The 72089-nt window shown below is 42.2% G+C and overlaps 1 protein-coding gene across 2 annotated transcripts; it reads right to left on the minus strand.

The window, feature by feature from the left end:
* Positions 1–26693: 26693 nt before the first annotated feature.
* Positions 26694–50247, minus strand: LHX2 (LIM homeobox 2). 2 transcript variants are annotated; one of them, XM_042787020.1, is made up of 5 exons: positions 49241–50247; positions 46283–46485; positions 45153–45535; positions 37209–37414; positions 26694–29792 (listed from the first exon to the last, which is right to left on the minus strand). In XM_042787020.1, exons 1-5 carry the CDS (start codon positions 49466–49468, stop codon positions 29505–29507), a joined length of 1308 nt encoding a protein of 435 aa, XP_042642954.1. In that variant the 5' UTR covers positions 49469–50247; the 3' UTR covers positions 26694–29504. The 2 variants fall into 2 exon arrangements, with proteins under 2 accessions (XP_042642954.1, XP_042642953.1); XM_042787019.1 differs by having other exon boundaries at positions 46283–46488.
* Positions 50248–72089: the final 21842 nt, after the last annotated feature.

Below are 72089 nucleotides of genomic sequence, written 5' to 3' on the forward strand. Positions count from 1 at the left end.
ACTGTGCCCCAGCAGCACTGCTCTGCCCCCAGTAGAATGGCAACAAGCCCATGCTAGACACAAGCTCCTTTGTAGACGTAAATGTTTCATTAATAGTTTTTTTGCTAGTACTGGGCCATCACTTTAACTTTTATTACTTCTCCTGTCCCATAAATGCTCTCAGGTGCTCTTCCAAGGAGTCAGTGCAGACTGCCAGACAGAGGAGAAGAATGACAATGACATGGCCTCTGGCTCTCCCCTGAAACAGCAGCTTTTCTGTCATCCCCTGGAAGTGCTCCAGTTTCTTTACAGCTCTGGAAATGTGGCTCAAGCAAGGTTGCCAACACATGTTCCTCCGTGTCAGACATTACTCTGATTCTGGAGCCTGCAAGGAGCCTGTCAGCTATCATTCTGCTAGGAATACCCCAGCCCTGGCTGCTCTGCTTTCAAATTCAGCCTGTGTTAGGTTGAGTAAGAGGAGCTGTCAGGTATCTGGAAAAACAATAGCAGCTCTTGCTTTAATTTGCATGTCCAGTATTGAAATCCTTTGTCACTAACTCAAGTGGGCAGTGGATAAAAACTAAGTGAAATATAATGATGCAATTCACATAAATGTGTGAATAGAGCATCTCTGCACCTAACCTCATGCTTGCCAATGTTCTGGTGCAGATTTGTTGTGTCAAAGCATCAGAAAATAAGCGGGTATCCGGCATGCTGGAGTCCTCTGTTCAGAATTACATTTATCAAGTCTCCTCACAAGCTGTCCAGTTCTCCTGATTTCAGGGGAGTGGCAAGTTACCAATTCTTTCTTTAACCTACTCTCCCCCAACACCTAAGCACCCCCCAACACTGCCGGCACTGCCCTCCAGGCATGTCCCATACCAGCCTGCTCTAGCATTTAAAAGAGAGAAGGACAACCTCTATGCAGATCTTTATGTATGTTGTCTTTGCCTGGACATTCTGACATGGAGATCCTCCGCTTCTTCACCAGTTCTTCCTGCTAGCCTGTGTGTGCAGCCTTATCCCCTTCTCAGGTTTCCACTGTGGCCTGCACGGCAGGCAAGCACCCACACATCTCGGGCAGCTGAAACACCCAGCACCCTCCAGCACTCTCGGCACCTCACCCTGTACAGCCGGAGGAAAATAAGGATGCTCCAGCACCTCAGTGTTAATGAAGAAAGCCAAAGTGCAGAGCAGTCACCCGTACAAGACTTTCACAAAACAATGGGCACTAACAGAAGGAAATCTAAACTTTTCTCCACATGAAAGCTCTCCCCTGTCTCACAGCCGTGCTCCCCACTGCTGTTTGTCCTACTGGCAACCACAGATCTCCACAGTGCTTCAATATGACACACAAACCAAACCCCAACTTCGCTTTTAATTAAGGATCGTGCCCCTGCCAGCCTGTTTTTCAGGAGACTGTGCGCTCCCCACCAAGAGCCCCCCAGCAGCACGCAGGCTTCCATGGCCTCAGCCCGCTCCGCGCAGGGACACAGCCCTCAGGCTGGCTGCCCACAGACGCAGCCACCACACATCCTTTATCACAGAGGGGATACAACAGAGGGAACCAGGCCCCATGCTCTCTGTAGTGCACAGCAGCGCACAACTGCTGTGATCCAGCTGCAAACATCTCCTGAGGGGGAGAACTGGCGGCTCCACATGCTCCAAGCCCCAAACGCCCCAGACCTCGTGTCCGCTCTCCAGCCTTACCTGGTGTCGTCTTCTGGGCGATGGTTCCTCATGTGGTGCCCACAGGAGACTGCCTGCTCCGCAGACTCCTCCACTGGTGCTTGTCTGCCCTTCCCTTCATGGGGAATGGGCATCCATGTCAGGGGGGCACCAGCAGCAAAGGGCTGGTTCCTCAGAGAGGTTCCTTCCAATCCTGGCAGTGGATCTCTAGCTGGGCGAGGGGTCACTGTGCTCATGCAAATTCTGGGATTTCCTCCACTTTTGAGGATAAAACACTCCCTTTCACAGAGGCCATCATCTCACTGAAAGCACCTTGCACTTGAGGAGTGCCCTGGCTTCCTCCCAGCAGCCACTGAGGTACCCAAACACTGCAGTTCTGTGAAACGTCGTTTCCCGGAACATGGCCACCTCAGAAAAACCCATCATTTACCTCAAAAACGGCTCCCACAGGCACCTGCCTGCTCGAGTGCACTGCGGCCAGGTCTGTGGCGGGAAGGTGGCTGCTGACCGAGGCCACCACTTCTCAGAGCGGGAACCTGCCTGCGCGGCTCCGGAACCTTCCGGCGCCTTCCCTCAGGGAGAGGGCGGCGGCGGCCACGGGGCCCTGCCAGGCTGTGGGGGGTGAAGGCGGCAGCAGCCACCGAGGAACCCCCACCCTGCCGAGGCCTGGCGGGGCTTTCTGAGGGAGGGAGGCAGCCGTTTGTAGTGGAGCACGAGGGTTTGCAGGGGTGCTGTGGGAGGCAAAGGCGGGGACGGGGATCCCGCCAAAGGTGAGGGAAGGTGAGCACAGTGTGGTGGGGCCACGCAAAATTCCCCGAGGGATGCCCAAAACGGCCATTCCAGCACTCCGGCACTAAGCCCTGAGGAAGGGACGGGGTTTCCTCCATCAATCAACAAGACAGAGCCTGCAAACCTTGACAAAGAAAAGCTCTAGAAAGGAGTTAATTAAAGAGTTCCAGTTCCCTCCGATGCAGACCCTGGTCCTTTGTGAGCACGAAACTAAGCCTGAGCATTCCCACTGCTAATTATGAATAAGTTGAGGAGCTCTTTGATATTACTGCTGTGGTTCGTGCTGCTGCCACATAGTGCAGACAACACCCACATAAAACCACCCGTGTGCTGGTTGCAGCCTCTCCCCTCCCTTGTTTTGTTCATTTACATTGTTTGATTTAGCGGTAGTCTGTGTATCTCTGGCACTAAAGCTGTAACTGCATTCTCCAGGAAACTCTCAAAATTGCACCATGTGAACCTAGCCCTGTAATGATGACAGGGAAATATAAATTATTATTTTTTTTCTATAAAAGGTGCCCATATTTTTCTCCTAAACAAGTAAGGCCACAGGTGGAAATACAGAGTATGCAAATAGGTGTAAAGCTGTTGTTGCAGCATGTGTTCCCTCTTTCGCCAAGGTACGTCAGAGGGTCTCACAGCTCCTGGCTGTTTCACTAGAAAGTTGACTTTTGAGTAGCGTGGCGATGCATGCCCACAAGAAAAGTGGCTGCAAAACTCAGAAAAGCAGACTGTACTTCCAGAGACTGCCTCTGCTTGAGGGCTCGCTGAGTTACAAGCCAAGTGCTGAAATACGTGGTCACCTGCTAGCTCAGCTATTGCAAAAATGGTGGGAAGGTGATAGCAGTTCACACTCTGGTGCCTCCTCTCACCACTCAGTGCCAGGTCATCCAGCATTGTTTGCTAGTGCCAAATCCATATGGGATGTTGAATTAGGACACAGTGTCGGTGACCTGAGCTGGCAGCACAGCTTTCTGCCGGAGGTGCAGCTCAGTGCATGGTTAGCATCACAGAAAAAAGAACTCTGGTCGGACTAAATGTTGCAAACACATGATAACCATCAACTTCTCCACAGACTGAATGGAACAGCACGCAATAAAACAAAGCATGTCACAAATGTGAAAACCTGGAGGTGTTTTCTCACGCACCATCAAACTCCAGAAGTCTCTCTTTGCAAAGAGACTACTCACTGGTTTGTTACAGTAAGAGATCTCCTTATACCATTGCGTCAGGTTAAGCATGGGTACCAGTGTGTACTTGTTTTTAGCACTGATTCTCCCCCAGAATCATCTGTGAGAACACTGAGAGCAGCTGTAAGATACTCCCTGGGATCTGCTCCAGAGCGAGGATACTGTCTATCTGTCCAGTCCAATAGATGACACTGGACTTGGCCTTCCAAGCTCAGATAATCATGGCCAGCTACCAAGAGACACTAACACGAGCGTCTCACTGGAGCATTAATAGGAAGCAGAGCGCATTATCTGTGCAAGGAAATGACTGCTTTAAACAAGGACAAAATCAGAAAGCAGAAAATTAGAGCTTCAACCATAAAGTTCAAAGAATATGGGGAAAAAGCATGAAAAATAATTTTGACACTTTGAAGTAGAACTCAATTGTTCCATTAAACTGTATTTTTAATAAAAAATAACAATAACAGCATTCCAAATATCTATTTTATAAGCTTTACTAATGTATATATTTTTAATACATGTCAGAAATTCTTACTTGAGGCAAATGCAATATTTATAGAAAGCAAGAGACTTCAAAACAGCTCCAGAGACTTTAAGCTCTCAATTTATTCACAGATTTAGAATAACTCAGGAATACAAAATGACAAAATGTACATTTTTTATATTGTTTACTAATGTATTGTCTCTTGTCCCTGATCCGTCATTTTTCTGACTGGAGGAAACACATTCAGCTTCTTCACTCCCTTTAATGCTACATACTTCTGGAGGGAAATATTCCCATTTGGTGAAAATCTATCACAATTCTGTCTTGCAGAATATCACTCCCAGAGAATTATATGAAGATCATTAATAAATACATTTTTGCAATGACAGTCATTTCTTCTTTGGTCATGATTTGTACCTGTTATTTGCCTCAGCCTCTCCAGTTCCCAGAGAAACTGCGGGTGAGAGTGACGAAGAGGCGAGGCGGTGCAGCTTCAGACCAACATCAGAACGGAGGTTTGCCAGTGGCTCTAAAGGTGAACGAGATGTTGGAAGTTAGTTAACCCCTGTTAGCTGTGTCACGGGGTGTGGAGAGATGCCGTCCCTGTGACAGACCACCTCCACGACGCGCTGGTGCTGTTCAGAAGCGAGGAGCGGGCTCTCCGGAGGATGGCCCCGGGAGGGCCGTGTCTCTCCTCCCAGCTCAGACGCTGCGTGGCCTCGAGAGGCTCGTCCTCAGCGGAGGAGAGCGTCCTTCCTCTGCCAGGGCCTGCTCACAGCCCCTGGGCCCACAGCGGTCAGACACCCCGGGGAGAGATGCCGTAAGCAGCCGACAAACAGAGAATGGGCAAGAAGAGAGAAAAGCTGTCAAAATTGTCTTTCTGTTAGCATTATAAATCTTTAGTTTTCAAAAACAATTATTCTAGACCCACAAAAGCGCATTGTTTAAAAGATACCAAATGTTGGCTCCTTTTATATAGCAACCCTGTGCAACCTTCTTCAATCTGGAGGCATCTCTGAAATTGCAGAATTTCTGCTGTTTCTGCCTCTTCAATCAGCAGGTGAGCAGGTGAGTGTGTCTCACTTTTGCTGGCAGAGTTGTACCTAGGCATTTTTGCTTTCCGTTCTCAGGCTTTTTTTTCATTATATTACAGTGCACCTATGTTTTTACAGACATACCTAAGCACTGCTACAACTGAACACTGAGAAACTGTGGAGCAGCCAGTCTATAACACCCCTCCTGTGGCACAGGCGCAACATCACTCCAAAAAGGATGAAGGGAAACAGTCAAAAGCCTAAGAGAGCCTTGCAGCATGAGCTGAAGTCTGCTGCGTCCCGGGCTCTGGTGGAACAAAGTCATGATATTTGGTTGCAAATATCTCAGCACAGCAGTGAAATTTCCAAACCAATACCATGTTTTGCTAAGAAACCATAAACACTTTTGTACTTGCTTCTCCTTTTTATTTCATCACCATGTAAGTTTTAGAGTGAAAACTGATGTTCTAAAAAATAATCTAGCCTCTGATTTTGGGGTGTAAATTTATTCTACATACTTCACTATGTGCCTAGCAGAGGACACTGGGAAGCAAAGGAATTTGTGACCCACATACACAAATAACTATATGTGCGGCATGATACAGATCTGGCCAGACACAGGGTTATTTTTCTTTTCCAAGAAAATCCTGGATGAGAATTAGTCAAAAAGACATGTTAGCCTGGCAAAAGATAAGTCCAGAGCTCTCCCAAGTGTACTCCTGATGAATCAACAGCTAGAGCACTCAGCCAGCTCAGTGTTGTGCTAGATATACAGCCGTAAATGATCTACTTTTGCTACACAAATTGCAGCAGCAAAGATATGCTGTGAAATGCCTGTTGAAAGATGATTAGCACATCAGTTCACTGTACCACTACAGTGTTTCTTTTCTAATTAGACTTTCCCTGATGTTTCCAACTTCAGCCAAAGTCCTGCTCAACCAAAAGGTTTCAGTACCCGATGAAAGACCACAAATTTTGCCTACTCAGTTTCCTGAAGAGAAGAAACAAATTTAAGGTTATTCTTCCAGTTGGACCCACACGGGCTCTGGAACAACACAGTGTCTGCTCAAGCTCTGCCCAGGAACTACAGACCTCAACTGGAGTACATCAAACCACAGGGGTAATCAGGGCTACGCTTCCTGTAGAAGCAATCTGCACCCATACTGATGGCTAACAATGTTCAGAAAAACAATTATAATTGTTTTGGCAAAAATAATTTTGCAAACCACAGCAAATTAACAGTTTTAGGCTCAGCCTTCATCCACAGGATCAAAGGTGAATTTACAATTTGCCCTTTCTTCTTCCAATCCAGCAGCCCCACTGGCCACAAGCCGTATGTGAGCTGTGTTGTTCAGCTTACGTTCTCTCTAAGAAGTCAGTAAACTTTCCATAGGCATAGTGCTACCTATGCTCTTCTTCAAACCATCTCTGAGAGTTTAATTACTATTATAAGTAAGTACTTTTAAAACTGACGCATTTGCAGTCATTTCAATTACTAGCATCCAAAAGTGTAACTGAGGGCACTCAACATCAACAATATAAAAGTGAGGATAAGTGCTGGGATCTTTTTTTTTTCCCCTGGTATCTCAAGTTCAAACTATGATTCCTCACATAGCGCCTTGACTCCAGCAGCTGGGATTTAAGAAAAAACAGTAATTGTCCAAAGGCATGTGACAAAATCATGCAAGTTGGTAAAAGCAGAGCCGGAGGGGTGGAAGAAACTGGTGAGTCAGCTCGTCATAGAAACATATTTAGAGTTTAACTGGCTGTAAAACTCAATAGGGGCTATGTGTTCTGGGGCATCAGGCCAAAATATGCCCAAGAGCCTCCAGCTCCATATCACAGAAGTACTTCTATCATGCAAACAAACACTTTTCTGAGCAAAGGATTTTAGTTGAGAGAGCAAACAGGTCTTTGTGAGCCTTTCACCACAAATGGCTTTGTGCTGCCAAAATCTGGGTCCTTCAGAGACAATTTTCTTCCCTGCCATTTCCCCTTCCCTGAAGGACCTGGGAGCGGTTCCCAAAGCACCGTGCACTGGGGGAACAGGAGATTGCACTGCTCACCCACCAAATGGCCACACACAACCCCTCCAGCCCTGTACCCCCGCACCTCCTGTGCCCTCTGCGCATGCACCAGCTGCTCCTCCAAAGAGAAACCATAATATTAAGGGCCAGTTTTCTGCCTCCCACTCAGCCACTAGCAGGTACGCAGTCGATGCAGACCCCATGGCAGGTGTCATGCTTGGAGAGAAACATCAGCAGCAGGAACGGCGCCTGGCCAGCCACCCCACGACAGGGGCACTCTCCCAGGAGTCAGTTGCTGCCGACACAGGTCCCCCCCGTACTCTCCTCTGTCTGCCTCAGCCGCTGGCTGGTTTCTTTTCTGATCATAAAAAACTATCTTACGAAATGAAAATAATCAGTGAAACTTCTAGGATGTAAAGCAAGGGTGCGGTCCAGGAAGAAACGGCATCACAGGGCAAGCTCAGCCCAGAAGGAGTTTTACTGACACACAGAAACACGCAGAGCTGCTGCGTAAGGGCAAATGTTGCCGGTCTTGGGAAAGGGCTGCCGCCGCAGACATGGCCTGGCCAGGCTCCACGGCTGACGGGAGCGCTCAGCACGCACAGACTGGGCTTAACAGTGGGTTTTACAAACAGTTTTTACCAGCTGAAGTGATTCTGCAGCTGCCCTTGGAGACCGCCATTAATACTTAATTTTGGACCATTTGGTTGGTGCTGACAGACATTCCCCCAAACAGCTCACCGAACGAAAGCTTTCCCTGGCCACCTTTAAAAGAGGAGCAGATTAACTAAGGAGTTTAATTGTTATTTTTGATGTTCTGGGTATTTCCATGAGACTCTGACATAAAGCTGTGGAGATATTTTAATATGAACTTTGACAAATTCACTGGAGCTAAATAATTAAGCTTTTGCAGGGTGCTAACATTGGAAGCTCTGAAGGAAGTGCCAAAACAGGGGGTTTAGTGTATTGCACAGCTCAGGTTTTGTACAGCATGGGCTGCCATGGCTGGTGGCATTTCTTTGAGGGACAATTTCACTACTAGCACCTGGTACCCTCCTTGACCAGAGATATTTTATTTGCCCTAATATACACAAAACCACTGGTTTTCACAAAACCAAAGAACAAACCCTTGCTGACATCAAAAATACCCCACATCACCCTGATAACAGCCATTATGCAATTATCTGCAGAGAAGTGATGATAACTCTGCTTCAAAGGCACGGGAGAAACAGTTTCGAAGTAGGTTCATGGAACAAATTCTTTGGTTTGATGATACCAAGGAGCCCATTCGACTCTGCTATAATGGGCAGAAGTAACACACTGACCTCACGGGCCCTGCTTCAAGCCCATGGTGAGCTCCTAAACCAGCAATGTCCAGTTTGGGATATTTTTCTTAAATGTAAATAAGGAAATACATGCTATTAAGAATTTTGGTTAAACTGCACAATAAAACAAATGGGCATTTGTCTGTATGGGTACTACCTCTGCTCATAAGGTCTAGGGCAAAATTACAACTGCCCTGAGTATTTAGAAAAGTGGTTACCAGTGCCACCATGCCCTGTGTAAAACAGCAACTGGGACCATTCCAGCAGACCCCGCAGAATCACAAATAGCAGCTTCCCCCAGCACTTGCACTGGTGCTTTTCACCGGCACTAAAAGCATTGGGCTGCTGTGCGAGGACAGGACGGTAGAGCCCAGGGAAACCTCTGCAAAACCCCACCCGTTCCCACCCCCTCTGCGACCTGGCCTGGCCGCCTGTTGCTGCTGAGGGCTGCACCTTGAAACACTACAGGGCCTTGGATTAAATCTGTCCTTTCTGTATCAGTTCCTGGCATTTCTGTGTTCATAGCTGCTGCAGGAGCAATCCTGTCACAAGGGCTCAGCGCAGCAACTGGACGGGGGACGTGGGGAGAAGGCTGCTCATGCTTTGGACGTGCTGGATGAGCCAGACCCACAAGTTCTCGTGCCAAGGGAGCTCCTTCTCTCTCTGGTACTTTGGCTTAGCGGGACCTCACATTTTCGCATCTTGCTCCAGTGCTCATTCACAAGGCTGACACGTATGGCTGTACCCTGTGTGGCCCCTGCTAATTCATGACAACACTAGTGACTGACAAGAGCTGGCACCTTCCCCATCAACACACACTCTGGGCCAGCATGAGCAGCATATCTACAGTCAAGGAATCTCTTAAAGTAAATGCTGGAGTGAGTGCTTGTGGCTGTTTCATGCAAGCACTGTTCAAAAGACTTGGCTCCTGGGGTTGGTGTATATCGTCTCCAGTGTGAGCCTCAGTGATGTTAATATTAATGCTACAAATATTAATGCTACAGCTAACCCAGCCAGCTGCTGCACCAGGCAAAGAGGAGAGTTTATAGCAGAAAAGTCCCTGCAGCCTATTAGTTCTCTGCAAGACAGCAGCCTCATCCTTCCAGATGTGCGCTCTGGCATTCAGCTCTGGAGCATCTGAGCGCTGTAGAGACGGCAAGCTCTACACATGCCAAACGTGTCAGAAACGTTTCTGAGGAGCGTCTGCTCTTGCTACCCATCTCACGCTGTCCCGTGCTGTTCCTGACACGACCACAAACAGCAGTGTCACACACCAGGGTTCTCGCTGGCAGGAATGACGTTTGGAAGCTGCACTCCCAGTGCTCAGTCCCAGCTCTGCCACCGAGCCCTTGCCCAAGCCCGGGCGGATGATTAAAGCTGCGCTGAGACGGAGCGGCCCACCTCCCGTCACCCGGGCAGGGATGCGGTGGAGGGGGACCCGGCTCCCCTCCGCGCCGCTTCCCCTGGTTTCCTCACTGTGAGCGGGGGCAGGAGCACGCTGCTGGGCACCGCAGCTTTGCAGAGACACGGGTCTGGGTGAGCCTGGGTACCGGCCCAAAATGGGAGCCCGCTTTGCTGGGCTGGGCTTACAGATTCTCCCATCTCCCTGGTTCATTGGTATGCATCAGCTTGTGCATACGCCACCAGCTGTAGGTGGTTTTCTATCTGTCAGACGCAGGGCTAGCAGGACAGATACCAGGACCTTTATACAAGTTCGTAAGTTTCAATAAAGAAAATAGTGCTTAGTTGAAGGGTACAACCATAAAAAGGAAACCTTTTTCACTGTATATTTAACATGAATTTACCACTTGGGTGGATGCTACATTTAATTCTCGCCCCCCCCAGATGTAGTGGGCTTGCCAATGCTGCACATTTTCATATCCTGAATAGGAGTACTTTTTGGAAGGAAAAAAGGCCATCAAGACAGTGGTGATTGCTGCTCCAGCCTAGAGGTGTAGCTGCTGCCTTCCCTCCGTGGTAACCTGAACAAAAAAGCTCCTTCAGGGAATTAGAGAACTGAAATATTAGCAACCACTGGCACTATCATGGACACATGCCTCAACCCAGAACAAAGCTGTATCGTGATAGAGAGGTTTGTGAGTTTTTATTTTGGGGTCAAATTTATTTCCATGAAAGAGAGACAGTAAGACCAATGATACAGACAGAGAAATCAGCCAGGATGCGACAGTCAGAGTGAGTAATGCCCTGGAAGTACTAGTGGGGAAAAAAAGATTGGGCAAGAAGAAGTGATTTTCTTTTTACATTTGTGAGAGTATGGATAATATGTAATTAGACCTTTTGGTGTGTTATTTATTAGTCTCTCTGGTGTCACTGTCTGCCCCTAAAAGACCAATGTTTCCCACTCTTCCTCTCTTTCCACAGAAGGTTTTAAGTGACACATACGTAGGTGGAGAACAAATTTTGTTCCACCAAGTTCTGGCACATTAAACCTAACAAATATACAAGAGATGCAAGAGTAGCTAATGCTGTGTGCTCATTGCCTTTGTGATACATCACTACTAAGGAGAGTGTAGAGGAGGCCAGTCCAGAGCAAAACTATTGTTTGCAATTGCTTTTTCCTTTTGACATTTTCACTGTATGTTCTTTTAGGATTGTAAATCTCCTGCGATGTCTTTACAACACAGCTGCGAAGAGGCAATATCTAAAAGGCTGAGGTAGAAAATGTCCTGCCACCTGGGAGCAGCACTCTTTATCTCCCCAGTAACATTCAGGTGTCTTGGGCCGGTCTGGCTCTCTTCTCTTCCACTGTGATATTTTTCAGTCAATGCATGCCTGATTCTTTTTTTGTTCTTTCCTGAATTGCAGGTAGCTTTGAAAAAACACGCATGAACCAGCCCTGCCAGGTGAAAAATAAAGGCTCCTGATTGCTATCATTATTATTATACCACTAGACATTTTATTAACACTAACGTGTGACATTTCCCTCCAAAGAAAGGCCTTCTTCTGCCCTTCTGCATGGCTACTTTATTGAATCCAAACTCCATTTCCGAGGATCTTCACCTGTTTAAACGCTGCTGTGTTTCTAAAAGCAATTTAACCTTTCATCTTTTATGGATGGATCCTTTTTTAACAAAAATCCTATAGGGCCATTTTTCTCCTCATCTCCTTGTGATCTCAGTGATATTACGTGATGTAGCTTTTGAAGAAGAAATGCCGAAACAGCAGCTTCACCACCTGCAGCTAATGCAGCAGGAAGATGGAAAAGGCAACCTGGAAAAATCCCTTTTCAACATTTCTCTCACAAGCTCCTGGTAAGAATCCCCCAAACTGACAATGTCTCCTGCATAGAAATGAAGGGTAAGTGCTCAGGAAGGGGAGAATGGCCTGGAGATTTTGCCAATGTAAAACCTATCAGTTTGTTTTCCAGCCTCGCATCCCTCTCACTGCATCGATGACTCGAGTGCCACCAAGCTTTCATTATTTATTTTTGGCAATGGCTGTGTTGTCCAAGGTAACATGGTCCCCTGGGATGAAGAAAGTAATTTTGAACACAACCAGTGCCCGAGAGGTGTAGTACTTAGAGACAGAACTGTTTTCAAGGCATTGTTGGATGATTTTACTGCTTACTTACCACATGGCTCACATGGGACTCTTGGTTCAATAAAAAACAGACAAACTACAGACACTAGTACATATTTTCCTCTACTAAATCCTCTAATCCTAGTTCATTCCAGAGTACTCAGAGAAATTCAGCCTCTCTCCATGCCAGTACATGTTTCTCCTTCTCTCTCCTCAGCCCAGGCATCTCTCTGGGGAAGGCAGCTCTGTCCTCGCAGCCAGCCTGGTGTCCCTGCGCCCATGCACACCACCCCAGGCAGGGATTTACCACTGGGGACCACGGAGCCTCAGGGCTGCACTGGCACCAGCCACAGTGGGTCCCTTTCTCCTCCTCCCAGCTGCCTCGGCAGCGGAGCTGAGCGATGGCCAGAGCCTACGGGGTCTTTGGAAAGACCTGCTGCAAATGCAGAGCCCTCCGCAGAGCCGCTTGCTCCAGCTCTGCCGCGTGCCCGTGGAGAGGCAGCTGCCTCCGCTGCCCAGCTGGGATGACCCAGTTCTGCCAGCCAGTTCGGGGGGAGCGCTGGGAGCCTGGGGGCTCTGGGAAACGCAGGGCTCCTCCAGCCAGGGCCAGGCACCTTCTCCCCTTATGGCCACATTTGGTTCCTCCCCGAGTCCCTGCCAGGGAGGCCGGGGTGGGAGCTGGCTGCCCTGCCCACGTGAGGAGGGACCCTTGGTGAGCCTTCCCCTCTGCTGACCCCACATTTGCGTAGCATTAGTCCGCCGTTTCCTCATCTAATGGCTCTTGTAGCACCTTCTCAATGCTGATCAATGCCCCAGGTGCCCCCCGAGGCCTCAGTGCTGGAACAAGAGGCTGAATTGGCTCAGCAACACCAACAGCTCCTGCTGCAGCCGTGGCAGCATCCTCCGGCGCCCGCAGGCTCGGGCCACAGGCCCCTGAATGCGAGCCTGCGGGGTGAGGAGGATTGTCAGAGACCTCTGCGAGCAAGCCCTACTGAGAAAAAAACCCACATGGCCTGGTTTTCCTGAGACGCTGAGAAGTTTTTAGGAGGTTTTCAGGGAATTTTGAACCAGTGACAAGAAGAGAACTTGGATCTTTTCTTTATAAGGTCTCTGGATCTCTAATTTGAGGATTGTCTGACGACTGTGGATGGGGACTGTTGAGCGCTGCAAATGGAAGTTTCCTCCTTGGCGTGGGCAGCTGTCCCTGAGCAGGAGCAGTGCTCACTGACCCTGAATACAAGTTATTTTGCAGATCTCCTGCTCCCTTCCCGCTTCCTTTCCCTGTCCCTCTGCAGATCAGGTGTCAGTTTTTAGTTTTGGAGCTGTTGCTCCGGTAAAGCTTCTCCCAGTCACACCTGCAAACATCCTCTTGCTATGGAAGATGTTATTGTGCATTTCACCCACAAATGAAAGATTGTGAAATCTCACAGATGTGCCATCTCTAAGCTGTAGTTAAAATCTACATTTATCTGTAATTTACTTTATGAAACACATTAATAAAAATAATTAAAGCCACATAGCTGGAGCATCCACCAGCCAAAGAGACATCATTAACATTCCCTGCACCTGAATAACAAGCAAGGAAAAACAACACGGGGATTTAGAGTTCAACTTGCAAAAGATAACACCATGCATTAGAAGCGAATGAGCCTCCCAATGGGAGCAGCACTAGAGAATGGAAAGAAAATAAAGTAGGGCAGTGTGCCAAATTCAGGAGGTTTAAAAAAAATAAGCAGCACAGCCATCACAAAAGAATCCCCGTTTCAGCCCAGCATGGGAGGAAGTATGAACTGAAACCCAACGAGGATTTCCATGTTACTGTCTTAATTTGTAAAGGCTTTGAAAAATAACACAATGCTGAGCTGGTCTTTCTTTTTTGGGAAGAGGGGAGAGGGTCAAAGGGAACTGTATTGGTTATCAAATAATGACAGAAAAAGCTATTCTCTCTGGCTCTCCTAAACTCCCAAGTGACTTGAAGGGACACAAAACACATCCAAAGAAACTCTTGCACAGGAAGGCAAAGCAAAGCCTGCACCTTTCTCCAGCATGCTGCTCTTGTGTAGCCGTTCCCTGCCTCCTTGCTGCGCGCTGACACACAGCAGCCGTCCCCCCAGAGGGACGGGAGCCGCACCTTGAAATGGAGACTGATGCCTTTCCTCCTCACCCAGGAAGACAAGCTTTGGCGACTATAAAGCATGTGGCAATAATGGCCGGATCAGATCTCGTGCATTCAGTGACACCTCTGGACACACACCACCACGAAGGGCTCGTACCTTGCAATTTCTGGTCCAAGCTGGAGGGATTTTATGCGAATAACACCCCCAGGTACTGACCACAGGGACTTTTTGTCCATATTGTTGGGGGATGCCACATTCATCTCTAACTTTTCTGTTGCCTCCTGTTTTCAAACCTGTTCAGGATTTTTGCTTTTTCCCATTCTTATTCTGACAATTTCAATTGTATAAACCCAGCTTTTCACCTTTTGTTGCTCAATGGATATAGGAGAAGGCGAAATGCAGGTAGAGCCCCACAAAAGCAAGAGGCAGGTGAGCTTTGAAGGAAAAGGGATCTAGGAAAGGGACAAAAAGGAGCATAGAAATGGAGGGTTGATCTCTGTTGTACTCACAGCATGTAGTAAGCCAAGCAACAGCTACTGTACCTTAACTAGGCAACCGGTAGAAAATCAAACCTTCCCTGTGATCAATAGGATAACGGTGAGAGTTTGATTAGCCTTGGAAAAATTACAATAAGGAGAGAACTTTTTCTCTCCATGGGCTGGGTGATTTCCCTGTGAAAGTTTTTACAAGAATGAGGCTGCATATAATGCGTCTTGTTAACCCAAATTACATGCACTCGAATTCCCTCTCTTTCCCCAAAGAAATCAGAGAAGAAATCAGGCGTGAAATGGCATGTGGGTGGGGCTGAGCAGAGCGAGCACTACACTTGTAATTAAATGAGACTCGCTGAGCCCCCACTTCTCAGAGCCTTTCAGTTTTTCTGCTGGGCTCCGCTTGCTACCCAGAAACCCGGGGATATACTACTTGTACACAGATTTTACGCGCTCTGTGCAAGAGAAAGCATGCTGCAGGGAAGGAGGGGTGCCTCTTGCCATTCTCTAGCTCAGGAAATCCTCAGACCTGAACTTCATGCTGCAGCCCCAGAGTTGCCTGCCAGAAATGTGTCTTCTACTAATTTGTCAAGTCCACTTTCTAATATCTCAAACAGAAGGGCTTCTATCCTCTTCACTAGAGACAACTGAACCGTGTGGTGCATTGCCATTTAATTTTTCTAATTGTGTTCGTAGTTTCTGCTACCTTATAGTTTCTGCTGTCAGATAATGTCACCAACTTCTTCACCAGATGCCCTGGGAGCCCTTTCTGTCCTGTCCTCCCTGAGTGTGCATCCTCACTCCGTCGTGCTGCTCTGTGGGCCCTGAGTGGGTGAAATCCCCTGAACTGGTCTCTGTTAGTGGGACAGCACGTGTGACGCTGCTCTACAGCATGTCATGTTTGCTAACTATGTTTCATTAATCAGGAGGCTTGAGAGTCTTTTGAGCCTTTATGCAGCTTAATATTGTGGTGCCTTTACAGTCTGCTCCTAGAATGTTTTGTGGGAGACCCAGAGAGCCACGGCAGAGCACACAGAGGTGTTGCTGGGGCCACGGCTCCGTGCTGGGGTGACACCAGAGCCTCACAGAGTGCCTCCCACAAGCCTTTCTATTGCCTTGACACATTCAGAACTTCCCTTCGTGTTTTGTTTTGTTTTGTTTTGTTTTGTTTTTCATCTCTCACCACCTTGTGCAATGAGGCTGCAAAAGCTGTGATTTGGAGAGTGGCAACTCCTTGCCTAGCTGTTTATAGAGAAATAGAGGCTTTTTCAACTCTGGGAGGCTCCCTGCGAAGCAGAGAGGGGTTTGCATGCTGCTCTTTAGTCTTGGATGAAGGAGCGATGACCCTTTCCTAAATCTTTCTGCTCTGCAGCCCCTCCTCTGCAAAGCGCTGGGGGCTGGCCGGGCCCTTTCGGGAGGACTCGCAGCGCCACCCCCCGGGGCCCGGCGTGGCCCCCGCTGCAGCTCCGGAGCGAGAGATGCCCAACGGGCCGGGAGAAGCCCAACGGGCCTCCTGCCCGGGGGAACTGAGCACCAGGGAGCTGCTGGCCACCGCTGTGCCCGCGGTAACGCGTCCCAGCAGTTCGGCGGGGCTCGTTTCTCCTGGTCCATAATGAGGGGCAAAACCTGCAGATGCTACAGGGCAGAAGAGGGGCGGCTAGTCCCTGGAGAAATCCAAGAGGCTCAGCCCCACTCCAGACCCCTTTGGGGACAAGGGATGGAGATGAGAGGCCACACCAGCGATGCCGTGCTTCTCCTGGAGCCGCAGGCTCGGTGGTGATTGTGCGCTGAGCACAGGAGAGCTCAAGGGAGCTTGGGTGAGTTTGGTGCCAGCTCTTGTTTCATAGCTGAAGATATGCCATGCCCAGGCCCAGGCCAAGCCCAGCGAAGGCACCATTTGGCACTGCATTGGTACTCTTCTCTGAAATGCCTGATTTGATGCAGTTTATTACAGTTTGAACAGCAAACTTGTGCACATGGGAACTGTAATTCCCAATCCCTGGCATAAAATCCATAGGAATGGAGTTCCCGTTTTCCAGACAGCACAGAAAATGGTGTATTAGGTTTCTGGTATTATTAACAACAGTAATAGAAGTACTAACAGTGTAAATACTAATAATTTGTACAGAAGCTGTGCCAAGAGTCTCAGCCTCACAGTGGGGTCCAGTTGTGCCAAGTGCCAAAGCACGTACAAGACCCAGAAGACTTCACAATCCAAAGACACTCAGCAAAGTGTCAGTAAAGGGAGCACTTCAGCCCCACTTTACAGCTGAAGACTGAGCTGCTAGTGGAATTCAATGGCAAGATGGATGTTTGGTTGTGAAAAACAGTGTTGTCACTCTTCTCTTAACTTCTGCCCCGCTGTCCGTTTCCCTCTGTAGGTGTAGAGACCTGCCATTGCTGCTAGGCGTGTGCTCCTCCAGCTTTCTGGCCCCGGTTGTCCTTGAAGCCCACTGTCTCCTTCTCGCCTTGTGTCTCTCTTTCTTTTCTGCTGCTGATGTGTTGGCACCCTGCCTGCTGGGGCTCCTTCCTTCTCAGGCCTCCCCTTAGCTCCTGGCTTTGTTTTAGTCAGTGAAGCATACGGTACGGTGCCAGTGGTCCTGGTTATGCAAGGGAGGGCTGCGGTTGCAATAATAAGGGAGTAAGCAAGCCCTAGGGGGAGCAACCTGGGACAATATGCTCGTGGTGCTGCCTTCCTCCAGGGAGCAGAGACAAGGAAAAGAAACAAAGGAAACTAAGTGAAGAGGCAAGCAGGTGGCACTGGGGAGGCAGCAGGTGGAAGCAAGGCAGCAGTGTACAAAAGATGAAAAGAGGAACGTAAGGAGAATATGAAGCTGAAAGAGGTGCTCGATCTGGGACAAGGGAATGCTGAAGAAGGAGCCACGTTTTAGGCCTTTGCAACAATAGCTTGTGAGGAGGTCTGCTTAAGAGAGGATCAGTTCTCCTCCTTGACTGACAGCTGCTGAATGTGTCAGTAGCTCAAAAGGAGATGTTTTCAGTGCATGCACCTCGGGCTGCCTCTGCTGATCCGCTGCCTCAGGTCAGGTATATTTTATACGCTATAAAATAGCAGCATCTTCAACAGTTCCTGAGAATCTCCCCTCCTCTGCAGTCATCAAAATGCACTCCTCATTCACAGCCTCCTTCCGACACTGGGAATATCTCAACCCTTAGCAACAGGTGATGACAGGGCATGACATGTTATATCAGTGTTTCAGTCTCTAGAAGATTAAGATTAGATTTCTCCCACTTTTGCATTAATGTCCTGTGAGATGCACAGGGCTGAGCTTGCAAGCAAAGTATCATGTTTCCTACACATGGATGTACAGCTGAGCTCTGCAAAAACACAACTAATATACTGGTAATCCTTTTATTTATTTTTTTTAATTTGGAAAACCTTTACTTGGGGCCATCTTAATGTAATGCTTTGACAATCCAAATGCCACACCAAGAACACATACAAATTAAACTAATCTTTCATTAGTGCCCCCTCATAAACAGCAGAGATGGCCCTGTAGAAAACACAGGTGAAGCTGCATTTTTTTAAAAGGTGCGTGCAACAGAGTTTACTACAGGCTGGAATCTGGGGCTGACGGTCCTGTCTGGTTTCGGTTGGTGAGGAAACCATCTAGGCTTTGGGGATATGCCTGCACTGCACAGCACGAGATGAGACAGGGATTTCCCGGCCGGCTCCACCTGCCGCTGCACCCAGCTGAGCCCGGGCCGGCTGTGGCTCACGCGCCGGGCTGCGGGGCCCACGGGCACCTGGTAATGCACTCTGGCTACTTGACAAAGCTGATCAGGGAGTCACCTAATAAAAACCCTACAATTATGTGTTGGAGACCAGTGCCTTTAGTCTTGATCTGTGTCCAAAAGCAGTGAGGAGAATAAAGCAGAGGGGCTCCGATGTTATTTAGGTATTTACTTCTTGTTCTTACTATATCCAAATGTTCTCGGAAACTGTTATGAAATCTGAGCATCGGCTTGCTTCCAGGTACTGTGCCTCGGTAAGCCCAGAATTGGAGCTCTGGGGAAGGCTGTGTTCAGTAGTGGGAGAATCTGGCGATTTAGTGTTAATCCAAAGAAATTGCTGCAGCTGGGCCACATCAGTCCACTTTTGCAAATTAATAGAAACGTAGGGATGGACAGGTTTGGCACGTGGGACCCAAACGGGGCAGTTCTCTCTGTGTTCAACCAAGGGAGCTTTCCCAGAGATGTGACAGCTACATACACACACGCCGCATTCCCGAGCACCACGGATCACGTACTGCGTAACTGCAAGTCTTTCAACCTCCCTAATGAATCCTGTTAACTGGATCATTAACAGTGATCAGCTATGCAAGCGGCAGAAGAGGTAACCAGTTATTAACAGAGGACTCTTTTATTATTTCTGAAAATATGCCTGTGCAGCTAGGTGTTTTCTTGTTCTCTATACACACATTAAAGAGAAACTGCAGAGCAATAAACGTTAGTATTTAAAAACACCCAACTTAAGAAGGGCACATTCACTATAACTTTCCTCTTTATGGAGGAATAACAAAGGATCCCTAAGCTTCTATGGTTCTACAGAGACTATAAAACGATTGTGAGTTTAACTGAATCTTTCCTGGTTTTCAAGGTATAAGATTAGTGTATATCAAGGGAATATGCTTTGTTAATACTTGAGGTTCAGTCCAGCCGCAGTTTTCCTGCATTTTATGGCATCTGTTTTTGTCACTCTCACCAGTTAGGTAAGGCACTGAGATAAGAAACATACCCAAAATTAAACTCTGTAAAGACGTGAGAGATTGGGCTTACAGTTTCCTGTTACAGGCTTTTTAGGACTGGAAACTCAAGCAGCCAGAAATGTGCAGCGCTAGTACAGTAAGTGACATCTTTCCTTGTTAATTATTCATATGTAACAACAGATCTACTGCTAAATAAATACATTTAATGAAGAGAGCCGGCTTACAGTAGCAAAGAGCAGTTTTGAGTACAAAGGCAGCATGTGTAATAGGCTGGGTTTGTCTCCTTCAAATTTCTGACAGAAAGCTTGGAAGCACGAAAGAAAAAGCTAAGCCACCCAATACACTCCTGCCGCCTTTTGCCTTCTATTAACAGCAAGGGCTGGGACGCTGAGCAGTTGCTAAGTATTGAATGTTTAAGTATTGTTGCATGCACTATGGATTGTTTTCTCCCTGACCTGCGCAGCATGAATCTGAAATCGTTCCTCAAGCCAAAAGCCTTACTAGTGACTGGGGATGGCATCACCTCTAACACGGTACCTTTTCCTTATCCCGGCAATCCTGCACTCCTGACCTCCGGGCCCACCGTTCTTCCCAAACACTCTCACCGTGATTTTTATATAGAAATCTATCTTTACCTTCTTTCAGTTGTAAAGCTCCTAGGACTTTTACTGTCCCCCAGGGAAGGAGAAAGGATAGACTTCTCATGCTCTCAGCCTTACCTGTTTTGACTGTGGTTAGTTTTCCACATCCCTGTTTCACAGGCCCGTGCTTTCTCATCTGCAGTTACCAAATAATACGATCTAGTGTCTCCTTCCTGGAAAAGGAAGATTTATTTCAGTACCATCGAGTATGAACTCCTCTGAGTTTGTTGCATGTGATTGATTTGTGCATTCTCATATATCTTGCAAATCCCTAAATCGACATGCAATAATTCCTGGGTTTCATTTTCTAAAACAATGTAAATCAGGGTCTCCTGTCATCCGCACGGCTTGGTCGAGCAGCAGTTAGGACTCAGAAGGTGAGGCTAGAAGCACGCACGCATGGTCACGTTCATCTGCTGCAGTTTCATTTTCTCATGGCTTCCCATGTGAAAAGTAATGACTTCCACTTTGCAATTACACGCATTTTACTCTAGCTTAGCACTGTTCACTCAAGAAATTCAAAGCACTTTCTCAAAATAACACCAAGTAACCGCTGGACAGCCTCCCTGTGCCAGCTACAGTTAACTAGTGTCCGCAGTGGAAGGAGGGGGCAGGAGTCCTGCCCTGGCCTCTGCTCAAACCAACAGGCAGAGGAAAAAAAAAAGGCAGAAATACCTGGAGTTCTGCCAGAAACACATTTTTCCTTTTAACATCTGGCATCACCTCCAATACAATTGTGGAATTAAAATGGATTATATATTTATGCAGATCTTGTAAAAGCAGCCTAGCTTTCAGTCTTTTCTAAGCCTGCTGATAATGACGGTATCTGCATCTAAGTGGCAGCAACACACCTTATGCTTCCAGCACAGATCTCCAGGAATGGGAGCTGTTTTGTGGGGAGAAAGTATTTCTACAAATAGCTGCCAATGTCTTTTCCGAGAGTCCTCTTTTGTGCTGGAATAGCCAGAAGGGAATCTGGAGAATCCTGTCAGCGCCAGTGGGTGTTGGTGTGTGCAAGCTATAACCTCTGGGACAAAACAGAAAGACAGAAAAAGAGAGTATGAACACAAAACATGACTAGGAACTGCCTGCACTTGGGGAACTAAAGAGTAAAGAATCACAGAAAAGAGCATTGTATAGCTTTTATATGAATCTAAAATGGATTCCTGAATTCTGTAGGCACAATAGGGGTAGAACTGGAAAAGACATAAAGATAAATGAAGGCCACAAATGGGCTTCATTACGTTAAAAAAGCCTTTCAGAGTGTGTGTGGTTAGGCGTATTTCTGTAGCACGAATGGCACTGGCTGCAGTGTAACTTCTGCTGTCATTTAGCATGTTGGGTGAAGTGTTAGGAGTAAATGCCAGCGTATGTGAAATGGAGAAAGTCTGGGTCTGTATTAATTAGAGTTGACTGAAAGAGATGGTAGGAACATCCATGATTGATTTCTTTAAGCATAATATCAGCTCCAAAAGGCATCAGCAGCCGGCCAGGGCAGCAGCCCATTCCAGGAATTCTCTTACAAACCCTGCCCAGATGAAAGTGAGCACTGCAGACAGCGCTGGAGGGGAAGAGCCTCCTTTCAAAGAGCAGTGCAAGCTCATGGGTATGAAACATCCTATCTCCCGAGTCCATGGGTAGCTCACGCTTGTCTGCCGGCTTCTCCAGAAATGGTCAGATCATACAGTAACAAAAATGAATATAAAAGCTTTTGAGCTACTTCTAAGGGATCTGTGCATGCGAACTAATAAAGGCAAGTCTATGGTCAGCAGGGTTAAATCCACTAGACAACAGTCTGCAACTCCAGTAGAAAGTGTTCACGGGACCTACAGCATGAAAAAGCTGAAATTGCCTGTCTAGAATAATTATGAAGGCAATGATAAATAAAGTGTTCTTCTGCCTCTATAAGTTTCCTATGACCATTAACAAATTCTCGGAATCTCTGGGTGCAAGAGATGAGATGTCTTTGAGGGCTTGGTCTGGACAATGTCATCTGTTTACCCTCTTATCTGTCTGTGGGTGACAGACCTGGCCTTTCAGAAATTGTTCTTCCCTACATTCCCAGAATCCTTGTCTAGACTAGCTTGGCATCAGCTTCTTGTGCAATCAGTCTACAAAGCCATATTACAGAGTATCTCTTCTGTTAGTCTTCATTTCCAGAAGAAGGAGAGCGAAAAATGAGTGATCAAACACATGGAAATGATGTGAGAAGGCAAATGAAATAGTTGGTGGAAAAGCAGTTTCTGGAGGCTGGAGTCTGTAATCAGAAAAAAAACAGTTGAAACCTGTCCACGTTGATCTGCACTTCCCACGTGCCAGGGTTAAGCAGATGGACCGCATCGCTGTACGTGAGGTTAGTTGGGCAAAAACCTGGTTTGAACGATATTTTGAAGGTGAGACCTGCTAAGGTGGAGCTACCAGAGCTGTTGAGTAGCTCCAGAGGCACGACTGCCCGAGCCAGAGGCGCCTGGCCAAACAGGGTATACCACAGCTGCCAGAGTTACCTTGTAAATTCACCAAGAGCAGAGCTGATAAGAACATAAATATGCCTCTTGGGCTCGTTTCTTCCTTTAGCCATTATGGAGAGCCAGTAAGACCTGTCAGATCTATACATGGAGAGCCACTGGGAGAATTTGGGGGTTTAGCTCTGTGTAGGGAAGAAACTGTCTCTAGCTGTCTATTAGAGGTTTCAGCCAACACAACCAGTACATGGATTAGAGCGCCTCACCATTGTTACTCTTTATTGGACCAATATGCTCATGGAAATTCAAAACCCTTCCCCAGGAACACTTTAAATTACCCAAGCATGAGTATCTTCTCACTGTTTTCGAACAGTAACCGAGGAACATTAAATTACACAGTAATTACTGTGCAGTGGATGGATAACGACCTGGGTAGGTTTGTGTCATTACAAGTAAAATATATGGTTTTTTCTGTGCTTGCAGTGCTGTTAATTCATTGTGGCTTCCTAACACTAATTACTCAGTAATCTGTATGCACCTGGAAAAAGGCATTGCTGATATTTATCAATTAAACCAGGTCACCATAGAACTGCATAACACTTTCCAAATATTTGTGTTCCCCTTGTTTTAGCTGTTGCTTTGTTTTGGTTTGTTTTGGTTTGGTTTGTTTTTTTTGACATAGGTACTGGGCTAAACAATGCAGTGTATAGAATAGGTTTCTCTCTTTAATGAAAAGCTTAATTATTTCATTTTTTTTCTAGAGGTTGTTGCAAAAATTTAACTTCCTGCTAAGTGCTGGATTTTACAATCTAATAAATTGATATAGTGGCATGTAAACAAGCTGTGTAAATATATATGCAGAGCCATGCCTTTTACAGGGATATTTTTTTAACAAAAGAAGAACTTCCACAGAAGTGGTATTCTCAGGAAATAATTATAATTTGCACAGCATTATGCATTAGCATGCTAAATGATATTGCAAGTCTGATTTTACTGTCAGCAGGTTGCATATCTTAAGTACTATGTTTTGCTCAAAACAAAAACCCCAGAATATTTACTGACCTTTGTTGCTACAAAAATCCAGTTGTTAGGCCAGAAAGAACTGCTGACATCATATTAATCTGATCAGAAATCCATTAAATGGCCAGTATATCTTTTTATCTAGTCCTTGAAAAAAAATTGTCAAATTGATAAATGCCATTCATGGCCCTGATCCAGCATGACTCTGTTTTTACCAGGCTGAATGGTGAGAAGAAACACATGTTTAATTAGTATAAAAGGTTAGGGGGGAGAGTACAATTGTAGCAGAAATGGTAGTAATATAACTTTCTATCTATTAGGCCTGTCAGTATTTGCTGCTTCAGTGGAAATAATGTTTGAGGCTGGGTTCTCTCTCCCTCAACATGGAGAACTTGCATGCTGGAAGTAATTCATTTGGCGTGTGTGCTCACTGCGGCGTGTGGCCCCCATCAATTCCCGTGACAAAACCTGGACACAACTCTGTGACAGCGCGAATCTTATCTTGACTGCATGTCACTCCACGGAAGGACTGAAAGCTCCCTATAAAACAGTCAAAAGTGCAACTAAACCCAGCTGAAGATTTAGCCTTTTCTATAACTGCCATTTCACATCTGATGCTTTTTTAACTACGCATAGTAATATGTGATGACGGATGCAACTCAATACTTCCTTGCGTTCATGGCGCAAAGCCAAAGCTACCTTCAGTAAAAGAACCAAAAAATGACTCTGTAACACCCCAAATGTTAAAAGACTAACTTTGGATGTAGCTTACAAAATAAGAAATGGTAGCAAAATGAGACACGGATATTGATTACAATTATAAATTCTTACAGTTAATTGCAAATATACATGATTAATTTCTCTGCTGCTCCCCAGGAGGTCAGCTCGCTTACTGGACATTTTCAGGAAAGTTCACCACATCAAGCATGTGGAGACTGTGAAGATGCCTCCCTAAGAGCAGAACGGGGGGAGATATGCTTCATTAGCTGCGCGTTTGCTTGTAAAAGGCATCACTCTGCTATTCGGTGCAGCCATCTTTCCCCCAGTGACTTTTCAGACAGATTACTGATAACTCACCTAATGTTATGACGGAGTCAAATTTGATTCTTCCCTTTCCACATCACTTTAAGCACCCCAGCTAAAGCCTGCAATGAACTAAAGACTGTCTCTCCACTTACGGAAGTGAGAACACGAGTGCTCAGAGTCCAGCTGCTTTGCTGCTTGTCTTCAAAACCACGGCAGCTTCCTGTGTGTCAAAAACACACCCTCTTTATAGTGATTTGCCAGTCCTAAGATGCTCTTAAACCACATTTTTATTCACTGCAGATCAACAATCTAATATTTATTCCTTTGCTTCTCTTTAATTAGAATGAGAACAGACCACGACCCATACAGCCCCTGCTGCCTACAGGGGTAGTGACGTATCGTACCAGAGGCTCTGAGCAGCCTTAAATGCAATGTATGGGACGGTGTGAATGATGTTTGTGATTTGCTATGCTTAGCTTTTTAAGCAAAGATACTGCAGACTCATAGAAAATTATTTGAAGTAGGGGATTAAGCGGAGTTCCAATCAACAAGACAAAAAGGGCTTCAAGGTCTGGAAGGGGAGGTGTAACATCATAACCCTGGAAAGCAGAAATGCAGGTAGCTGGCAAATGCGCAATTGTAGGCACCAAATAGTGGGCGCACAAGCATTTCACACCCATCCAAACCCCGGCTGCTAATGTGAACTGGACGTGTTGCACATACATTCCACTTCTAGCCTTTTCAAATGCAGGTCAAAATGATCTCAGAAATGCATAGGCCACTCATTTTACAGACTGTTACTTTGGCTACAGATAAAGTAATTGCTACCAGGAATGGTTTAAATCCTCCTTATTCAGAAGGGATAAATTCCTGCAGAGGTAGGAAAAAACTCCACTGAGGCGTTCAGCTGGTCGGAGGATTCACACTGTAGAAGCTGTGGACAGTCAAACTCTGTGAGGTGAATGAGAAGCGTTTGCCAGTGTCAGTATGACGAATGCACATAAACAGGAGGGTATCAACTGGGTGGCAGGAAGATGATCTGCACTTCATTAAAATAAACTGAGCCTATTGCCAGCAGTTCATGACGTATCCTGGAGAAGAACCAGGGTTAAAAAGATGGAAAGAAAAGAAAAGGGGAAAAAAAGTCCTTGTTAAAATGTCTAGGCTTATCTCTTCACACTGTATTTGATAGTATGACCCTTTGTAATGGTAACATATCAAATTTAATTTCAAAAAACAGTGACAGAATTATGTAATTAGTCCTGGCTTTCTGAAGTAAAAAAAAAAAAAAAAAAAATCATAATTCACCTACTGTCAATTAAAATCTCTCCTTCCAAGCATTATTAAGTCACTGTGAAGACCATAAGCATGTACACATGGAACTTCTTTTAGCCACCTGGGTGTCTTTGCTATCATCGTGACTAAGTATGAAGCCTGATTCTTATTTTGATTTGTGTGATTTTTTCTCCTTTTGCTTTCGATGAAGATTTTTATTACAGGTGCCTAAGCTTTAGTCTTTACCTTCCAACAGAAAAAAAATATCAGTTATAGGAAAATACTGTAAATATGGGGCAATGGGGGAGTTGACAGCTAGGAAATAAAAATGGTTTGAAAACCAAAATATCCTGGAGGCACTTTCTCCACCCATAGCATATTTGATAAATTGACTTTTGCTTCCAGGGCAGGCATTCAGCTTCTTCATTAGTATAATGATCCTTAGTCTTCTCATTCCAAACTTAGATAATTTTGATGAAAAATAAGCTTCATGAAATGTAGCTATTAATAGTGTCAATAAATTTTAAGTTGTGATCACTTACAGTAATGCTATCCCTCTCTACATAGATCAAAATATATTTATTCAGCATTCTTAAAATCAAATATCCTTTCTCTTTGCTTGACAAGAACAATCCAGTGCGATGTTGAGTACCAAGATGACTTGAAAGTTTTTCTACTATGTAATCCCCTTTTATATTCTGTATCATGTATGAACTCAAAGACAACATACCTGCATTATCTTAAGTAAACTAGGTAAAATGTATTTCAAAAAGTTTCTTGAGTCAAAAAGTAGCAAATCATTGTATGTATTTTCCATATTTGTATAGGTTTCATTATATTCTCATTCTAAGTTACTCTTAAGTCTCTTTCATATTTAAAAAAATGAACTACACACCTATCATGCAAAATGTAAAGAAGTATGTTCAACTAGTTCAAATTAGATATACAGTAAAAATACACTTCCAAAGAAATATCATTTCCATTTTTGTTCATGTTTTTAACAGAATTTCAGACTAATACATCAAATGTGGAACTGTACAAGTATGTGAAGAAACATTAGGATTGCAGTAGTAAAAAAATGTACAGCATTCAAAACCAACAAGCTCTAAACAACCAAACAATACCACAGGATTGAAACAATCATGGGGACAACATAGGTCATTGGAGCCAGTGAGTGAATCCTAATGCACCTACATAAAGACCCTACATAGAATATTGTCTCTTATTTATATGCAAAATCCCTGATTTGATTAAACCAGACAATTTCTCTAATTGTCTCTTATAGGTTTTAGATAAGATTAACGTAGGAGTATTCCCCTTCATAAATGTCAGTTATTTGAAAAGGCAATATTGAGAATTGATTTGAAAGGTATTTCCATCCATGTGGATTCAGGTAGTTAAAATACAAGATCACAAATAATAGCACTGTAATTTTAAAGAACCATTTGAATTGTTATCCGCTACATTTGCCATACCACTTAAGAATTCATGATTCAGTTTTTTAAAACTGTTTACAGGTTAATACACAGGGTTTTTAATTACGGGCTGTATCCGTTTAACAGTGGATCAACATTGCCTTTTAAATCAAGATCCAGCTAAGCATATAAAAAAAATAAAATCTCCAAGGACAATGAACAAAACATACAGCAGAATCTGTGTCTGAATATCTTTGAAAGGCAGATATGTACTCTTTTACAGTCCACTAAGCAGCACATTTTCCTTATTAGACATTTATAGTATGAAGAAAAATGTCTTGGACAAACCTGTAACAGTTATTAATTCAACCCAAATTATCTTTTTTGATGTTTGATCATTGTGCATAAACTTAATGATCTATGCTAGCCTATTGGGTTTAGTGACCAGAACGTAATCCCTTTCACAGATATTAGCTAGTTATGAGTTTTTTAGGACTATCTTGCTTTTCAGATAACTCACCTGTGGGATTTTTTAAGCTGAAGTGTAAAAAAGGTTAATAAATGACCTAATTATGTCAGCATTTCTATCCCTCAGTCCTCATGCTCTGATATCTCTCACTGATCTCAATAGGAATTTGGCTTACACAAGAATGGCAAATTTTCAGCTGAGAAAGCTGAATAAATGTAGTGCTTTTAAAACCAAAACATTGTTACCAAAGATCCTGGCCTACTAAATCATCTTCAATGCACTGAAAAGGGCAAAGAACACAAATCTTGGCATCTATCTTGCTGTTTATTTGGAATGATCTTTTAGTGATTTTGATCCAGTGGGAATGACGGATTAGTTTTAGAGAGCTAGCCACATACAGCCTAACATTTGACTGAAATAAACTGATTGTAACAGGTTTGGAAAGGAACAGCCATATGAATCTTATGTACCACTCAAAATCTATAAAACTACTGGGCAAACAGCATAGTGTATACTCGTTCTTATACATATTTAAACTTTGCTGAGGTATTTCTTTAATTACAGAAAAGCATCTTTAAAAACAATAGGAAAAAAACTCAAAATATGAGTTATATTCTGCACAGATTTTTTGAGGGAGAAGGAATTCAATTGTATTGAAAGGTCCATAATCACTAGAGGAATAACCACTTTTATTAGTATCGATAATATCATATTCTTCCTTGGCTTTCTATTCCTTCACAGCATTAAAAAAAATGTAAGATTTTGACTTTATAAAATGTAATTTTGCCTTGACTTTGCCCACCAGTGATGTAAAATAACCTGAAATATTTCTGTCTTTTTTCCTAGAGAAAACATTACCCAGTGTCCACCTCTGTAACGGACTGATTGTGGCCACACAGCTGTCGGATACCCCGCTCGCCTCCTCCTTGAAATGGGACAAGCCATCTCTTGCACAAAAGCAAGATTGTTTTCATAAATTGTAGCTGAAGTCAAGTTTCTTTCACGCAGAAAAATTAAGTATAGTTTTTCCTGTTTTAATTTTAACATTATCTGATAACTTCTACCTGCAACTAACAGTTAATTTATTTCTCTACAATGAAGATACCTAGACTGTTGTACAGGCTGGATTTCTCGCCCATATATACTTCAGGAACAGGAGGAATGTATACATCATATTTAGAGTTTATCCTAGGCAGATACTGTGTTCGAAGTGCAGTTTTCTAATCCTTTTAAATACAATCAGCCTATCTTGATTGTGACACTAATGTTAAATGTAACTGCAGCCATTACCAAGTAGTTTCCATAAGTGGTTTTATTACTGGTTAGATTTTACAAATTCTGGTATTCGAACAGACTTTGACCTTAAAATTCTAAAACAACAAAGCAACCAATGAAAGGCTTAGGACTATTCAAAGTAACAAACTCTTAACATTTTTGCCCTGGTCATAAATATACAGAGAGAAAAAGAGAGAAGTGGACATGGAATCCAAAGAATGTAGATAAAACAGTATATAAGGCACATGGCAGTCTTTGAAAATACAGAAGCTTTAGCCAACTTAAATTAATTGCTGTTTCCCTTGCTCAGTCCACAAAACTGTACAGTTACACAAATGTTGTGTTGCAATAGATCTTCCAAGTTATTCTTCAGTCCATACTCCGTAATACCAGAACACTACATTTCCTTCTGTTTTTTAGGAGAGATCCTAATTGTGGTTAGTCAGTTGCTCAAAGCCTCTATTAAAATACACTTGGAATTTCAGCTAAGAATAATTTCTTTTTTAAAGAAATTATTAAGAAAGAGTCATCAGAAAAGATTTGTAAGAGTTGTCTGTGAAGGACTTCGAGATTCATGAACCTCAAGACTTCCGGGCACTGATGTCAAGACAGATGTCACAGTAGGCATAGTAGGATTAGTCAAGTCCGTTAAAGTAGTGGGAGTGCTGGATGGACTCATGGAGGCATTGGATATTTCTGAGGCAGGACCTGATGGGGTCCCTGCTTGGAGTGTTGAGTCTGAAGTCTTATCCACCCCTGTGTTTTCTTGACGTAAGAGGTTCCGTCTGAATTTGGCTCGAGCATTTTGAAACCAAACCTGAAATAGTTTAATATAACAGGGTAGCATTTAAAGAGCTGCAGTGTTTAAAAAAGCAAAAGCATACTCACAAATTCAGCAACACTTGAATTGGGGAAGATGTTTTTACTGGTAACACGTTAGAAAAGTAGCCCCAGTCATGCGAAGTGTCCTCTGCATGCCTGTAAAGCATTTCTCTTTCCCTTTCCTGCAATCCTGTATAAAGAGTCTGCCTGGGACAGGAGTGGTCTAAGGATGGAGGAGAGCAGTCTTTCTGTGCAGGCTATGCGTAAAGATGCTTAGACATTCGGCAGCCTGCATGAATCCTTGATTGCCCTCAATCCCAGAAGTATTTGTCTGGATGAGGCAGACATCAAGCATCTGATGAATATAGAATAATGAGTTTCGGCACCCTCGTATCTCAAGTCCCTCTCCCATTGTAAGCAGCAGGTGACCCAGGCCGCAGCACCCTGCCTTTCTGCGGGCCCCGAGGGCTCTCCCAGCAACTTTCTCACATCTCAGTGCCTGCAATGCTCTCACTTTTCTAAAAGGACCGTCCCTCTTTCTTACTCTTCTCTTACTCTTCTTTCTCAAATGCTTCAGCTCCCTTCGCCTACGCCAGTCTCCTTTTTCAAATGTTTTCAGTACTGGAATGATGTTGGGAAAAGAGGCTTGAATGGTATTAAAGACCCACATTGCATTAAAAACTGTCATTTCAGTAGAGATTATATCCACATACAGAAATTTTTCCAAGATTGCTACTTCTTGCATTATTTGATTATTATTTACGAGTGGAGGACAAAAGCTATGATTTCATCTTTCTCAGTTACATTTCAGTGTTTAGGTCCAAGTCAGTAACACTTTCCACTGTCTGCAGGATTTGTTTACAGATAAAATATTTTTCTGGCCTATTTGAAAATAGAGAAAATAAAACATATTTGTGAAACTTGCATGAAACCTAAGTATAGCGTATTACTCTGACTAAACTTGAAAGTGTCATTAAATACCCTGTGTTCAACCTGATACACGATGATGCCAGGTAATTTTACCACTACAAACTAGCTGAAATTTCCTTGTGCTTATTTATCAGAAGGTCTCTGTTACTGTTACATTCTTTACAATGGACTCAATCTTGATCCTACTGTCCTCACGTTGACCTGCTATAAGGAACAGGACCGAGTCTTTCCATTCTGGATGCAATGAGTCTCATCACCTCTGGGTTTGTCGGAGGAAGGAACCAAGTGAATGAAAGGATCTGCACAGCCATATGGTATCTCCATCAGATTTCTCCTCTGTGGCCTGTACGGGGAAACTGAGTGCGTGGAGCTGATGAGGCCACACCAACCTGTACAGAAATTCTGACCTCTAACTCTGAGGCAGCACGGCCCCTGCCACAGGATCCGCTTGAAGCCAGACCGCTACCAGAGGAGCGATACGTAAATAGGAGCAGTCCTGTAAGGTGTTCTCTTTGTGCTCTCAGCTTGCCAGCCACAGTTAGAACTGACGAACATGTCTCAGCTGGTTTTCCTCTGACTGGTTTTCTTCTCCTCTATGGATCCTCCAGCCCCAAATTTCCCTTATTGAGCACTCTTACTTTTTCTCTGGAAAGCTTTCTCCCCCAACCAAGGGTCCTTAAGGTGCACACCCTCTCTCTTACACTCTCTCCAGGGAATGCCACAAGGAAATAATCCTCAGGCACAAATTCTAGCAGTGGCCATAGGAGCTGAATTCATGGGCCATGCATAAATCACATCCCTACAGGTCTTTGTTTCTCAGTATTTTAAAACAGTTTATGTTGGCATTCCCTTTGTTAAAACACTTAGCTTGAAGGCTGTTTATCAGTTTCATAAACAACAAGAAAGCAAAAATCTTTTCCTAAACTAACACAGGTAAAAACATACTCATGATTTGATAACATAGTCCATTATAGTGGTAAACCCATTAAAGGCCAAAATGTGGTCAAAATGAGGCAAAGCCAAATGTGAGATTTTTGCCTGACACATTCACAACCAGCATCCTCTGCTCTGACGGCCCGTTCAGAGCCACGCGAGAGGGGCGGTGTGGAAGTGTGTGCGTGGGGCTCTGCGCAAGGCAAGGAGCCTCGTGTGCAGGGGATGCAAGGGAAGCAAATCAGTCTGTTCTGGTCATTCAAGCTGCAAAGTCTCAAGCACCAACTAGTTGGGAATGGTAAAAAACAGTAATTTGAACAATTATGAGATTTTTTACCTTTCAGTAAGAGATAATTTATATTTGTCCCACAAAGTAATTTGGGTTTGATTTTTTAAATATACCTTCTAGCCACTGTAACAAGGATAATACATATGAAGGTGAAATGGAAGTCTAGAGACTGCCACAGTTGATACCTATGTGTACCATAGTTACGTAATAATTAAAACGGAACAGATAAAGCCACTAGTCCAGTTGCACATACGCATACTTCTGTGTAATTTCACACTTACATTCATTAAAAATATACATATTTATATATGCAGTAGTCCCAAATATGAGTAACATTTCCATTCCTATTCACAAAACAGTTTTCTTGTTTAAAGTGGGTAAAACTGTAGAAGGCACCATAATTATTTTGTTTATTTACATTGTTCCTAAACGTCCACCTGCTCTTTAACCTTAACAGGGCGAGACTCCATGGTATTTTCTCTGTTTCTGATTTAAAACATGCAGCACGTAAAGAAAAGTGAGCAAAATCATTGGTGTTTATGTATTCCCCTTTATCTTCCTTTAAATATGAAAACCTGTGCTCAGATGCCCTTACCAATGACTATTCATGCTGCTTTCAGGAGCTGCACATGTAACATGGTCCATTCTCTCTTTAATGGTGGTAATTCATGTTAGAGATAGAAAATATGATGTAATCTTGTAAGTAGTATTCAAAAATGGAGATTATATGACTACTTTCGCTTCCTTTCTCACTGAGATATTGTCAAGGTTAATCAGCTACTGGTTATACAGCTCTTTAAAATTGTCCAATAATAAATATTCATATTATTACTGAAAAGACATATAAGTATTTGTTAATTTAAATTCTGAAAATACCTTATCTTATGATAGAAAGGGATAATATAATTATCGCAATAGTGATACTCTGGTTTGCACTTAAGATATGACAGTATTCAGCAAAGATGTTGGAGAGTAGTGAATGAATTAAAACTACTGTTTTCTGAGTTGTAGGACTGTAGGCTTGCTTCTCCCCTGCCCTGTGTTGTTACTCACTGCTGTGCAAAGTAGCGTGTAAGGGCTGCCCGTGTGCAGCGGCAGTAGTGCTGTACGCTCACATTGGCAATTCAGGCCCTGCACCTGTAACAGTATTACAGGAAAGTAAAGAAATAATAACCCAAACATACCTAACTGAAAGAATTGTTCCAGAAGGACCTATCTCACATCAATTACACAATTAGGAGTCTGGTCTTCAGTACTGAGGAATAAACAAAATAACTGGGAAATATTTAGTGTATTTCTGTCCAACCGTATCATTATAAGGCTGAGCTATTTCAAATCAAAGGGGAAAATGTGGACCAAAACTCCCACTGAAAAATAAAAGCAGCTGCGAGACCCACCACTGATGCCGCCACATTCTGGTTAGCGGGGCTGGGTGCCTGTAGCTGGGCAACTCAGCAGCTAGGCAGAATAATAGTATAATATTTTAACTGCAGTATCTATCTCCTCAGCGATCTGTGCAGCTAACTCTTTGTCTCCATCAAGTAAAATAGGAATAAAATACTATCTCCATATGATAGAGAAGTATTGAAAATAAATACACTAATTATTGTAAAGGATTTGGACACTGCAGTGAATGAGATCATCTAATCACCTTAGATAACTTTATTTTCTTGTTTGTAACACCTCCATTGTTGCAACTGTTATGTATTAGTTGTATGAATAGCTTGTGCTAGAAACAAATTTTTAAACACAATTTTGCTCATTCATACAGCTACCTGGAGACATTTAGGTTTACTGAATTTTACTAGCTAGTAAGTGGAGAAACAAAAATATAAAGGATGTTGCACCACAAAGCAAACTACATTTCCTCATTGCACACACATTCTGATGACTCTGTTGTAATTAGTAAACACACAGTTAAAGGAGAGCTATGGGGTATTTTATGAACGGAGGCTCGGTAAAGAGTCAGCAGTATGCTAGCCTAAAGCAAATCTTCACCAAAAGGTAGCGCGGGGTTCCCCCACATGATTGTGGAAATTTTCATGCTTGTTGACTACTGGAAACCGAATTAGCAAAGTCCAAATGCTTGCAGTAATCTTTGTAGGGTTTTCATAGCAACTTTGCTGGGGAGTGATTCAAGAAAGAATAAGCAGTGTACAAGACAACCACTGAAAAATAACACTTCATGTTCCTAAACTGCTTTTGCCATGGATAATCATATTCCAGACTCCAGGGGAGAGAAGAGGTACGTACCTACAGCTAGCAAACCATATCTGCTTAGGGCTATTTCCACCTTCCCTTTCTAAACTCACAAAAAGAAAGACCAATTCCCAAAAGAGGAACATTTATGCCAGTTAGTTTGCTCACAATTAGCTGGTCACTTTAATTATGAATGATAGCTTACAACAATGGGCTTGTGTTCCCCAGCTGCAGTACAAGAGGTATATCAAATTGCAAATATAAAGCTAAATTGCAATGAAAATAAATAAAAATGGGGGTTAAAAATATAAATGGGCTTACTGTGATTCTAATGTGGCTACTTATGGAAAATAGTCTGCATTACAAAGCCACTGAAGGAAGTGTAGTTTATGAAGCAGTATGTTACATTACCATGCCATTCCTCTTCTGGACATGTGTGGCTGATGACTAATCACATATAAAGCAAAGACAGAAGTCAGGTCTTCCAAATTTTCTATCACAGATCATTAAGAATATCGTCAAATTCTCTGTACAGAGTACCCTCATTACATGTTATGTGGGACTGTCTATATAGTAAGGGCGCTATAGCTATTTCCTAAATCACTAGAAACTCTACGACATGTGTTTAGGAAGTACACTCGTTTCAGAACAAGAGAATCTCTTTCTCCTGATCTGCCGCCTTGCATTTTCTATTAAAATATATTCTATTAATGATGTACAAAGAGCCACAATCCTTCATCAGCTTAACTGAGATCTGAACATACCAAAAATACAACAGCTTACGAATATGCCCAATAACAACATAGGGAACGAGGAGGATTTCTTACTACTGATTAGTGTGCACGTATATCTGGGAGGCCATGCGCCTTCGATATGTGAGACAAATACTAATGATGCTCATTTTGATCAATAGTGTCAGTGAATTACTTTGTGTTCAATAAATGACATGGATGGAATGCCAAACTTTCTGGGTCAAAAGAATTAACAAGTGACACTATCTCAGTAACCAACATCATGAAGAGTTTTCCCCAGCAAAGAGGAACCCTGAAACTCATATAGGTGAACTTCAGTTTTTGAAAAATTGCCTCTCGCAGGTTAGAGATAAACCAATTGGGCACAAAGGTTCTAAAAAAAAAAAAAAAAAAAAAAAAAAATTCATTTTTTTCATGGCCCAAATTAATTTTCAAACAAAAAGTCTAAGAGTATGGAGTAGAAAGTGCTCATAACAGACAAGAAAACTCAAGCGATACTAGACAAAGTATCACTCTGAGCCATTTTCCTGAATTGCCTCCAACAGCATCATCCTCTGGGTGCAATCCTCACCACCAACTATTACCTTCCACCACTCTTCAGCTAAAGGAGCCCAGACATAAACGAGTATTTAACTGTGAAAGTAAAAGAAGTGAAACACAAATTACCAGAATGATAAAAAAAGTTTAGTTGAATTGTAAGGGTCTGCCACAAAAAAAAGAGGAATCATTAAGCACCTTAAAACTGCAAGATGTGATATGTTCGTGATGGAAACAGAAGCAATGAAGAAACTGAAAGAGGAACTGAAGTGTAATGGAGAGGTGAAGCCCAGTTTTGGAGACAGGTAAATACATTCTGAAAAAAGGAAGAAACTGAGACAGTAACTTGGAAAAAAGATGGAAGGAAAGACCCATTAGGTGAAAAGAGAAGAGAGGGATGAAAGTCAAAGTTGGTGTGGAGTGAGGAGAGAGAACAGAAGGATGATCAAGCGAAAGACACTTTCTAGATACTTATAATTTCTTAATGCACTATGTGAAATTTCTTAGATAATTCAGGTATGAGTGTACTGTAATGGACAGAACAGATATTACTGAAGTGTCTAAGCTCTGAGAGTGGAATAAAGAAGTGTCAAAATAAGGATAGACAGATGCGGTAAATTATTTTGCCCATGTGCATAAAGGAGAGCTGCTATAAGAGACAATACAACGTGTGTTAGGATGTGCACTAGTTGTATCGGAGGAATTTGTTCTACCACCACAAATCAGCCTCATAAAAACAGAAGAAATCCAGCTATGGAAGACATAGCCAAGAGAGGTAATTACATACGGGTTTTCATTAGTAGTTTTTACTGGGAAGCCTACAAAGCCTTTATTCTTTCTTCTGTTGGGTATTAACACTGTAAGGTCCAGAATCTCTCCAGTGAATTGTTTTTCTCAATATTTTCTGTCTACAGCCCTCCACTTGCCTATGAATTTGCGAGAGCTGTCCATGATGCTTTCCCAGGAGTCTGCCTCTGAGCCCTACCTGTCTCTATGAAGCTCACAAACCATTTTTCTGCAAATAAGACCTGTTTAAAAATTTCAGCAATAGATCCTGGAATGCCATGGCTCCTTTATGCCAAAATTTATCTCTAGGTATAGTTATTTGGGTAAGTGTCCATTAAAATTGACTTCTTGAATCAGAACTATAAATTAAAATGGAGCTGAATCAACTACTATTCTCACCTTTGCTACACATAATAGTTCAGAGTGTATATCCATGAAGCAAGAAAAATCCAGCTTTCAGAGAAAAAGTACTTTTAAAATGCAGTCTCCTTTCATTATAAGTTACTAAACCACAATTAAAAATTAATCTTTGGAAAATTTATGTCCACTTCAGTTATGAAATAAAAGATACTCTCCTTGTCCTGACAAAATAAATTCAATCTGCTGATTAATTTCTTATAAACGTAACCATTCACAGTCATTTCTAAATTTACAGCTCTCTATTTACAGTGACCACACTAACTAAAATAATTCGCTTTTACTTACAGCAGATTGGAAGCTAAAACATGCACCAGAATTAACTAACTACAGGGAAACAAGCAGGGCCCCAAACCTTCACAACTGTCATTAAAAATTAGAACCCAAGTGATCTGCTTTGGGGGAACTGAAAAGAAATAACTTGTCTCATGCTTTCTAGGATTTAACTGAAGACTCACAGAAGGTATAAATGATTAAGAAATGCTTGCAAGTCGGCAAAATCCATGGCATCTTAAACATAAAACTGGTATTTTATTTACTTTTCAAGACAAAAGACTGCTGCTCTTACCTGAAGAACTCTTTTGGTCAGGCCGGTTTTCTGAGCTAGCTGTTTCAAGTCCTTGGCATCAGGATTGTGGTTAATAGCAAAGTATGACTTCATTGTCCGCAACTGGTGGTGTTTGAATGATGTCCTCATACGCTTTGTTTTTTGATTGCTGGGGTATTGCTGGTCTCTATCCAGGTGGTCACCATCGTTTTCATTGCAACTTAAAGCTTAAGGCAACAAGAGGAAAAGGCGTGTAAATCTATTGCTCTGTGACCAACATTGTTTGCAGTTCATCTGAGTGCAGCAATTAAAATAACATACCATGGCATGTATTGTACTGGTACAAATCCTACTTGCCTTCCCCTCCATTTCTGCATCTTCTATTTTTCCCTTACAATAACCAGCCTGCAAGGACCCTCACCTGCCTCTTTATGGCTTTTAAAATGTCAGGCCTGTTTCCTTTTTTCTTCCCTCCATCTCCACACAGCCTTTCCTCCACTTTCTGCTTGTAGGACAGTAGCTGTCCTCAACTCTGTAAAGTGTTTTAATGTACTTTGTATCACTATAAATTGCATTGTAACATACAAAGAAAGCTGTACAATACAGTCCACTTAAATCTCGATGGAACAGACCAGTTAAAATTATAATTATTTCCTCCGTCAAGCTAAACCCTGTAGAGTACAAGAGAGACCATTAAATGAAACACTGTAAAAGAAATAAAGTTTGTGGGTACCAGACAGCAAATTATGACTATAATTTGACTAGCTAAAGAAATAAAGCTGTTAAAGCAATGTATCACTGGCAGCCAAGTGAAAAATATATTTTTAATTATTTGTATGTTTATATTTCCTTTTTTAAAAAAGTATTTGCAAATACTAGTTTGAATGATCAATTCTGTTATATCCTTTTGAAATCACTGAATGACACTGATTGGTACATTTGCAAAAATCAACCATAAAGCCTGTAAAGGAGGTCTATGAGCAAGGAACATTATAATAATTATCAAGTAGTATTAAATGTTGAATGCCAAACAAAATAATTGCATAGACCAAAATTAGTTTTTCATTTATTTGTGCATACAGTAAACCATAGAAAAACTCTTAAAATAACATTAAGGACCGAGCTTAAATCCACTAAAAAAATCAGGGCTATAACTGAAAATTAGCTCTGACAAACTGTCATTAATTTGCTTTTTCTGTGCCAATATCTACAAGTCCCTTTTAATTTCCTCTAAGTTTTATGTTAAAAGTAATGAAAATTCACTAGTTTCTCTGTTCTATGTTGCATGCAAAAATGAGAAAAAAAAATATATTTTAAAATGTGAATTATTGGTGAATTTCTTAATCACATAAACAGATTTGTTTTCAATTGTGCATTATTGCTGGTTTTTACAACTGAGTACATCTCATAGACTTGTCTCTATAGTCTCACTTTAAATTCATGCTATCCATCAGAGGTTTTCAGCCCTATTGAAAACACAAATTCTGACAGGCGTGTATTAAAAACAAGTTTTAAAAATATTTTAAAAATGCATGTACTCATAAGTAACAATGCATACAGTTTCTACAAAGAGCAGTTTTGCAGCATGTATAATAGCTGCTTTGCAAACTTCAGCTTTTCAAAACCTTCTAAAAAGATATGGCACAATATAGAGCAAAGCCTGCAAAAATTCAGTTTTAAAACCCAAAGTGTGCTTATTTAATAGATACATGGAAAGTGTCTGAAGCCTCAAACTTTTCTGTGTGTTTCTGTACTCCTGTAATTTAAAAAACAACTTACAAAATTTGTACTATATATATAAATGTGTGCGTACATTTGTATAAATCCTTTCCAGACCTAAGTATCTTGTGCCAGATTCTAGCAATAAGAAGCATTTCTGCTTGTTTTCCTGCGGCGTGGAAAGACTGGAAGCACCTGAATTTAAAAGGTGTAAGACGCTTAAAATGAGATAGTAAAAATGCAGCATTAATGGAGCTGGATGGAATGTAGCAAAATCTTTTCTGGTTTAAGAATTGAGTTCTAGTTGCCAAACTGGGGTCATCCCGTGCACTCCAGTCTCCTTCATAACTACAATTCCCGATGTAAGGAATATTGGGATGAATAACTGAAGCTATATTGCTCATAGCAAATTCTATTATGGAAATGTAAAACCAAGCAGTGCTTGATTTTAAAATGCACTCACAGAATTTTATATATTAGTAATGGAAAAGACCTCTGTTATCTTAAATGCTTTCAAACCCTCCCAGAAATAACAAGGCAGAGACTTAAGAGGAAATGCATTAAAATATCTGTCTGAAGGACTGAGGTCTGTTCATGTTAATATGCAACAAAACAAACCCTAGGGCTGCCAGTGGTTGGATTTTAACCTGTTCCACAGAGAAAGATACATTCAGGATCCAAGAATAAAAGTAATTCTAAATCCTCACAGAATGGAATGAGGGTATCAGCTTTTCCACAAGCCCTGGTGGGACAATGAACAATTTTCTCTTTGAATTTTTCACAGTTTTACCTCCTCATCTACTAAACGATAGTAAATATGTACCATTTGAGAGTGGCAAAATATTGTCTTTTTCTATGAAGAAAGTTACAGAACAGGTTTTGAAAGTGTGCAAGGATGTCTGCTGTTCATTGTCTTGCACAAGTGGTTTGGGTACCCCCAGGCATCACCCGATATGACATAAATATTCCTAGTTAGTGACAATTCCCCTCTTGTATTTGGTTGTTCAAAAGTCTATTAGGTCTAATATTATCTGCATCTCTCACAGAATCTGAAATGTCTATGAGCATTGCAGGCACAGAGATACAGAGTGGGCCAAGGCTGTAAGCATGGGGAGATTTTAAGAGCTGAGGAGTTTCTGCAAAAGGCATCGTGGTCTAAGACTAACACTGTAAATGCTCCTCACGCAACCCTCTGTTTTTCAGGAACTTCTTCCCTGTTCCTTTGTGGTGTCCCTGTGCATCTCCCAAAGGAACTGCTGAACTATCCATACGTAAGATTTCCATTCAACTCCAGTATCTAGGGCTCCTGTTGGGAGCTCAGAAATACAACTGGTAAAATTCCAGTTGGATAGAGAAGTCTTAAATTAACTAAAGTTTCATTCCTATTTTGTGATAAAACAAATTCTGAAGTGGTGCCAAGTTTCTTTTTTGACCCTAGAGCATTTCTGAGGCCCTTGTGTCTTCCCCCCAGTCCCCGCATCCAGGCCATTGCCCTCCTGTCCTTGGGCTGCTCTTACAGCCTCCTCCAGCAGCACCACAATACAAACGTCCACTTGGCCACAAGATGGTGATGTCCACAGAGAGCATCACTAGAAACTAAGATTAAAACAACAAATTTTGATGTTGGTGACCAAAATACCCTCTGCAGAATAAGGCATAATACCATCTCTAAAAACAGCAACACGAGTGTAAAGCAGGATGTGCTGTTATCTTTGTAAGAAACACTATTTGAAGAAGAAAACTTGGGAGCACTGTTTCACACTCAGATTGCCAGATCCCCCCACATGTCAGGATTCAGGGCAAAGCATGTGTTAGTAGTTAGTAGGTCGCTAAGTACATGGCACATGAAGAAGATGGGAAAGAGGAATTTCCTTTGGGGGAACTTTTGTTCTCAGTAGCTTGTGTTTGACATGTTAAATTACCCAAAAAGAAAGCAAACTAATCCTGATTCTGAAAGAATGATGAAACAAGAGACACATTTGGTGCATGCATCAGCTCTCCATATTCAGTGGCTCAGGAACATACACCCCTTTCCTGCTGTAATGAGAGTCAAGGGGGTGTTTTAACCTTCTGCTGCCTGGAGAGGGAACTTGTGATTAACTAGACTAGGCAGGGGTGCAGCCTGATTTGTTGTTTGGCAGGAGTGTATAAAGGACTTTGTGGTACCAGCATCCTTGAAGGGGACAAAAGTGAGACAGGGCTCTCTGAATGGTCCTTAGGACAGGAACAGCGATAGTCTTTCTCCCTGGTGGAAGGAGAAGACACTTGGAGAAGGCAGACGCCTGAACTCCTTACCACAACTGGGATTAGAAGGGGTGAAGCTGTGGCACTTGGAGCAGGCAAGGTACCCCTCGCTGCTTCTGAGGCAGCGCTGAAAGGGCGGTCCCCCCGGCCAAGCCCCGGGAGCAGCAGGCACAGAAGGCTCTGCCTCCACCTTCCCACTTCAAGAGGGGTTTCCTACGGAGATAAAGCCTGTCTTAAGGAGCGACTGTCTTCTAGGCTGAGCATCACAAGGCCACGAGAGAGGAGAGCTGGGATTAGAAACCCGCTCTCCCCCGGCCTTCCTCAGCCGCCTCGGACAAAAGGGCTGCGCGTCCCGCTGCCTCCCGGGGCTGCTGGAGGGACGGGCCGCCCCCCCTCTGGGGCCGGGAGAACAAAGGGGCCGGAGAGGGGCCGCGCCGGGCACCGGCCCGGGCGGGAGGAGCCAGCCGCCGAGGGCTTTTCCCCTCAATTAAGCCAATTGAATGGCGCTGAATAGCCGGTGCGAGTGCGCGGTAATTCCCCGAGCGCCGCGATTAACCCGGGCAGCCCCGGCCGCGCCGGGCTCCTCGCCGCCCGCCGGCCCGGGGGAAGGGGCTGCAGCGGGCTCCGCGCCCCTCCGCGGGCCCCCCCGGCCCTGGCCGCCTCCGGGGGGGAGCGGTGCCGGCTCCCTGCCCCGACCCCAGCCCCTGGCCGCGGGGAGGGTGACCACGGCGGAGGGGGCGAGAGGAGGAGGGGGAAAAGGGGAAAATTATATATTTTTTTTTTTTTGTCTTAGGAAAGCGCTGCGAGACATCCGTTTTTAAGCTGTGACTCTCGTTTGCTCGGTCTGCGGCTGTAGTCACAGGAAAGCTTATTCTGAGCTTTTAGTCCCGAGGGAAACGAGGGGAGAAAGAGAAAATCGCCCTTCAAAACTTTCCAGGCTTTTCCCCATTTTTGTCAGGAAAAAAAAAAAAAGCTAAAAGCTTTTGGCAAAGCCCGCTCGGAGGATGAGCTCCAAAGGGCCCCGGCGCTTTCCCGGGCCGTGCCGGCGCCTGAGCCGCCCCGGAGGGACCGCGAGCCTGGATCTCCCGGCACCTCCCTGCCGAACCGCTGGTACCTGCTGCTAGCAAAGGAAGGAAATATTTCTTAATATCTTCGCTGTCTGAACAGACGATGGGTATTCTAGCAGCTCATTGTGGCCCAAGTTTGCGCAATACATCTGTCATTTTCGAAGCTATTTTAGTGTCTTCGTATTAGAGACAGACTGGATACAAATGAATAAAATACAGCAGGCTGTGGGAGGTTTGGGGTCTAATTCACAAAGGGAGTATTCAGAAATCTTTACAGGTGCTTCTGTGTTCAACAAGCTTTCAGCCATTGATTTACTGACCTAAAAAACCCCCATCAAACTCCATTCCAACAAGTGAAAGAAGAAATTATGATCACAGGAACACACTTTAAAAAAAATAATAAAAGAAAGAAAAAGGAAAGAAAAAGAAATCTTTTTGAAGTTTCAGCATCCTTCTAAGCTATTTTCCACTTGTCAGGCTCTATCCACATCTAAACCCCATCATCCCCGTGCAAACGGAATCTCGTTTAAGTAGGGAAAAAAAAGTCAGTCCAATTCGTGTTGCAGAGGAATATTTGCTGCAGTTTACAAAATAATTTCAGTCCCAACTCTGCCTAAGTTTACGGGTCCACCTTTTCCCATCACCTCTGGGGGTAGATTTATTTACACACAGGATTCTACACAAATTACCAGCAACAGATCCCCTCAGAGGACAACAGTGTGCATTTCTAGTGCATTTCTGAGAAGGAAATAACAAGTTCCATTAAAAATAAAAAGAGAAATTATCACACTTTTAAACGGTTTCCCTTTAAAAGGCACAAAATCGAAGGCTTTGCAATAATTTACTAGTTTGTGAAAATTTACATCAACGGGCAACCTGGTCTGATTTCCAAGATCAATGGCACTTATTATCATATAAATTAGTCGATTACCGGTTTAGTAAATAGATAAGTAGATAAATAGTTTAAGCAAAGAAGCCAAAGATTCCTCAAGGAAGAACTCTTAAACTTCAGCTGCAGGCTCTAAACAAAAATTAAAAGACCAAAAAATCGGAGGGCGATTATTTTGAAAACGAATTTTGAAAATCACAGTTAAAGACGGTTTGTTTAGGAAGCCAGGGAGCAGTAAGACTTTCTCAGGCTGTGCTCCCATCCAGGACAGATGCCGCTGGTTCGGTTTACAGGTCCTTTGAATCTGAACATCTGCCCTGCACAGGGAGACAGCGGAAGGACAATTAAAATCTAATCCCGCCGAAAAGGAGACGTTTTTAAACGGGCAAGATGCATATTTTATGTAAGTTTTAAAGCTCAGCTGTTACTCGCGAGAACACTACATACACCTTTCATCAACCTTCACCACTGGGACTACTACTGATTTTTGCACTATTTCCAAATTATTCAGCAATTAGTTAAACCAATAATAGCTGGCAATTTTGCTCCGGAAGTGCGCTTGCCAGTTGGAGCTGCGCCTTTTCTCCCTGCCATTTTCAGTGCAAACCCCTCAATTTTGTCGCTATTGTTCCCGTGTCTTTAGGCGCAAAACACCCGCAGCCTCATCCCCCGCGCCCGAAGCCCTCGGGGCGGGCAGAGCCCGGCGCAGCCCGAGCCTCCCCCGCTGCGCTTCCCCTCGGGCCCCCCCGGCTCCCCCCGGGACTCGGCGGGGCACGGAGCGGCCGGGCCGCGCAGAGGTGCGGCTCGAAATAAACCGCAGCGAACTTGGCCTTTACCTAACGCCGTCCCCGGGAGGAGTGAAAGGCAAATCTATGCCCTATGGGACACGTCTGAACTTCGTGGATTCAGAAAGAAATCATGCTGGAAACAGTGGAGAAGTGCGGTCAATGCTGAAGCAGCCCAATGAAAGAGGCAAGCGAGTTTTGTCCCCAGGGTGTAACGGGACGGCTGAGCGCACAGTTTAGGGACAGTCGGCTCTGAAGAAAACCCCACCTCCGCCTTCAATTCTTCTAATAAAATCAAGATCTAAGGATTTTCTTTTGTCCAAACACTTTTTCCTGTTGCATGCAAGGAGCAGTGCCGGAAGCCTCAGTGACCAGAGCCGTTCTGGTGGGCAGTTACACGGACGAAGAAGAGAGAGGGGAAGGGGAGGGCGGGGGGCGCAGGAGGCTGCTCGAATTCCTCTGCCTGCAGAATTACAGTGCTGGGCGGGGGGGGTAGGGGGGTGGGGGCGGGAGGTTAAACGAGGAAACACATCAGAAAGTTCGCAGCAGAGCCCGAGAGACAGTTTCTGCAGAAAGTGCAGGCTTGTGGCGTCTGCCAGGTTTGCTCCCTTCCCTCTGCCCTCAGCCCCGAGGGCTCGGGGAGGGGATGCAGTGAGTCTCCCGCTCTTCTCCAAGTCACATCCCAGGAACAAAACTCCGGCCGAACTTGTCACGGTCCGAGCAGCCCCGAGGCTGCCTGCAGACACCTGCTGCCTGCAGCCCCTGCCTCAGCTCCGCGGGCCCCCCCAGCCCGGCCCGGCACCCCCGGCCACCTCCCACTGCAGGGCCCTGGGAAACAGCCACTTCCTTCCTCTCCCCCCCCTCGCTCCCCTTCCAAAACTCTGAGGTGCAAGAGCTCAGGACAAGGGCAGAATAAATTGCCCATCAACCACCTTTGAGTGTAGCTACCAAAGAAAATTCACAGCTCTCTGAAGTGCTAACTTACAATCTCTGGTTTCCAGATTTTATTTCAGTCTACACTCCCCCTTCTCCCCCTCCTTAACCAGATGACCTTGCTTCAAAACATTTTATTTCCAGCTGAAGTGAAAAATGCTAACATATTAGCTTCTGTAATTGCAGTTTGACAGCACTTGATCTCAATAATTATGCTGCAGCTAAACTATTATTAACGGTTTAAGCTAAAATAAACGGAAATCCCCCTTTGGAAGGGAACAGAAACAAATCATTTGAATTGTCTGGGGGGAAGATGGGGGTCTCTTACCTGCGTTGTAGGCTGCCAGATCTGCCCCAGGCCCTGGGCTCTTCCTTTTTCTGGGTCTCCCCTTCTGGACAGTCCCCACGCCATTGTAATAAGGCAGTCCCAAAGTATTGGCAGAGCCCGCTCCCAACGCCGGGCCCTTCCCAGCGGCTACATCCGAGTGATTGAAATGCACCTGGTACTCCCCCTGGATGAGAGTCTCGAAATGGAGGCGGCAGTACACCAGATTGTCCTTCATGCCAAAGTGATCGCCGGTGGTCAGCATCTTGTTGCAAGTGGTGCAAGTGAAGCAATTTAAGTGATATACCAAATCCCTGGCCCTCATGACCATCTCGGAAGCAGAAATCCCCAGGTGACATCTCGCACATCTCTGCACCGAAAACCTCCTGCAAAACAGAATGGCCCGAGGAGACGGTGAGAGGCGCATCCCCCCCTCCCCACCCCTTCGCCGGGCCCGCCCGGAGGGCGGCAGAGGGAGAGGGGCTGCGGGCCCGGGGCAGCGGCGCAAAGCCGGGCCGGTGGCGGAGCGGCTTCGCTCCCCGGTGAGCGCCGGGCGGGGGGAGGGCGCTCCGTCCCGCTCCCCACCTCGCAGCGCAGCTCCTGCCCCGCCAGCTCCCGCCGGGAAAACGCGCGGACCCCCGGCCCCGCGAGCTGCCCCGGGCCCGGGCAGGGGGCTCCGCCGCCGGGCCGGGCCCAGCCCCGCTGCCCGCCGGGCTGCCAGCGTGACCGCCGGTCGGCCCCAGCCCTTCAGCCCCGCGAAGGGACGCGGGCGGGGAGGGCGAGCCCTCCCCAGGGGCGAGGGTGCCGCTCCGAGCCTTGCCCTAGCAGCGCAGGGTGGGAAAGGTGCTCAGCTCCCCTTGGCTATTTCGTTTCCCTTCGCAGCCCGGGCAGGGAGCTCCCGCCTGAGGCCCCCGGCACCCGCGAGCAGAGTGGGGGGCGAGCTGTGCCCCCCCTCCCGGGACCACATCCCCACCACGGGTCCCCCTCTCCAGGGGGAGGTTCGAGGAGCCCACAGCCTGCCCACGGATCCCCCCCGCAGCCTCTGCGGGATGGGGTTCGCGCAGCGTGGGGGGCCGCGAGCAGGTGTGTCGTGTCCCCCCCCCCCCAGGCGGGTGGCCAAGGGCAGGCTGTACCTGTAGTAATCCTCCTTGCAGTAAATGCTGCCGTCCTTGCTGAAGCAGGTGAGCTCGGACTCCAGGTTGAGTTTACATTCACAGCACTTCAGGCAGCGCATGTGCCACTGTTTATCCACAGCCAGGAGGTAATAACGGTCGGAGATTTTCCCCCCGCAGCCGGCGCACAGGGCAGCCCTGTCACTGCTGATGGAAGGCATGGTCTGCTGGGGGAAAACAATTACAGACCGTTAGCGAGAGGGAGAAACTCTTGTGCGCTGCTAGGCTCCCCCCTCCCCCTGCTCGGCCGGGGCCGGGCTTCTCCTCTTCCTCGCAGAGCTGAGCGGAGCGGGGGCTCCGAGCCCGGGGGTCCCCTGAGCCCCGCGGCACCCCCTTCCCGGGAGGCGGCGGGAGGAGGGCGAGACGAGAAGAAAAACACCCCGGATTTTAGGGAAGGCGTCCGGATGAGACCCAGGATTTTTGTTTTGGTTTGGCTTTTTTGTTTGTGGATTTTCCAGTCCCAGGACAAGGAAAGATGCTGCCCAATAAACAGGCGCAACAATCACAGAATAGGGCAAATCGCAGATTGTTAATTTTAGAATTTATTATTATGGATATACTGAGAGTGTCTACACAGTGAATGTTCTGTGAGTGCATGTATGCAGAGCGTGTCTGCGTGTGTATTTTCCTAGCTATAAAATTCCGAGTGAATTACGATCAAACCCCCTAATAGTCACAGGGCTACAGACACAGCTCTCTCTGCAAGCTGGTTCCAAACAACACGTATCCAAATCTGCTGTGACCCAAAGCACTAAAGGGATCAGTAAATAAAGCTGCGGAGGAGACGAGCATTACTAAATCCGAGGTGCAGAATGTCTTATCAGGAAAACGAAATAGGGGGAAACGTGTAGGAAAGAAAGTGGGGAAAAAACAACAGAGCACTTTAGATTATGCTGGGATAAACTTGGAAGCAATAAAACTAAATGTAACCCCTATATAATTTAATAGTTTAGTGTCAAATCGCAATCCAATCGAATCCCTGCAAAAAAACAAATACATACATATTCTGTCAACTTCTACCAAAAAAGAGAGAAAAATATCGGAAACCGTTTAGGCACGCTTATTTATTTCAGCCAGCCCCCGAGAGCAGGAGCGCGGAGCGGGGGCTGAGCGCGGCGCAGGGGTCGTGGCAGAGCGCGCACTGCGCTGCGCCCCAGCTCCCCATCACCCGCCTTGCACAAAAGCACGCTGCAGGTCTGTTCTTGTGCAAGGCAACCCGAAACATTTTTTTTTTTTTTTTTTTTTCAGATGTGACAAACACGCGGTTCGTTTTGATTCGGGGGGGGGGGGATGGGGGGGGCAGGAGTTGTTTGTTTACTTTTACCTCCTCTAAAGCCTTAAGTCCTTACGCAAAACAAAAAGAAAAGACAGCTAATAAAGAAGAATCGAAAGAAAATTAAGCTATTTTTTCAGTGTATGCTGGACGGATTACTTTCATCCAGTACTTGCAGAGACCACAAAATCCCATCTCTACGAGCACTACTGTTTGCACTACATCATTCCCACTACCAGAATTACATCTAAATAAAATCATGGCACAACACTGGTATGTTAGCCACACAAATCCACCGATAGCTTATTTCATTAACTGAACTCTGATAAGGGACTGTTTTATAACCAGAGTAGTTTCTTGTAAATCCACTTTAAACAAATGCAATTTTTCTGCTTTGCTTTTCCGGTAACAAAAATACTCTGAGATCCAGAAATGGTATTTAAGGATCCAGTATTCTAGTCCACTATTTGTTACATACACATGTGTATGCATATACATTATATAGAGATATATAAAGGTGTGCTACAATATTTATTCCAGGAAATATTATTTGATATTGTTTAATTGTACGGAGAAATATTAACTTTTCCAAAGAAAACCCAAACCGTTTAGATTAGAAATCACGTTCCATCCTCATAGTATAAAGGCTGTTTTCCAGCCAGTATTTCAGGATTAAATACTCTCACTGTCACCTTTAAGTAAGTTTCTGCATAGCATTAGGAGAAATAACACATACTGATGAAGTTTTAAACACCAAGAACAGATATCTTTCGTGCATGTGCCCGTATCAGCTTACAAGACAGCATTTACCCAAAATACGGGATCACTTAACTTTAGAATTACCATTTTTAAACAAAAAAGTAGTACACATAAAATGTTGAATCAGTTAACACACTTCAGAAATCTCTTCCACTTTGTTAGTTTAACTCTGGTTACAAGGACGCACCTTTTTACTATCTAAATGTATTAACATACAAGTACTACGCATCAGCAGACACAAGACAAAAAGTGACAAAGTTACCAAAATTTCCACCCATCCGCCTCCCTGAAACATATCTTCTAGTTTTGTTTGCCATGTTTTCAAACCCAAAATAAAATTATTATTGAAAAAAAATCATAATTTAAAGGCACTCGAGTTTAGGCTTTTTTTTTTTTTGTTTATAAATGCTGTAATGACTACCTTAGTGTAGACATCCTACCTGAAAAATAACAGAGAATTGGATTCTTTGGTGTTTGTGTTTCCATTCTGCAGACAAAAAAATTCGCTGTGCCAAAATGTTATCTGTATAAAAGCATACTTTGCCTCTTCCTAAAAACTTTGGAAGGCCGGACAGGCTGGGGGAAGGGAAGGAGTTCTTGGACGCTACCAAAAGGCTGGTCTATCTCTCTGTTTTCTCGCAAGAGCAGTACCGTTCATTTAATCCAAGCGTTACTATTACTATGCATATTATTAATAATTAACAGTTTCATGACTTTCCCCACGGTTTTATTTAATTTCGGGGGGTGCCTTTATGCTTAATTTTCTTCTGATTTAGCATTTTGCATACGTTTCCCCCCGATCTGACATTTTAAGGGAAAAGCTGTATATTTGGGGGGTTTATTATGTTTAGGGGGTTGAGCGACTCTCCCTTTCCTTCGGCTCCTACCGTTTCGGTCTCTCCCCTGTCTATAGCCGAGCTGATGGCCGGTGCTTCGCTTTTGGTTCTCCGATCCATCTCGTCGATGACCCCGTGCATCTCCGAGCCGGACAGACTGTGGAAAAGCATCGCTGAGGAAGCGGAGGAGGAGGCCCCGAGTTGCTGCTGCTGCTGACAGTTGTCGGGGTCCCTGCAGGAGCCCAGAACTTGCATTAACCGGAGCCCTCCCCCATGCATCTAGCACGGCCGCCCCGTCTCTCCTCGGGCTCCGGGCTCTTCACCCCGGCAAAGATCTCCGGAGCGCAGCGCAGGCACTGATCCGAAGCTTCAGGGGGCTGGGGTGCAGAAAAGGCTGGCGAAGGGGACGCGGGAGAGGGGGTAACTGGTGGTGTGAGCTTCGGGGCTTGGGTCTAGTCTGTTGCGCGGCCCCGGCACATCCCTCTAGGAGGCTTCTTCAGTGCAGGGCTCATTGCCCCAGGTGCAGTCCCAGGCTTTATGCTCTGGCCCAGCTGGCAGAAGGCTGGGCAGGTTTACGGTTGGGAGGGATTAATAAATAATAGAAATATAAAAAATTAAACCATCTTCGGTGAGAAATAAATAAATAAAAAATAATAATAACGACAAGCCCCCTACATCGTACTGTGCGAAATTTAGAGGAGGGCAGGGGAGAGGGAGGCTGCAGCCGGCGGAGAGCAGGCGGGTGCTGCAGGGAGGATGGGGCGGGTGCCCACCGTACGCACTCACAGTCCCGAGGGCTGGCAGCGGCGGCAGCTCAGGGGCAAAGTTTGCTCCTTCCCCCGCTCCTCCCCCAGCCCGCTGGAGCTCATTGGGAAAAGAAAAAGCCAGGGGGAAGGAGGAAGAGTTGGATGGGCACCAGATGGGACGGGCACTCGGCGGCCCCCCTCTCTCCTTAAAGCGGCGCGGCCCGCGGGGCCCGGGGCGGCTGCTCGCACGGCGGCCGCGCCACGGTGGGGGGGTGAGGGGGGGGGGGGGGGGGGGGAAGAGCGCAGCGGCGGAGCCGGAGCCGCCGCCCGGCGCGGAGGGGCGCGGAGGGGCGCGGTGCGGTGCGGCGGCTGCCAGCGGCGCGTCTGCAGCCCGGGCGCCGCGCGAGGCTCCGCGCCTTTTCTACAGCCCCTCTGACATCATGTCCTGCCCCGCCGCCATTGGCTGCCGCCGCGCCCGGGCCCGCCGGCATGTGCTCGGGGCTGGGAGGCGCGGAGGGGCGCGGAGCCGCGGCCCGGCACCGCCCGCTCGCCCTCCGCGCCCGCGCAGCCCGGGAGCCCGAGCGCTGCCCGCGGGCTGTGCCGCGGGGCGGCCCCGCTCGGAGCCCGGTCGCCTTTGCTGCCTGGGGACGGTCGGCGACGTGTCGCGGCTTGGAGCAGCGAAGAGGCTGTCGGGGACAGTGCCTCCAGCGCGGGGGAAAGAGGAGGTCAAAAGTTTGTTTACGCTCCGAGATCGTGATACCCCAAACATTTATGACTAATTGAATGCACCCAGCAAAGCTCCTTGTGAAAAATGATCACCGTTGCAATATGGTAATTTGTGTCATTCGGGTTCGTGAAGCCTTCCACTGACCGAGGCCTCTCGCTTCTTCTACTTCCATGTAGACTGTAAGAAAACCAGGCCAGGGAGGTCTCAGAACTTGAGGAGAACCTTCAGGGAGTCTCCAGAAAAGACAAAGAGTATGCAGGGAGACTGTCTGTGATGTCTAAATATTTATCCAGAAGGCGGGTAGTAAGGAAGGACTAATAAGTATTAAAGATGTCAAATATCCCACTTCTAATTATATTAGAAAAGGTAGCAAAACGGAAAGTAAATCTGAATGCACATCCGAGATCATGAGACTCGCTGCTTAATCTGCGACTGCAAATTATTACATCACTCAGGGTATTACCGTTCGGCGGCGTTTTCTGACATAGCCTCTTGCAGGTGTATCGCAGTTAAGATTGTCTTTGCTAAAATTGGCGTTACTCCGGTTAGAGCCAAACTTTTCTCATTTCACGTGTCCCGTCCTTAGAACAATCTAGGCTTTTTATCACCTTTCTGTTGGGATTGCTCCTAGTGGTTAAATACATTTGCATGTCATGGAGGAGGACAAAGTGTCTCTTGTAGCAATGCGTATGAAATAGCTGCAAGACCCCTCATGAAACCGTACAGAACGCAAGCTAATTTGGCATCTGTGGGCACCATCCAACGACTGTCCTAAAATCACATTGGAAACAATGGAAGTTCATGTTTTGATTCAGTTTAGAGTTCTGCAGTAGAATTAGTGGAGCTGTAGAGTATTTATCTCGATAAAATAATCTTTCCCTTCCTTCGTTAAATTGCATGACATTTCAAGTACTGTCTGTGATGAGAGATTTGCCTCCAATAACAGAGATGTGGAATATTGCTCATGGGGCACCACGTACACCACTGTGGAACACCGTTGTGTTATCTTTACTTAAGCGATTTGCTGTATATATCCTTATTTATAGCTGCATACTGTACTACCCTTAGATGTTTTAATACCAGTTTAATTCCCTAACACATAATTGATTACATACGTTCTGCAGTTAAGAAAGGTCACGGATTTGTACACTCTGTCTGACATTGCTAATTATCAAAAAGATTTTATATATTTAACGTAATTAAAATACAATATTTTATCTAACAGTATTGCCTAAGTGGTTGGAACCAATAATACCAATAGCACATTAAAAAGGTATGGCATGACCTCCAGTTCACAGGCTATCTCTGATTATCTTCTAAATGGATATACAAACACAAGAAGACATCCAACCCTTGCTACCAAAACACAAGGAGAGTAACAGAATGTAAACACAAAGCTGCTAATGTACACACTGACACATGAATGACATTTACATTGTTCAGAATAAAATCCAGGATATTCTTGAATAATGAGCAACAGAAAAATTGCTACAGCAAAATAATCTTGAGAATCAAACGCAGACTCCTTTGAAATGAGAGTTTTTTCATTAAAAAAATGGTGCAGCTAATAATAAAGTCTTTTAACCTGTATTTTGTTATAGGTGACAGGTGAACAAATCACAGGTCTTGAGTTTCTCTACCCTGCCTCTCTTGGTAACGTCATCTCCAGTACCATCTGCTACCTACCAGACAAACAGACCAACCACATAATGAGGTACCAGCTTCCACCCAGCTACCGTGACTAAATCAGAACAAAAGATTCAACGCCTCCTTCAACAAAGGAACACAAGTCTAAGCTGTCTTTGCTAATTGCTGGGTTTCAGGTTGTCTGTTACAGATTTTAAGTGAGCTACAAACTTCCATCAAATACTTATAGCTGTTGGATAAAGGTACTAAGAATAAAAGATAAATGGAAGCAAAAGGTAAGAGAGAAGAGGGCTTAGAAAATAAGCAACTACTTATGGTAATCTAAAGGCTGTGGAATAATATAAACATGAAAGACCAGGGGGCAGAGTGATTGATATCTCATATGTTTTCGATGCCCCTACGGTTATTAGACTGCAATATATGGGAACATACAATAAACTATGAATTAAAATGTAATTGTAGCTTCAGGCATCTTCTTCATTGTCTGCTGTGGTGTTATGTCTTCATGCACCGTGATTGACAAGGTGTAATTAATCATCTTACTCAGTTGTAAATATGGGCACCCTTCACAGTAGGCATCAGGAAGTGTGTACCAGCAAAAGAAGCAATAGTTGACGCTGATATACCATTAAATCAAAATCAGAACGCTTATATGTTCAGAAATGTGTGTTTGGTGTGATGCTGTTATCATTTATTTCTAAAATACTGTACCAACAGATTTACTTGATTTGCAAGTTAACTACAACATTAACTGGTTTTATTTATTTTGTCTCTTCTTCATTTTTATAGGCAATGATGTTGTTCCCCTAAAATGTGAGACAGTTTGCTTCTTGTCAGCAAGTGGAGCTCAGCTCAGCTCTTCATCTCCCTGAGTTGCCGGAGACAGACTAGCATGCTTCGGATTCACTTGCTCTATGGACTGACTTGAAATGATTCAGGGAAATTATTACTCCATTCATATATCACTTTTTGCACTTCTTATCTACCAACTTAGACACTTTGGGTCATTTTAAAGTGAAAGAGAATAATGAAATAATCTTATTAAGAAACACTGTTCAGTTTAAAAATAGGACATTTCTTGTCACCAATGCTGTCCCTTAACTGTAAATGAACACATTTTTAAAGATTTTTTTCGGTATTCCAGGGCAGGAAACATTTTATATCTGTTTCTTTTTCTAAATGATTGCTATCCATATCCAGTTAGTGCAAAAATGGTGCATGAGTCACAGGAAATTTAAGTGGTTTGTCTCAGGAAAATTTGGTGGTATGCATTTTTTTGACGCAGATAGAGCTGCTGAATGAATAATTGGCAACCTATTTAATGTCCCTTGCTTTAAAGCTGTCTAGTACATTTGCTGTTTAAAAAAATGTCTTTCAAAGCTGTTAAATATGTAACAAAAAGAGGTTGCTATCACCATTCTGACATGAACAAAGCCATACAGTGAGCTGCCTGAGGTACTTCCAGCATGGTATTAATTACAAACACAATAATAAATGAAAATTTGCAAAGTTCTCAAATTCTGTTTCTTTGCACTACCAGCTGATGAATGTTTTATAAAAGCATGCAGGAAAAATATCAGTCCAGGAATCCGCTATCAAATATTACCTAAGCCAAGCATTTTGGGGAGAGTACGGAATCTGTTGGATCTATAATTTCACCATTTACCCCTGACTGAATAAGATCTCTGGCTGTCTCAGAAGCAAACCAAGCTTAAAACAGCAGCGCACTTTCAAGAAGATGATCGGCTAAGAAAGTGTTTTATTTTGATTTGGAAAACTGTCAATCATAGATAAAAAAGACCAAATAATATCATTATATAATATTAGTGAATTGTATTTGTCTGGTAAACCAGGAATATGCAGGAAAGATAAATAATACAATTTCAAAGGAAAATACTCAGAATGTTTTGCCCAGATGTTGTGCTGAAATCGTCACTGGTACAAGCAAGAGATTTCAGATAAAATTACAAGCATGTATCTATAGATGTGAGAGAGAAATAAGTTGCCCATGATCTTACATATTTCAGTTTATATAGCCACAGCTATTTAAACAATTCCAAAACTGCCTCTACGGGTGTCAAAGAGGGAGGGAAATCTTCAACCACATGATCTTCTCTCCAGAGTCCTGTTAAATCCACTGAACTTAAAACAGAACAAGAAGTGTGAAATATGGGTTTGAACATGTTATGTCAGAAATGTAAAGGTTGGAAGCCTTTTTAGTAACCGATATTAATATTGTATTAAATGTTATGAAAAGGTAGGTGTTGGAGAGAAGGGCTGGGCTCATGTGCAATTTTGTCAAGGTTTTTATCTGTGATTATGATTCCAGATGTATCTTTTCCCTGAGGAGAAAAATGAAGTAAAGTTGGCATGTGACATGTGTTTTAAGGTGTTTGGCACAGTTTCCCAAAGTGATGACAAAATGTTCATTTTTATTACAGTGAATTGGTAAAGAAAATATGATTCTGAAGGTCAGTAGCTGTATATTTAAGATAGCTTCAGAGTTTTATTTTGGAGAATTATAGATTTTTGGTGATGTGTTTATATCTGATTGCCTGACTTGAGCCTACCATAGTGAATAAAGTAAATAGAATAATTTTTACAAAATATGAAGTGGTAATTGCTAGAAATTCAGTAAATTTCGTGCACAAAATATGGCCAAGATTGCAAAAAAATGTCTCTTTTTGCATCTAGTAGTGTAGCTGCTTCTTAATAATTTAAAAAATCTATTTACTATAGACTAATTTTTTGCTCTATAGTTAGAGCAAGGTGTAGTAAGATTCTTTGTAGGATCACTTTTTTAGCGTAAACGGACAGATTTTATTTTTTTTTAAACAAAGTGGGGAAGGTATTTTTTTGGTGAAAACTATTTTGTCTAAATGCACATTAAGAGTTTAGATAAGAAAGTTCCCTATGGCTGCCCAGCTCCCCTTGTCTCTTCCCTCCAAATCCCTTCTGTGTGTAATAGTATCACTAATTCCATGCTGACAGCAGGGCACCCAGGGCTACATTACCAGGCAAACACTCACTCATAAACATTTTACAAGTTCAATATCAACCAATCCTGGAGGTTTCAGAGGCTGCCCTGATTGGGTATATCATGGATTTGGTAAACACGGCTACATAACAAAAATAAGGTTTGTAGAGAAAGAGTCCAATAGTACTGCCTCCTTTGAGTTATCAGAGGCTAAGAATATGATTAATTCCATATTTTATAAGTAAACTTCCACAGCTCTGTATCCATCTGCAAATATTCAGAGTGATGTGCTCAATACATTCCTTTCTGTTCTACAACCACATTTCTTTGTGAATTTAACCACATCAGAAAGCAATTCAGATTTCTAACACAAATATTAGACGCATTTAATGTAAGGAAGCTTCCTTTATTGGAGGTGATTTGGAACATTTTGTATTTTATAGGTATATTTAAGAGGTTAGCAGTAGGGGGGAATCGTCTGTGGAAAATCTGTCTACAGCTGAAATTTTTAGATGCAGAAGTGTTTCTGAAATGCCTAATACATTCACATTCTTTTGTTAAGTAGCTTACAGGACTATCCTCTTAACCACCAGATACTTTTTTTTTCTTTTTTTTTAAAAAAAAAGTCAAATAACATTTCTACTTTTTTTTTTTTTTCCTTATTTGTTATTTTCAGGAGTATATACTTGGTTTTATTTTTTTGTGTGCAATTAGAAGAAAATTTTCATTCTCAAGGACTTCTTTATCTACAATTTTGTTGCTCTTTTCACTAATCTTCTGCAACTTTATTTTGATTTTAGTGCATGCATGAGAAGCATACAGTCTCTCATTTGCTAGTAAATTACTGATAATGATTTAGAAGTTTTCGCAGACTAATTTTCCATGGGGTAATTTTTCTCCAATATAACATAGCTCCAATTAAAGAAAATAATGCCAAAGATTAAGGTATTTTCTAATACAATTTAAAAATTATTTTTTTGAAGTCCTCGTGTTTATATTTTAAATTTAGAATCCTATTTATACTTCAGTATAAGAAAAATAATACGGAGAGTTTGCATACCTGGTATTTTCCAGATACTGAAATGTGCCTGCCTAATGAAGGCAGAAGACTTTCTCACTAGATTTATTTTAAAGTAGTGCTTTTAGATATTCATAAATTAAAATGGCAGTTTTCAATGAGATACTTATTACAATTTTATTTGATATTTGCAAGATACCTGGTCATTTAATATTTATCCTTTATTTCTCTGAGCTGATCTAATTGCACCTCTCTATTTTGCATTTATTTCTCTTTGCAAACACTACATTATTCACCCTCTCCTGTGCTTATTAAACAGTGCCACCTGCACCAAATGAAACAAAGCTTCTCCATCAATCTATCCCAGCTAAAGAACCCTGACTATATATTATAATTAATTGAAGCTCAATTGAACACTTGAGTCTGAACTAGATACAGTAACCTGAAAAAACATTAAAAAAATTAGGATGTACTTTAAAGAAATCTTTTAAATGAAAATGTTCACTCTAAACTGAGAACCTAACCTTGTACCAAGCACTCTTCATCATCTCTGCACAGTACCTCAAGTAGCAATTAGCAGTCCTTTAATTAATTAACTATTCCCTGTACATCACAGGGATTTTTGTGGCACTAACGTCATCCTTCATAAGTGAATACCAAATCCAGTCAATATTTTGTCACTATAAACCCTTATCTGGACTACCTGAATGCCCATCGCATGCCTCTGAAAAATGATTTCAAAACACAGAAAGCAGGTATGGAAACTAGATGCAAACTTTGCAGTACTAGCCTAGGTAATTAGAATAGATAAAGCTGGAAAGGGAGAAGTAGATGCAGGGAATCTTGTATGTAAATATTTGCACTTAGAAGAAATCAGATAAGATACAAACTGAAATAGTAATGATGAAATCTTATACACTCAGTTAAGTAAACTTATTTTATAAAAAAAGCTGAATATATTTTCAACTTTCAAAGTGCTGCAGACTTTGCTCACTGTGCTGCCTGTCTTTAGCACTGTCCGCTATCAGACAAGAACAGATTAATTAAGTGGCAGGTCAGACACAATAAGGTGAAAGGGCATTTCCAACCAATCAGTGACATTTTGCCAATTTTATACTTTGCAAACTTTTTATATGTGTGGCTGATTATTTTCAATATAATTCTCATTTGGAAAAATATTAAGTAATGTTAAGGGAATTAGCATCTGAAAATGAGACATAAAGTACATGTTGCTGGTTTTAAGATTTACAAAAGATGCAGTATGTAAATTTGTTTATATAAATATGTATAAGATATATGACTATGAGGCTATGTGTGTGTGTGAATGAACATATGTGTGTGTATCCATCTATCTATTTGTAGATTCAGACACAGACATATGTTATCATTTCTTAGAGGCAAATATCTGCAGAAATAATTCTTTGTGTTCTGTAGTTTTCTTTAATGTGTAGTAAGTTTATCTTAAGAGGTTTCTGTGTTCAGGAAAGATCTTGCAAATTTATGTAATGTACAGCATAATGAAATCAAATAAAGTATGCTTCGTATGATTTTGAAAGAATTATACATTAGCACTCTCTCAACATGTGTAATATTTTGAATTATGGAACAAACTTTACAGATAATTTTAAAATAATAAATAATATATATGATGGTCTTGTAGAAATAGACACTGTAGAAATCTCAAGAAACAAGAAGGAATTATTATTCAAATAATTTGGGACTTCTGCCAAATGATATTATAATAAAAACCCCCACCATTTAATTGGAACTAGTGATGAGGAGTAATATTTATTCAATTACCAAAAGGTAGTAACTGCACCTCAGTAAGATTTTCTATTTTCTAAGAATAACAGAAATTTCCATTTTCACCTTATGGATTCTTTTACATCACTGTTATTGCAACTTCAGTTAAAAAATTTTGGCATGAGCAAAATGTAAGGTAAAACGTAAAGGTCAACTGATAAGCTATGATTGTATCTCTGTTTTTGCTGTGTAAATCTGCTCTTATCAATAATTCACTATCCATGTTCTACAAAGACTCTGTCTTTATGTTTTTTAATTAGCACTTACAATGTTACAAAGATAATTAAAAGAAGGGAAATATTAATCTCTGTATTTTGAGTCCTTATGTCATAATTTACTACACATTTTTTCCAATAGATTTGGCAAATGAATACTCTATTTTGATACATCAATCTCAAACAAAGGTGGACTCTGATGTAATTTTTCACTGTTCATTTCCCTGAATCTTTTGGGATATAAAGAATCGTGAACAAATACTTAACAGTCTGATCAATAATCATTGACCGTTTTGAGCCCCTCGTACCCTAACAAGCACAGCTTGATCATGTATATTTGATCATTGTAAAATTTCAAAGCACCTTGATACAGCAGAGCAAGTCTTTCTATGGTATCTTTTTGTTGTTTCATAAAGTAAATATTTCCCATGATTTAGGTTTACTATTAATGGAAACTTATTGAACATATATTTGATGAAGCTCAAGATCATGAATTTCATTGTTACACATCCACAGCATTTCATATCAGTGGCAAATATAAACCACTATCCTAACATTTTTAGGATAGGAAACTCTGGATGTGCCTATGGATTCAATGGACCCCAGAGTGAAAATCTAAAAAGCCCTATCGTTATAAATCTTGCATTCCTGTTAAGTGTTGGCATGCACATTACACTGAGGTGTGTTAAGTTTATTTTAGTGGAAAAATTGTAGTAAAAACCTTTCCCCTGGTATCCTTTTAAGTATATGTTCACATACGTATAAAATAAAAAATATGCAGGTCCACAGCTGTGTTAGCCCTCAGCCTTATTAATATCACGTAAAGAGATAAAGATCTAAGTAAAAAATACTAACAGTGAAAAATGTCTTTGCAGAACTTTATTATTGTTTGTAATTCCACATCCAATGTTTTTCATACAGGAATTTCAGATTATCATTAAAATATAACATTGATGCTACATTTGTATAGCTGCCTTTTCTGCTTATAATCATAATGTTTATTCTAACTTTCTGGGCTTATTATTTTAGACAGATATCAGTTTAATTAGCTTAAGCTGTCATACTCTAATAAATACAGACGGGTTGCCTGGTTCGGGAGGAGGAAGGTGGCTGCAGATTTCAGAAGCAGAGACAGTTAATGCTTTGTACATTATCATGTAAACAGCAAAAGGACAAAAATAATTACCTGATAAACTTTCAATTTCTGACTCTCCCCTATATGCTTTCTGACCATTTTTTCTATAGAAAATCCATTCAAATTAGGCAAGTCCTCTAAGTATCTGCAGCATCTGCTGGTTCAGACACCTTCCTTTATGCAGAGTACCATTTTCATATGATAATACATGTAATATGATATAGAATGACAGAATGCATGACAGTTGCCCATAATACATAGAAAGTCACTCAAAGGACAGAAGCGACATTTGGATAATTAGCATCCATTGGGCAGTCAATCATGCGAATAGAAAAAACTGAACAAAACCCACAATGGAGTTAGAAAACAAAAGGGACCCTAGCCAGTCTCAGGATTAACTGCTCTAAAGCGATCTAAATGCTTTTGTATCTAAAGAACTGAGGCTCCCAGGGCTGCCCTGTTCCCCTCTAGATACCCAGGGAACTAATTGTGGCGATCAAAGTTAAAGCATTCTCTCTTCTTTATAGACTGCTAAATACACAGAAAAATTATTTCTCCATTCGTGTTCATTAAACTATTTTAAAGTTAAAAAACTGATGCCATGTTCTTTTGCCAAGTGAAATGAGCTAGAGTATTGAGATTGTCCTGCTTTTATGGGAACACAACAGCCCGTTTAATTTAAAGTCTGTCTTTGTTTGATTAATATTATTTTGCTGTTGTCCAGTCTGCTATCTCTTTCTTTTTGGATAACGAAGGCAATTGTCATTAAAAACTCTTGTGTGAGAAAAACCTGAAAACGGCTAGGAATAATAATGATAATAACAAAGCCCATTAACAAAATTAAGCAGGAAAGGTCTCACAATTTCTTAGTAACTGCCACTTTATAAAATAAATAAAATATTCTTTCACTCAATATATGCAGCCCAGAATAATTCCTTTCCCCAGATTAGTTGGAAGATGAGGGCAGCCTCCTTTAAAGCTCCATCTAACAGAAGAGAGAGAGAAAGAGAAGAGATACAGAGAGAGCCCCAGGATGTGGAAAGTCATGAAAATACCTACCCTGGAGACAGTATTCCCATAGGATCCTTTTCATACAAATTCCAACTTGCCTAATGCCCTTAATGAATGAAATAAAGAGAGAATTCAGAAAGGCCCATGCTGATGGCTCCTGCTGGAAAGTGTGTGGTTTAAGGCATAGCTGCAGCAGTTCTGGGAGGGAAGCGGCTCCGGTCCCCATCAGCCAAGCAGACAGGAATCACTGGGGCGAAATCTTCCCCCTCACACATTTGCAATTGACTTGAAATAACACCACGACACCTTTGGATAATTGACGCCTTCTTACCTTTCGTTGTCCTTTGCAATTAATATTTGTAGATCTAGAGGTTTCTCCCAGCCACAGATAACAGGAAGGTGGAAGGGGTGGGGAGAGAGAGAGAGTGCGTGTGTGTGTGTGTGCGTGAGTGTGCGTGAGTGTGTGCGAGAGAGAGACAGGGAGAGAGGAAAGGAGAGAAGCAGAGAGAGGCTTTGGTTGTGTGTGTCTCTTTGGGGAATGGTGTGTTGGTGTATTTGTGTGGATGTGTATTTGGGGCTTTGTAAACCTCTGGAGTTCTAAGGGCAAGAGAGAAAGTGAAAAGTATGATGAGCTGGATCTCCCTTGTCAGTCGTTACAGAGTTTCAGCAGCAGTGACCTTCAACCCTTTTGCTGTGTGTCAGCCTCAACTTGAGCCCCTTGCCCAGCTGCTGTGCCAGCGTCAAAATACCGAGAAGGAAAAAGGGACAGCGGAGGTAAGGAGGCAGAGAGAGATTGAGATCAGAAGGGCTTTTCGCCCAGTCAAATGGGCCTCTGGTGACAAATCAATCACGGCCTGTTCAAACCAATGATGCTGCCAGTCTCCAGCTCGCCAACCCCTCCACAACCTCCCCCAGCTCTTCTGGCTCTCCTGCATGACACTCAGCTGATGACTGGGGCTCCAGTCAGAGCAGGGCTGCTTTTTACAGGTTGATTTGGTCATTAGCATCATTTCTTCTCTATCTCCCTCTTGCTCTGTCTTTACCTAGCACCTCCTTATTTATTAAATATGGAAAACTAATATTAGAAGAGGATTGTGACACACAGAAACACTTGTAAATAAGTTCGTATTCCACCTGGTTAAAAGTACCCATACTTATTTATTTGATTTGATACACTTAGGAAAGGCTACCTGTTTTAATGTAATTACCAGATCTGAACAATATAATCAGGGACAAAGAAAGGAGGCCTTAGGAGATCTTCACTCCACTTCCTCCTTCCCTTTATTTATTTTACACTAGTAAAACTGGCTTCAGTAATTTTTTTCCACTATACCCACAGGACAGGAATTATTTTTCAATTATTTTTTTGAAGAATTTTGTTAAAATATGATTTTTAAGTCCCTTTTAAAGCTATGAGGCAGATCCTTAGCTGGAACAAATTTTCATTGCCACTGAAAGAGTGTATAGTGATGAAGTCCTAGCTAAGGTAGAAAACCAAACAAAATTTGCTACTAAATCATACTAAGTATTTCTTTCAATAATGGCTTTCACCTGAATATGTGGAAAATGTTTGAAAACAGTTAATGAGCGAAATGGTAATGTAAGAAGAGCGCTCAAAAGTTTAGGAAGAATTAAATACTTTCTTGCAGGTTTTGTGACCTTAGGAATCAGTCTCCATTTCTTCTTCTCTCCTTGTCCTCTCCCCCAGCCCTTAATACAAAGGGGAAAAAAAGTCAAAATAAGGTCTTAACAAAGCATATATTGCTCTCCCTTAGTTCTCTCTAACCTTAATCTTTGGAATGAAATCCTCCTACAGACAAAAAAATTAACATTGCACATTAGGAAAAAGTGAGAAGTCCCTCCTCGTCCTCTCTCATCTTTAGTGCCAACCTCTTAGTTTAGAGGTATCTCATCTGTGTAGTTCAGGATGTCAGTGTACATTTTGACTAACAAATTTACATGTTGGCCATTCAAGAGCAAGTGGCCAGTCTGACAGAGTAGTGGGAAGGAACAATCATGAAGATATGTAGAATGGAGCCGAGCTCTTCCAGGCTCTGTAAAGAGAGCTTGGGCAAGTTACAGCAGCATCAAAAATATAGCACAATATACTAAAAAAATGTCTCCCCTATCTTCTTTCTAATATGACTGAACTCTGTGAAACTGAAGTGAAGTGCATTGCAGATAGCAGTGTGGGGTGTTGAACAGCCTGTAGCTGGAGAGTGCTTCGGTCTTTATCTTCAAAGCTGTCCTGTCAAATACAAGGTCTTTTAAACATCAGAGGGATAAAGTTTCTGATTCTGAAGGGTTCGTTTTCCTCTTGGTTTTCCTCAATCAGAAGTTAAGCCCATACGACCCCCACAGTAAGCTGGCTCCAGGATTGCTGCCCTGCTACTTGCCCCATGATTTGGGGATGCTTGTATAGAGCAATCTTGATTTGCTCACTGTTTGTTGAGTTCAGTTTTCTTCATGTTATCTCTTTCTTCCATCTTACGTGTCTTGAGGCTTTTGCTCTGTGGCAGTGAATTGAATCTTACAATCTTAAAGGAAAATTGTGACTGGGACTTGGAGAATATTCATCTGTTGCAGAAAACGCTGAAGTCTGAACATGTGAGAATTGAACTAATGAGTTTTTTCCTCATTTCAGTCCCTCAGTCTCTTTTTTAGCCATACCTTAATTGCAGCATTTCCTGACAAAATAATCCTAGCTCCTAAAAAAATGTAAATGTGCACCTTCATTTCATTGCTTGTAATTTCTTCTACCAACATAATACAAGAAATCAAGATGATTTACAAAATAACATGCCTTTCTGTCATCTTATTGTCAATAAATAAGTACTACACCTAAATCTAGTAGATTTCTAAAATGGAAATTCATTACATTTCTGAAAACTTGAACTATCAGCTCCATGCATTTTAATTAGATTGTCTGTTTTTTCATTTATTACTAATACAGTCCTCTTAACTATGATTTATTTGTTAAACAAAGTGCCATAATCCGTCACTTATTCATCTTAATTTCAGCAAAATTAAAGTAGTCGCTGTTATATTACACCTAATTGCACTTGCAATGAAAAGAACGGAGATGTTAATCAAAATAAATTGAAGATAAACAATAAAATCATTAAATCTTTGCTGCAGTAAGTGTAACTAATCAGTTTTGACTTGAAGCGACTGAACACAAATAATGAATCTGTCAGTGAAGACGCGCTCATTAAATACAGCCTAGTCCGCCAGGGTCTTGCAGGCAGCCTGGAACACACAGCCCTGCGCAACCCTCTGGTGCCTCCCTGCTATTAGGGGGAAGCGAGGGAGAAAGAGGAAATTGTATACCATTTTCAGGACCAAATGTGTCTCTATATTGCAGTTTGACTAAGCAAAGACACAAATGCCACAGGTATACAGTAACTCCTGTAAACACGGTGCCAGGAACAGTGAAAGACTTTGTTTTATTCAGCAAGTAGCAGGTCAGAGATTAGAAAAAGGGGGGAAAGGGAAATAAACCCCAGAAATTCAGAGATATGAAACACTTTGTTTTAAAAGTTATTAGAAGTATTAGTTTCATAGCAGATCAATTAAGTTAGTATTGTGTTAAATAATATATGTTAAATAATATGTTTTGCACTAGTACAAGATACTGATTATAGTCCTCTGCTATACCTACGGAGTAGGGACAATGCTTGGATTAGGAACAGAAGCTGTTCACATACTCATTGTCTTTCCACCATTTACCACTGCCAACCTTACTAGCTTATTATGAGGGTCAAAATGGGAATCCCAGTTATTTCCAAATATGTTGTTACGCTGGCAAGGAGTCCTGTATCTGAGCAGCCTGGTGAGCAGAGTTAGAGGAATCAACACTTTATACTTCAGCTTTTAAATTTCAGTTTCCCCAGTGGAGTATTTCTGAGTAATCATTGGTGAGCATGAATTTACACAGCAAAGAGCAATTTTTCTTAAAATAGTTTTGAGCGTTACCTTTTCATCTGGTATGAGACAGCAGCTAAGTGCAGATATAAAACACAAGCAGTGGACCCAATTCTGTGGTCCTTAGGTTTAGTTAGACTGAACTACCTTGTTATATTCTTGAACGGTGTCTAAATTGAAGATAATGTTTTGTATTTTTATGTTTCCTCCTGTGTTATACCAATAATTTTACTTATTTACAAATCTTGCTGTCCTTTGTCTTAACTATTTACTAAACAACATAATTCAGCTTAAAATGTTGATCAGCACAAAGGATGTCTGCCTTGATCTTGGAACCATAACAACCAATCAACAGTCCAAATGATTTAGTGACAGTTTAACAGTTAACATGCTCTAGCTCAAGCATATCTGAGAATTACACATAGTTTTTTGTTTACTTTTTATTATCTATGGATAAGAAACAGGCAAGATAACCCAGTGCACTCTGTGCAGGAGGTTAATTTAGCTCAGTTTTCTTCTTTCTTTCCCTTTCTCTGTGTATAGTTCATATTTGGGTCATACCAAAAGAAAATGATCATGAGGCAACAAGGTTTCACAGCCAGAATTCAGGGCTGAATGACTACTAAGCAAATTTTTTCCCCTCTGTTTTTCTTATGCTAGTGTGACTTGATTTCTGTTCATAATTACCCTTTTTTTTTTTTTTAATAAAGAAATCTAGCTGATGGACCTCATATTTAGTTTCTGTTCTGCATCTTTCCAATATTTATAATGCTTAACTTGGGACTCAACATTTCTCAAGGCACTCATTTGAAATGATTTATATGGGCTTTGTTAGTTCAGTGTGGCAGGTAGGTAATTCTAGAAATTAAATATTACCTGTTTTTTACTGATATAACTATAAGCAGTTAAGAGAAGTAGTAAATATTACTATTCCTAATTTATAGAAAGGGTAATAAAAATACAGACTGAAAAGTGGCTAGCAGGATAGGAACCAGGTAATGATAAAAAATTAACAAAAGGATGGACCTGATCCTTCATTACTCAAAAACTCCTACTGACTTCAGTCAAAATCTACCTTGAATGAAAATGAGATAGGGCTCTGGAGCTGTATAGTGGCCTGTGTAAAGTTAATCTGAGAATCTTATTCCAGTTGCTTTCAGCAGGTCTCTAAAAAAAATTCACCAATACAAGTGGCACTAATTGGACCCCATGTTGGGAGACTTCGCAGAGGAGCTTACGATTGAATGGGCCTTGGAAACTGAACTCCCTCTCCTATCTAGATATGGCTCCTTGAGGTCACAGTTAAAGCACACTAGGGGGTCAATGTGGAAGAACGTTGCTTTTTCTTTACTTGTGCTTTACCTTTTCTGTAGCTAGAATACTTCAATATTCAGGCTTCTCAATGTATCACTTTCTGCTCGCTTGATATTTTAACTAACCTTTGGGGTTTGTTTTGGTTTGTTTTTGTTTTTGTTTTTTACTATAAACTGTTTTGGACTTTTTTCAAGCAAAATATAATTTCAAAACAGAAGCAATGATCATACACGGTTATGAACCTAAACAACATGCAGTATGTACACAGTGATTTAGAAAAGAGTGTGGAGAGCCTACAGAAGAAGGAAAGATTGAAGGAATTCTCTTTAGCCCCATTCTGAAGAACAGTTGATGGTTAGGCATCTATGGAGATGTTTCAAAAAGACAAGGTGAGGTTTCAGTTTAAATAGGAGGAGACAGGTTTGGAATAAATAAGTGGATCTGACAGTTGGCAACATAGGGATGATAGTTGAATCTGTATTTGACAATGAGTTTACACCAAAATAAAATTTGGTTGGAAGGGAGAGAAGGCAGCAAAAATATAGCTCTGCTAAATACCTTCAGAAAGTTGGAGATGTGATATCAGGATGATGAGTAAGTGAAGAAAGTATTAGAGATGCAACAGAAAAACCATGAAAGGACAGGGTCAGGGAAATCAAGGACAAGATCTCAAAAACTAGAATTCATTCAAGAATTCTGAATGATGAAATGTAAAGGAAGATGAAATCGTAATAGTAGTTCTCAGCTTTAACAGAGAAGAAGTCTATGCTGTATATAGCTCAGACTAACTCTTATGCATTCAGCTATTACAGTGATAGTTTGTGCATAAGTATGTAAAACAATTAATCATTATAAACACCCCCCCCTGGATGGACACACTTCCTTGTTATGATGCATGTACGCGTGCACACCAATGTGATGGCTAACCAGTGATCTAATATAGCAGCACAATAACTATTACTTAAACTCTGACAGAAGGTAGCAAAGCAAGTAAAATAGAAGAGATTCTTCTCTTCTGTGAATAGGAAGATACTCAACTGTATCAGAATGCAATTCTGAGCATAACAATGTAACAGGTTATAATCTTGGCAAAGGAATAGAATTAATGTGAATGCTAGGACCTCTCAGTTATGGAAAATTAATTATGCAAACTTGAGCAGCATGTGCTTTCCCAAGAAACACTGCAGGTTCCTTTTGACCAAATGTTTTCCAGAATTTGGTATGTTTTATTTCAATAAACTCAATTTACTACTGGTTTTTCTATTTTCCACTTTTTAACATGATTCATAAATTATTAAAATTTCATTTATCAGAAGTAAATATTCAATATTATTTCACTTTGTACAAAGAACTGAAATTTAAAATAGCAATGCCAAGAATTTTCAACACTGCAAAACAGCAAGTCCTCCCCTTAGATTAGATCCAAAGATCCTGAAGTCCTTTAGGAGCTTTATAGACCATCGTGAAGTATATAATATGGAACACAAATGTGGGAAAATTCTTGTCTTTGCTGGTCATCTTACACCATCCTTAGGTTTCTTTCCAACAGTATTTGTTTATCTTGTAGATCACTGAGTACATGCAAAAACATCACTCTCTTAAAGGCTCACTTTACAAACCACATAATATTGCCAGTTACTTTGCTGATTCTCTATGTAAGTGTAAAATATTTCACCCTAAAAGGGCAACATCTGACTAATGTTCCAACCAGAATCTTCTTAATTGTGAAAAACAGTGTCTTCTGTAGCAACCCAAGAAGACAGAAAATGCCACACTGTATCTATCAGTAGCCCATCAATCCAGTGGTCTGTCTCCAGAAATGATGAGTCCTATCAGAATCCCCAGAATGTTCTCCACAGAAAACACTCAACTCCAGGTAATTGGGACGTGGCTCATTTCTCCTCACATGTGTAGTAGTTAGTATCCTAAAACTAAACCAAGTCATTAAAGCTGTCAATCCAGTGGAGAGACACTTTCAGAGAGGGATTAATCCCACATGTTAAGGTAAGATCACAGGCCATGTCAGGTTGTCTGTTTCTTTCTACTACTAAGAGAAAGTCCAGTTGACCAGCCTAGCCTGCTCTGGTGCTTTCCTACTGCACACCTGAAGTTAGGTGAGATTAATCCTATACACTGCTAGTGTACACATCCCTTAAATTGTCCATGGCAAGTAATACAATCAGATATATTCTAATTATGAATAGAAATGTCTACTTATTTTTAGTTTTTTGAATAAACTTTTGGAGCTCATGATATCTGTGGTGGGGAATTCATAGGCTATTTATAAGTTGTACTAAAAAAGAACTGGAAACAATTCTCAATTACTTGCTTCTATTTGGACTGGGCAACCCATTGCTTTTGCATTAGGAAGAGAAGGATCTGATTTGCAGTATCTGTTTCTGTAGTAGGTTACATAGCTCTACTGTATCTACTTGCATAAGTTTTCTCTGTGAATGAATCTAAACCTTACATATCTCTCAACTGGAATTATGTTTTTAATAGATTCATTAATTATGTCTCTGGAGTATCTATGAGAATATTTATACCCATCGCATCTTTTTTAGACTGGAAGGGTGAGAACTGAGTCCAATATTACAGAAGAAACTGTGTATTAAAAAAATAATCATATTTAATGTAATGTTTGTGGCTAATTTTAAATTTAATATAGTTTGGCTAACTACTGTAAACTCAGGGAAGGTAGTATTTTCTTGGACATACACTTAGTACTTTTGCCTGCACTTTTATACTGAATTTCTTGTGGTATATAACTCCTTGTTCATATAATTTATTTTTTATTCTACTACTATTTTATTTTTCTACTATTAGTGTGAGACTTTTTTGGTTGGAAACAGAGTATATTTTAAAACATTCAAATAGCTTTCTAGATATGTTGGAAGCCACTGTTCTCAAAATGACAGGTTTCTTAATTCATATCATATCATCCTAATCTAAGTGATGTGCAATTTTATTTTAACTGTTTCTTATTACTGACATATATGGATCTCTGTGTTGACATTTCCAGAACTACCCTTCATAACTTTTAGAGGATAAGTACTCTCTACTTTAGTATACATACTGATTTTAATCAGGTTGTATATTCTTGTTGGTAGTTTAGAAATTTCTTTCTTAAATCCCCTTCAAGTTTATTGATTTACCTTCCAGACCTGGGAGCCTGGTTTTGCTTAATTTGTGAATTTGTTCCAGCACATCTTTTAATTTCTATGTTTGACAAAACCTCCTCTATATTACCTAACAGGAGGAAATTTGGTATATCTATTTTCCCCAAATTCTATGTGGAAATGCTAATGCAAAAAAATAATTTACCTTCATTTGAGTGTCTCCGTATTCTTATTAGCTTTCTTACTTTTCTACCAAATAGCTCACTGGACTTACAAAATCTCTTGCAGGCTTGCTGCTTCTTAATACTTGAGAAAATCTTGTCTTCATGTCAGGCTGTCTGCTCCTCAAATCCTCTGTCATCCTTCTAATCTCCACTGTGTATCTTAGCCACTGTATTTTATCCCTATTGACTTCACAAGTTAAATTTTTACCTTCAGAAAAATACATGTTTGACTGTACAAACTCCTTGAACCTTCCTGTAGCCCTATTGCTCATTTCTGCTTGTCAGCTTCCTTTTTTATTTAGGGTTATGCATGCCTTCTGTTACACTGTTATGGTTGCTCAAGTAGCCTCCATGCTGAGTCTAAGGATTTTAATTTCCTCACTTTTGACTTCAGGGTCTTTTTAACTAGCTTCCTCATTTTTTGCACAATCTCTCCCCTGAGGATGTTGAAGTTAATTATATTGTGGTCACTATTACTTAGTGGTTCAACTTTACTTACTTTATAAACTAACTCCTGTGTATTACTTGAGAGGCTTTTCTTGACTTAGTTCTTTATAGCTCTAAGATTAAAACAACTAACATATGTATCAAAACATTTTTTTAACATCCTAGAAGAACTAACTGGAAAGTCTAGAAAAAGGCATGTACTTACATGGGAATTAATAACAAAGACCAAGAGCATTACTTTAACACTAGTGAAATGCCACCTAGTCTTCATTAACTGTAAGACTAGAACAAATCAAATCAATTAATGATGGCTCCATTTAGAGGCAGAAGTACATGAGCATATTGATATCCCCACCATATAGTTTTAAATAATACCTCAGAAGAGTCAGAACTAGATTCAAAAGAGCATTTACAGCAGGACTTTATCTCCATTTTAGAGAAAGGGAACATATTTGCTAGCTTGCAATACTGTCTGCTGCAGTTTACTATTTAAAGTTCCTCCATTGAATACAGAAGCGGGTATTTCCTAGCTTATGGCATTACCTCATTACATCTTGACGTTGTATAGTTATAGTAATTACATAAATAAATTTGACTTTTTATGAAGTATCAAATGAGTGGTGATGTTTAGAGAAGTGCACTTTGATTTGTGTTTTGTTTTGGTTGGTTACTTTCTTTTTTTTCCCAACATGGAATGGAATCATTAACATCAGACAACTAATCAAAGTAGCATCTAGAAATAAACGATCACTCTTATTTTTCTTAAATAACACCTACAGTTTGGGAAGAAAGCTCTCCTGTATTATGAACCTGCAGTCTGTCAAGCATAGCACTATATGTTTTAAAATATTAAGTAAACAACCGATACTAATCAATGACAATAAGAAGACAATACCCAAGTTAGCCAGGAATCCCTAACTTCTTAATAAAATGAGTAGGCTTCTTACCCAGCTAGGTATTGGACATGAGGCACATCTTATTTGAACTTCTCAGACAAAAGGGGGCACAAACAAGAATGGACAGATCTGGAACTTACTTATCCTCGTGTCAATCAGGGGTAACATTACTGATGTCTTCTGAACATCAATGCAGGAAAATTAGTAAAAGAAATCTGTGGGCCATCAACTCCATTTCATGTATGCAAGTTCAGAACAGCTACTGGCTGTTTAGCACTAGCTCTTGCCAGAAAGGTAAGTTAGAATGTCATGCATCAGCAATCATATGGAATTACATTAATATAAAATGAGTATAAATTACATAAGATTCAGGCCCCTACTACTTAATCACTGTTACACTGTTGCAATTGTAGTAATTTGAATACTTGACCAATTTTCCACATAGCAATAGGAATGAAATCTTGATTTTAACGTATAGTTCAATTTTTATATAAACATATACTTTCCCATTGTTAAAACAACCAGCGTACATCACAGAAGTGCTATCTGATGTTTTCTTAATAACAATTTAAAACTAATAGCTTATGACAACATGTTGTCTGATGACATCTTAATAAGTAGCGGGCCATCAATAGTTGTCATGTTACCCCATACTATAGCAGAAAGAACAAACAGATTCCTCCTTAGAAGGGCAGTGAAGCTGACACTGCTAGTGGTCTTTTGGTTTACGGTGATTGTAGTGATTTTATTTGAAGCTTGACTCAAAACATGTTTTATTTTTATATAAAAAAAGTTGTGGTAATTGCTACTGAAAACTCAAGATGGACAAACCTGAAAAAAAATTAGGATCCCATCAACTCTGTGAGATGGGAAAAACTGAGGAAAATCATAGAGCTTATACGGATACTTCATACCAAGATTTTACTCTTTTTATTTCTAGAATGAGTGCAATAAAACATAAAATCATGTTTGAAGTAATAAACATTATCAAGTTAAAAACACAGGTATTTTATAAATTCCTTGTTCATTTGTTCACTCCTTCCTTCCTTCTTATCTGTTTCTTTTTCCTTCTCTTTCTTTCATGCTATCTGTGTTCACCAGTTTAAGCTGGGCAGTCTACTGTACAAGAGTTTAGTATCATATGAAGTAAGTACTTCCCTCTGCTCCAACAACTTATGTCTTGCTGTTCTGGATTTCTCCTAAGTATCCTTGTTCTTCCAGGCTCATTAGTAACTTAGAGGGACTTGAATGTAGCAGTCTGATTTACATCAGTGATCTTATTCCTTTCAGCACAGGAGGGTTATCTTTTCTGTGACAAAGGCTATTGCAGATATGAATAACTATTTTCATACTGGGCCTTTTTTTTGTCTAGCTGGAATCACACCATCATAGATTTTGCCTCATAAATCTGACTTCGCTTTATAGAGCAATAACGGTACAGTCAGCACTCTGCCATCACAGCAAGGTGAATAGAGAAGAGTAACTTAGGTCAGTTGCTTCTTTATTATTGGCAGATGAAATAGTGTCTTCAACAGCTTCAGAGCAAGAACCAGCTAGGCAGTGTGTTTTCACTACGAATGCAGTGCCATTCTGAGAAGCCAGAGCAAGAGGTTTTTTTCTAGCTGCAAGGACGGACATGTAAGCCACAGAGTAAAGCAAACCATGAAGTAGGTAACCTACTGTTATTACCTACTGTT

The sequence above is a fragment of the Tyto alba genome, unplaced genomic scaffold (genome assembly GCF_018691265.1).
Source record: "Tyto alba isolate M040663 unplaced genomic scaffold, T.alba_DEE_v4.0 Super-Scaffold_11, whole genome shotgun sequence".
NCBI lineage: Eukaryota > Metazoa > Chordata > Aves > Strigiformes > Tytonidae > Tyto > Tyto alba.

Bases quoted from the DNA above. Each gene is read 5' to 3' on its own strand.
- LHX2 (XM_042787019.1), bottom strand. From the start codon at position 49,468: ATGCATGGGGGAGGGCTCCGGTTAATGCAAGTTCTGGGCTCCTGCAGG. The intron at 46,489-49,240 runs GTAGGAGCCGAA...GTTTTCCCCCAG, and splicing joins ACAGGGGAGAGACCGAAACG to CAGACCATGCCTTCCATCAG. The intron at 45,536-46,282 runs GTACAGCCTGCC...TCTGTTTTGCAG, and splicing joins TGCAAGGAGGATTACTACAG to GAGGTTTTCGGTGCAGAGAT.